Source organism: Haliotis rubra, unplaced genomic scaffold (genome assembly GCF_003918875.1).
Source record: "Haliotis rubra isolate DU_JTF1 unplaced genomic scaffold, ASM391887v1 Scf42, whole genome shotgun sequence".
In the NCBI taxonomy this organism is placed as follows: Eukaryota; Metazoa; Mollusca; class Gastropoda; order Lepetellida; family Haliotidae; genus Haliotis; species Haliotis rubra.
Window position 1 is genome coordinate 2,319,263 of NW_025767102.1, and position 68,469 is coordinate 2,387,731.

General features: G+C 40.5%; 3 protein-coding genes across 5 annotated transcripts in view; 2 read left to right on the forward strand and 1 right to left on the reverse strand.

Moving 5' to 3' along the window:
• Positions 1 to 13,346: 13,346 nt before the first annotated feature.
• On the forward strand, positions 13,347 to 25,961 carry LOC124288520 (atrial natriuretic peptide receptor 1-like). The gene is made up of 12 exons (XM_046725041.1): positions 13,347 to 13,391; positions 13,747 to 13,818; positions 15,106 to 15,268; positions 15,928 to 16,077; positions 16,832 to 17,000; positions 18,489 to 18,641; positions 19,130 to 19,253; positions 21,764 to 21,832; positions 22,530 to 22,704; positions 23,235 to 23,333; positions 23,780 to 23,871; positions 25,911 to 25,961. The coding sequence occupies exons 1-12, from the start codon at positions 13,368 to 13,370 to the stop codon at positions 25,959 to 25,961; spliced, it is 1,341 nt and encodes a 446-aa protein (XP_046580997.1). The 5' UTR covers positions 13,347 to 13,367.
• A 5,157-nt stretch (positions 25,962 to 31,118) lies between these two features.
• Positions 31,119 to 55,347, forward strand: LOC124288570. Of its 3 annotated transcripts, none has more exons than XM_046725123.1 (14): positions 31,119 to 31,157; positions 38,099 to 38,294; positions 40,060 to 40,205; positions 40,604 to 40,769; positions 42,448 to 42,587; positions 44,186 to 44,366; positions 44,525 to 44,679; positions 45,966 to 46,089; positions 46,603 to 46,727; positions 48,038 to 48,224; positions 49,605 to 49,753; positions 52,832 to 52,949; positions 53,285 to 53,406; positions 55,224 to 55,347. In XM_046725123.1, exons 1-14 carry the CDS (start codon positions 31,142 to 31,144, stop codon positions 55,259 to 55,261), a joined length of 1,863 nt encoding a protein of 620 aa, XP_046581079.1. In that variant the 5' UTR covers positions 31,119 to 31,141; the 3' UTR covers positions 55,262 to 55,347. The 3 variants fall into 3 exon arrangements, with proteins under 3 accessions (XP_046581079.1, XP_046581078.1, XP_046581081.1); XM_046725122.1 differs by lacking the exon at positions 31,119 to 31,157 and adding an exon at positions 32,069 to 32,201; XM_046725125.1 differs by lacking the exons at positions 31,119 to 31,157; positions 49,605 to 49,753; positions 55,224 to 55,347 and adding an exon at positions 32,069 to 32,201.
• Positions 55,348 to 61,777: 6,430 nt separating this feature from the next.
• LOC124288521 (atrial natriuretic peptide receptor 2-like) overlaps positions 61,778 to 68,469 on the reverse strand; it is a 7,211-nt gene continuing 519 nt past the window's right edge. Inside the window, exons 2-8 of the mRNA XM_046725043.1 lie at positions 67,675 to 67,834; positions 66,168 to 66,291; positions 65,554 to 65,622; positions 64,669 to 64,843; positions 63,871 to 63,969; positions 63,354 to 63,445; positions 61,778 to 61,834 (exon numbers count right to left, since the gene is read on the reverse strand). Of these exons, the coding sequence (XP_046580999.1) occupies positions 61,778 to 61,834; positions 63,354 to 63,445; positions 63,871 to 63,969; positions 64,669 to 64,843; positions 65,554 to 65,622; positions 66,168 to 66,291; positions 67,675 to 67,834 (776 nt within the window). The remainder of the gene's footprint in view (positions 61,835 to 63,353; positions 63,446 to 63,870; positions 63,970 to 64,668; positions 64,844 to 65,553; positions 65,623 to 66,167; positions 66,292 to 67,674; positions 67,835 to 68,469) is intronic.

A 68,469-nucleotide genomic window follows, 5' to 3' on the forward strand; every position in this document is an offset into this window, starting at 1 on the left:
ATTTTGTCACGCGTGGTCATGTTTCTTAAGGCACAGCGATTCGGTGTGCTATTTGCGCCTCAAAGACAGGCCACAAATCTATGATTGTGTGTTCGAATCCCAGTTCGTCACGATTATTTTTCTAATTTTATACCCATACCCGTGAACTGGGGTTCCGCCAAAGGGTGGAATGTCCGAGACCATCGTTGCTTCGGGCTTCCCCCCACACCAAACCGACACGTTTGGATGTAGCCGAATACTTTTAAACCAAACTCACACGTTAAACAAAAACAAAATATCTCACGTTTGATTTTAGAAGATGTGAAAAAGATGAAATCAGTCAATACCGCCAGGACTCTTGTGCTACTGACATATATTGTGTCCATACCCAGCTTAGATCACCGACAGCATCATAATCATTAATCATTAGACAGTCATCCTGCAGACATGAACGTACGAATGACGATGTACCATATAACCTGCAGTTTTTAATCATCTTCAAGAAGATAAGTAGTTTGCGGTAATGCAGTAATGGCGTGATTAGAGCTGTATACTTCCATTGTATAGGTACATATACACAACAGTAGGTATTCTAAGGCTATGCTATTTTTGTCACCAATTTTCGTAATCTGTTGTAAAACACGTGTACATTCACGTGTCCCTCCACTTTACATAAACCCATCTATTTACCGTTATAACAAAGATGATTCAATTATAGCTACGTAACCTTGGTTACACACGTTATAAATCTGGGTGCCTATGGTGAGTTGGAGTTGATGAGTAATATTAATGATGAGGAGTGTCCGGATTCAATCATGAAAGGTGCATGAGTGCAACTGAGCGGAGAGTCAGTAAGTGTTTTCAGAAACCTCGAAGAATATTCTCCAGCATGAAGTGAATCGAAATCTAGGTTGACAATCTTGACATATGCTATTTAGGAAGTAGCAGTTAATAAACTGAACTAAACTTTATTTACACTCCGGTCGCGTTCTGGGGCATTAGAGGTACATGTTTACATTATTATTATGTAAAACCTATAGATGTTACATGCATGTATGGTACACAAAATGGTAAAATAAATATATACGTATCGCTCGGGTGCAAGAATAAGCTATGTCTGTACATACATTTAACCAGTTAAAGAAACAACGTTACGCTCATGCGGTTTATTATTTTTTATGGTTTTATTTTCAAATGAGACACTATAATATTGCAAAATATTGCTAATCTCCAAATTGTTCCTAGTTTATTTTATAAATGTACAGAATATTTTGACATAAAATAAGCGTTGACGACAAATAGGATAGACAAAAACGTGTTTGTCTGTGTAATTTGGCACATAAACAACCTGTAATTTGCTTGTGACGGACACATGAACACCATTCCTATTTTGGAACTTTCGGGGAATTTCCATTTATATCTGTGGGCCGTTCTGTATATGGCACTGACTCTGCTTATCATACTGATTTAATTCGTTACCTTCATTGTTTGAAGAAAGAGTGTGTATGTTTGTTGTATTACGCCCAATCAGCAATATTCCAGCTATATGGCGGCGGTCTGTAAATAATCGAGCCTGGACCAGACAATCCAGTGTATCGACTAGGCCAGTGAGTGTTAATGACGATACTGTCATGTACCGTTATATTTGTAACCGAACTTTGTCTAACATTTCCGTCATAACTTCAGGTGCCAGCGACTCACTCACCATTGGACTATCGTCGGCCTTCGGGGTGATTTTGGTCGTTGCTTCTGTTATTGCATCGTCCATAATATGGTAAGAGTAAAATCATAATTAGATATTGCTGTTGTCCTAAGTCCTACTCATGACGCTGGCCTGTCTATAACATAATACATAACATTTAAATCCGTATTCACTTATCACACAGTTGACTAAAATAATAATCGCACACAATATAATGTCTTTGGACAGTATTATCCCACATAAACCAAGCTGCCTGTTAGGCGCTAGAAGGTTAATAGTCATATGATTTTTCCCACCGGGTACCCATTTTGTGCTGGGTAAACAGAGGCACTTATGAACCAGCTCACATGCCTGAGGTGATTTGTGTAAGTGGCGTCAATGCTTAACAAAATATGCAAACAAGCGGATGCTGTCTGTGGGACAGGGCAGATGTATCCTTTTCTCGAACACCAGGTGTCAAATGTAAGCGAAGAGGTACGTCTCTCCCGTCCCACCGGTGCCCCGTCACAAACACGTGCAAGGCCAAGTGATGTATTAACAGATATACCAAACAAACTGCTGGGTGACACCAGCTTGACTCCTGAGAGTTTCTAGGACATCAGTCCTGCCTTACAACGAAAGCACATGTGATACATGTAGTCTCACCTAAGGCAAATGTGTTTGTTCAAACTTGCCTCTGTTCACCCAGCAGTAAATGGGTACCGGGTGGGATAAGTCATGTGACTATTAACCCTCACACGCACCTTGGGTTATCCGGGGTAATAATAATCAGATTGAGCAGGTGCATTATAAATTCACAATTATTGATTAATAAAATTCGAACTATATTCAAAAGAATTGCTGCTTAACTTTCTCAAAATGGATAGCTGTTATCCGTGAAGTATTATATGTAAGTACCAAGGTTCAACAAAATTGGCCATTATTTCAAATTAGCCATATAGTAATCAAAGCTTTAACTTAACCTACAGAACACTGGTCCAGAATCCAAATTACAAATTTCGAGGGTTCCCACCTGAAATATGAGGATCCCGTGAAGTAATGGAATGGTGTAGATTACTTTAGCGTAAGATTAAGTAATTACTTGAATTACAGAACCTATATTTGTCTTGTCAAATCTAGCCCTCTGGTTGAAAATAATAACCTTTACATGGCAGATCCTACAAAACCTATTTGTCTTTTGTCATACGATCTTTTAATCGCATGAATTGATGTATCAACCTGATTTAACAAGTTTGGTAGAGCACACTAACTCTAGGGAAGGGAAATCGTATATTTCGATCAATTAATTTTCGTCCTGAAATAACTAAAGCTACACGGATACAGTTTGTTATTTTGACGGGAGTGTTGCCATGACAACGCATTTAATGTCTGACTCAACAGATGGAACGGAACCATAATCGGTTTCCATGTTGTTTCATAGACAGTCTTATTACTTAATGATACGGATGATTTATATATACGAATTTCACTACGGAAACAATATATACTGAAGTTAATTATATATACAAACGTATTATTTGAATTACTCCGTGAGTCGGAAATTACATTCATAATCCATACCATTGCACAAACTATTTGCGTAATATAAATTAATGTGAGTACATGGGGACTGATTCTGTAAGGTCGGGGCACCGTGCACAGGGTATAATGAAAGCATATATATTAGGAAAGATAACTCAAAACTATTATTATTACAGCCTGGTGGTATAAGCGTTCGCTCGACACGCCGAAGGCCCGGGTTCAATTCCCCACATGGGTAAATGTGTGAAGCCCATTTCTGGTGTCCCCCGCCGTGATAGTGCTGGAATATTGCTTTATGTCGTATAACTAAACTCACGCACTCACTCACTCACGTAAAAACCATAGTACTCACTCTCTCTTTGATAAATGTTACATTTTGGTGAAAGGATAAAGCAAATGATAATTGTGTTCTTTTTTATAAATAGATGCTTATAATTAATGACACTAGCACTCGTGATAGTTTAAACAAATATGATGTTCAAGTTTGGTTGAAGCTTGATGAGCATTTAGAAGTTGGAAGGTAACATAACAACGTATGGTATGGATTTACAACTTCTTTAATATTTACAACACGTAATTCATCAGGTGAATCATTCACCTGATGAAGGGGCAAGAAATAGCCCAGACACGTCGTGTTGTAAACATTAAAGAAGTTGTAAATCCATACCATACGTTGTTAAATTTGGTTGAAACTGTTACGGCTTCCCCGTGGAAACTACATTGAAATTCCAATATCAGTTAAGTAACATTATGCCTACGAACTTTCACAATGCTCCCCCTTGGCGCTCCTCCTCCGGTTCTACCCGTCCCTCTCCATTTGGATAACCACGTGAAGATCCGGGTTAGAACTGATCTTCAGCAGCTCATGCTTGTAGTAAGAGGCGACTAACAGGATCAGGTGGTCAGGCTCGCTGACTTGGTTGACACATTGAGCAATATCTTTTGGAAATAGGCGCTCTATAAATCGATTATTATGTTTTACAGATTAAAAATAATATGCAGAAGAGAGGGTTCGGGTGATCCTGGCACAGTCAGGCTGGTAAGGCTCATCATCAGCTCAGGGCCCTCGCCCTCTCTACACGCAGCCCAGACAGCGAATGGGACTTCTCCCAGGAAACGCTGCCTAGTCGAACCCACCAAGAACTTTCCGGAGAATATGAAGGCTCCCCAACACTGCAGCCTTCTGCATTACCCAGAGTGTCAGAAGGGCTGTGCTCCCGGTGGAGAATCCGGGCACTCTCCTGATCTGGGCTGCGATCTGAGATCAGGAGGTACCAAACCAAGGGCACCGAGAACAATGGGGAGCCTGACGACAGTGTACTTGGGATGCAAGTGAGACATTTCAAAGGCGAGGTCCGCATATTTATCATGCTTTTCCTGAATCTTGCCAATCACATTTCTGTCAAAAGGGACAGAAAATTCAATGATATAAATAAATTCATTGGCTTTATCAAAAAGGACAAGATCAGGTTTGTTGGCAGGAATTCTTCTGAGGCTGTATATGGGCCTATTCCAGAGAAGTTTGAAAGCATCATTTTCCATGACGCCCTGGACATGTTCAGGGTCGTACCATGGATGGACCTCAGAGTCAAAGCCACAGGCATGGCGGAGACGGTAGTAAAAGCAACGAGCCATGCCATCATGTCGTTTAAGATATGCTGTTTGTGCCAAGGAAGGGCATCCACTGACAAGGTGTTGGACAGTCTCTGTGAATTCATTGCAAAGTCGACATTTCATGGGAATATTTTCTTTTAAGAATCACATTTAGGCGATTACGAGTGGGAAGTGACTGGTCCTGAGCAGCAAAAAGGAAGCCCTCAGTTTCACATTTAAGACCAGCCGACTTCATCCAGGCGAAGGAGTCGGTGGGATTGCTATTCTGTTCAACACACTGCATGTACACACGATGCAATGGCTTCTCAGAAAGCTTCTCCACAAAAGACCGACTCTGGGCAGACTTGGTGAATAACTTCACCTGGTTTACTCCCATCACTGTACCGTCCAGCAGTACATTGCCATCAACAAAATCAACCTCAAATTTCAGATTCTGTCCAACAACCTTGGCACGCTTAAAATAGCTGTGGAATTCCTTGCTTTCATCATGAGTCTTCACATGCATCACCAGAGGATCATCCGATAAATAAATATGTGCAAAAGTACACAATAAAATTCTATCATGAAGAGCCTCCACATTAATCAAACCCCGACCTCCAGAATTGATTGGCATATATAAACGATTAAGAGAGGAACGAGGGTGGTGGGCTCTGTTATCAGACATGATCCTTCTGGTCAGGCGGTCAAGACTCTGGATGTCTTGTTTTGTCCAATCAACTGCTCCAAAGGAATAGGAAAGGACTGGCACAGCAAAAGTATTGGTGGCTTTGACCTTTGTTTCGAGACATTTAGCCTGAGCTCCAGATTTTCTTTAAGCGAGATTTATACTCAGAAGTTTGTCTTGAATCTGGGCATTCTGGAGCTTGTCTCGAACTTGCATTCCAAGATAGGTGTAGGCCTGATCTTCCACAAGATGCTCAATAACTCCTCCCCTTGTAACTTGACCGATCCATCATTAGTTACCTTGCCACGTTTCAAATGAAGAGTATATTATTATGTTTTACAGATTAAAGATAGTATGCAGCAGAGAGGGTTCGGGTGATCCTGGCACAGTCAGGCTGGTAAGGCTCATCATCAGCTCAGGGCCCTCGCCCCCTCTACACGCAGCCCAGACAGCGAATGGGACTTCTCCCAGGAAACGCTGCCTAGTCGAACCCACCAAGAACTTTCCGGAGAATATGAAGGCTCCCCAACACTGCAGCCTTCTGCATTACCCAGAGTGTCAGAAGGGCTGTGCTCCCGGTGGAGAACCCGGGCACTCTCCTGATCTGCGCCAAGAGATCAGGAGGTACCAAACCAAGGGCACCGAGAACAATGGGGAGCCTGACGACAGTGTACTTGGGATGCAAGCGAGACATTTCAAAGGCGAGGTCCGCATATTTATCATGCTTTTCCTGAATCTTGCCAATCACATTTCTGTCAAAAGGGACAGAAAATTCAATGATATAAATATATTCATTGGCTTTATCAAAAAGGACAAGATCAGGTTTGTTGGCAGGAATTCGTCTGAGGCTGTATATGGGCCTATTCCAGAGAAGTTTGAAAGCATCATTTTCCATGACGCCCTGAACATGTTCAGGGTCGTACCATGGATGGACCTCAGAGTCAAAGCCACAGACATGGCGGAGACGGTAGTAAAAGCAACGAGCCATGCCATCATGTCTCTTAAGATATGTTGTTTGTGCCAAGGAAGGGCATCCACTGACAAGGTGTTGGACAGTCTCTGTAAATTCATTGCATAATCGACATTTCATGGGAATAGTTTCTTTTAGAATTACATTTAGGCGATTACGAGTGGGAAGTGACTGGTCCTGAGCAGCAAAAAGGAAGCCCTCAGTTTCACATTTAAGACCAGCCGACTTCATCCAGGCGAAGGAGTCGGTGGGATTGCTATTCTGTTCCACACACTGCATGTACACACGATGCAATGGCTTCTCAGAAAGCTTCTCCACAAAAGACCGACTCTGGGCAGACTTGGTGAATAACTTCACCTGGTTTACTCCCATCACTGTACCGTCCAGCAGTACATTGCCATCAACAAAATCAACCTCAAATCTCAGATTCTGTCCAACAACCTTGGCACGCTTAAAATAGCTGTGGAATTCCTTGCTTTTATCATGAGTCTTCACATGCATCACCAGAGGATCATCCGATAAATAAATATGTGCAAAAGTACACAATAAAATTTTATCATGAAGAGCCTCCACATTAATCAAACCCCGACCTCCAGAATTGATTGGCATATATAAACGATTAAGAGAGGAACGAGGGTGGTGTGCATTATTATTATTATTATTATTATGTCATCGTATCGCAATTGCGTAGATCGACGCTCATGTTAATGATCACTGGATTGTCTGGTCCAGACTCGATTATTTACAGGCCGCCACCATATAGCTGGAATATTGCCGAGTGCGGCATTAAACAAGAAACCAACCAACCATTTAGATAAATGCTGTGTTCCTGAATGTTCAAAGGCGCTGGAAAAAGAAATCCGAGGCCGACCTTTGGTGGTGGAAGATCGACTCCAGCGAATTAAAGATGTCTGACGGCAAAAAAAACGGAAGCTGCATCATGTCCTTCACGTCAAGGGTACCACAATGCATTATAATGATTTAGGACATGCCCTTATATAGACGATACCCAAAACTTTTAAAACATGGAATATGCAATAATGCGGTTGGTTAAAGTGCTCTGTTCTTAAGTTGAAAATTGCATTAGTAATTTATTGCATTCAATTGTGAAATATTGTATCTATACTGAAAACATATTTTAGAGAATTTGTATTATTTATGAAAGTTCGTTAAGGTTCGAACAGTGAATAAGCAAATGGTGAACGCCCAGTTCAGATTGGTTTGACACACTGTCTGAACGTGGGGTGTATCCGCCTGGAATTGGACAGAGATGTTAGCATTTGGACTTAATGTCTACGAAATATCTTTTGTGTAATTTATGGATATTATTGTGAGTGAGTGAGTTTAGGTTTACGCCGCACTCAGCAATATTCCAGCTATATGGCGGCGGTTTGTAAATAATCGAGTCTGGACCAGACAATCCAGGGATCAACAGCATGAACATCAATTTACGCACTTGGGATACGATGACATGTGTCAACCAAGTCAGCGAGCCTGACCACCCGATCCCGTTAGTCGCCTCTTATGACAAGGGTGGGTTGCTGAAGATCAATTCTAACCCGGATCTTCACGGGTCGGATATTATTGTCAAACTACGGAGGCCAGAAAACGTTTGTCACAGGAATTCATAAGTGCAGAAAGAAATTGTGATGTTTTTTAAGTGATGATGGGATGAACATAATACTATATGAATAGTTCTGTGAAACAGATTCAAAATGGTATTGTTCATTTCAGTATTAAGTTCATGATTGAACAACGAAAACATATATATGTTTTGATAGGTGAAACTTTTGTTTCGTCTATTTACACATCATGAAGTTTATATACAATTGATGTTGGATTATTTGCAACCTTTTTGCGTATAGTGCATTAAGACCATTGGACATGTGTGTCTTTTAATCTTAAGTCACCAGTGAAGATCCGGGCCTTGCAACCCATGCTTATCGTAAAAGGCGACTAACGGGATCGGGTGGCCAGACTCGCTGCATGACTTGGTTGACACATGTAATCGCATTCCAATAATTATTGCTTAGATCGATGCTCATGCTGTTGATCACTGGATTGTGTGGTCCAGACTCGATTATTTACAGACCGCCACCATATTGCAGGGATATCGCTGAGTGTAAAGTCAGTCAGTCACTGATGATGCTGATCGATGCTGATCAATGCTGGTCCAGACTCGATTATTTTCAGATCTCCGTCATAAAGCTGGAATATTGCTAAGTGTGGCGTTAAACCACAAACATACAACATATATATAATCTAAACACAACAGAAATACTTAGAGAATGGACATTGGGCTTTATTTTCCTCAGATCAGTATACTTACGGGGAAAGAAGACACGCCTTTCATGGACTATATGACGGACACGGCTGTGTACAAGGTGAGTGAATATCATACCATGTCATTACCAGGGCCCGACATTCGACATTTGCCATGTTGAGTAGTGGCAAATAGACACAAATTGTGACTTTTGAAAAGGTGGACGATAAAATGGGTTTTTTTCGTCGGGGAGATGGGGTAGCCTATTTGTTTAAAGAGTTTGTTCTTCACGCTGAAGAAATGGGTCTCCTTTTACAAAGCAACCTTTACTAAGGTTAACCTTAACCCCCAATCTTTAACATCGCACTAAGGTTACCTTAGTGACTTATGATCACCTTAGTGCTTTGTGAAAGGAGGTCCTGGTTTCGATTTCCCACATGGGTGAAATTTGTCAAGCCCATTTCGTGTGATTTGTTTTCTTGAAGCAGTGTGCAAAATTTACGCTGGTCCTGAGGTCCCTTACTAGTAAAAAATCATCACGACCACTAAATGCAGTGGTCCTGGTGGCCAGTGATATTTTTCCCCATCTAAGTAATTAAAATTGTCTTTAAACTAAAAAGTGAGATCGTATATTTTAGCGAGGATTCAAATAAAGTAATACTCGCAAGTCGAAGCGCATGGGAAAACAGGAACCAGTTTGACATTCGCGATCACTCCAGTGGACAAGTGAAGTATAGACAGGACCACTAATTGTTGTCCACTCACTGGTCCTGTGGTCTAGGGGGAAATTTTGAAAGGTTTCTAACACTGGTCTTGTTGTAAGCGTTCAGCAGTAGATTTGACGAAAATGTCACTCAGCCTGTAGGAATTTCAGTTGTATTCAGCAAAGGGTTACAAACCGACTGGGCCCAATTAGAGCTAAGACGAATATCATACGTTCACACAGGCTTTGTGGAACGGAGCCCTGGTTAGGAATTCGCCCCCTGCAGTAAATGTTGGTCGTGGCTTTTGTCCACTGACACCCGTGAAGATCCGGGTTTGAACTGATCTTCAGCAACTCATGCTTGTAGTAAGAGGCGACTAACGGGATCGGGTGGTCAGGCTCGCTGACTTGGTTGACACATGTCATTGGTTCCCAATTGCGCAGATCGATGCTCATGCTGTTGATCACTGGATTGTCTGTTCCAGATTTGATTATTTACAGACCGCCGCCATATAGCTGGAATATTGCTGACGTCATATATCGTGACCCATTCTATCAATCGCTGGTTTATTTGGAATGTTTGGCAATTTAGATGATGTTGTTGGTTGAAAAATTGGTATTCCCGCGCCCTAAAACAATAAACATATACCCACTGTGAACTGTATGTCATTTTAAGCATTCCCATATTTTATGATGTATGCTGTACACTACTGTTTATATTTGTTCCAGGGCCAGGTCGTGCGACTTCGGAAGCTGACACTGAAAAATCATACCTTGAACAAATCCCTATTGTCCGAGTTCAAACAGGTAACACTGGAACACTAACGTGAACAAGTTAAAATATAACGGGACTATTGCTAGAATGCGTACAACCGCAAACAGACATGCATTAACTAATGTTTTACTTAAAGGGATTAATACATATGTTTGTGTTGTGTTCAACAGATATCGGGGGCAAGGCGTACTTTTAATAAAGCGAAGAGGAGTCAGTCGTACTGATGCTTTCTTGATACTTATTATTGCCATGCTGAGATAGTAATGAAAATTGGGATGGGATAACAGTGCATCGATGTTCGCATTGATATACTAATGGAAAGCCGTTGCCATGACCACAAGAAAGTAATTAATATGAAAAATAAATGATTAGCCTAAGTATTAGTAATGGATCTATTGAAGAATGATGCCGTATAGCGTTGGAGCCTGTAGTCACATGGTCCATGTTGTGTCCAAGAACCGACAGTTACAGACTGCAATTATAATTTTATGCTGTCGGAGGCAAGGTTACATGCCAGTGTGAATGAACTGAATTTTACACCGTGTTTAGCATTGTCCGTGTTATATCACGGGTAGATGTAGGTGAATGACTGGAGGTGTTAGGGGGACTGCGCTAGAATTGAATTTTACAAATGTTGGAATCAAACCCGGATCTTTGGCGTGACAAGCCAGCGCCTGAACCGCTGGTCCACCAACCTCTATTTTTGCAGTAAACTATCTGTCTCTATCCCTAATTCCTTTCAATTAAGACACACCCTTCTGCAGCAAAAATACTAGAATAAATATATTTTACTTTGGGACATTTTTTTAAAGAGGAGGACCGAATTAGAACTTAAAAACAACATCAATTATTGAAAACAAAAGTGTGACGGGAGGAACAATATTTTATCCCAAACTAAAAACTGGTCCTGAACTCGTCTCTTCAGTTGCCCGGCGTGTCTTTGTATGGGTAGCATAGAGCAACCTTCGTCGCCATATAGCTGGAATATTGCTGAGTGCGGCGTAAAACTAAACCCACTCACTCCTTCATGTAACGTGGGGATGTTAATCATTTACCTTTAAATGACTGAAGCGCTGGATGTATTCTAACTGGTTCATATCCGAGAAACCTTTCCTTCTCTTTGCCACATGTCATACCTCAAAAATCACAAGAGGCGACTGACGGGATCTGGTTGTCTTGGTTGATGGCATGGTATCCCATTTACGTAGAAAGGGAAACCGAGTCCTCATAAACACCGGAAGTACGTTGACTGACTTCAATAATACAAGTTCCACATACCCCATGTCTGCGCGAACCTTATCTTTTTCAAACCGCTGTCATATAGAATCTGTGTGGCGTTGAATAACAATCAACAGGAAGCAAGCAAAATTCATAATCTCCTCCGACCCGTGTAGATCCGGGTCGGAATTTGTCTTCAGCAACCCATGCTTTTCGTAAGAGGCGACTAAGAGATCGAGTGGTCAGGCTTGCTGACTTGGTTGCTCATGCTTTTGATCACTGGATTGTCTGGTCCAGACTCGACTATTTACAGACCGCCGCCATATAGCTGGAATATTGCTGAGTGCGTCGTAAAACTTGACTCACTCACTCGCTCACTCACTCACACAATCTCCTCCCTATTTTCGTTTCAGCTTCGGGATCTGAACCAAGGAAACCTGGCGAGGGTTGTAGGGGCCTGTTTGGATGACACTCCCAAGTACCTGGTCACAGAGTTCTGTTCGAAGGGAACACTACAGGTAAACAGACACATGGACACATCTGTATGCAATAAGTTGCCCTCCCATCTCAAAGGGGACATGTGTAATTCAAGGGTAATTACTAGGGGTGGGTATTGCAAGGAATTTCCATATTGCGATAAATTGCGATGCGAAAGCATGTATTGCGATATGTATTGCAATATATTTCAAGAGGTTTTCCTTAACAAAAAATACGTATAATCGAGTTAATGCTTGATTTATAAAATGAAAATACAACAAAATCACAATGCTTGATTAGGCGTTAATAAAAACTTTTAATCATGACAAAATAAAAATGTAAATAATGTTTGACACAAATGAAACAAGGAAAGGAACAATTTAAAAAACGGAAATATCCGAAGATTTCCGAGTGTTACGAAGTTTTCCGAATGCATGTCAAAATACCGGTTTTCGATCAGCGTATCGCAATACGTATCGTTTTCATGTCTGAACCGGTAAATATTGCGGTTATATTGCGCAGCCCTAGTAATTACTGGTGTGATACTTGCAAAGAGTTTCTTTGTTTTACTTTATGGTATGACTTTAACAAGCATTGTGCACTGTTCGTAAAGTTAAATATAACTATGTAAAATATTGCACAGGAAATTAGTTAGCATTGCGACAGTGATTTCAGTGTTATTTGAATTGAGAAATTAAAACAGTCAAACACTGGTGTGTCGAAGTTTAGGATACCTACGTAATTACCTTGCGTTGATCGGGATCCGACACTCTCGGAAACGTATGAATAAGTAACGAATATGAAGGTACCAGGCGCTTACTTCGAGACAACCGAAGTTGGACAAACAGTGCTGGGCTGCCTTCATTACCCTTAATGTTCTGACAGATTAATCGCAGGCGGCTTTGCTTGTAGACTGCGATCTGTATAACATTTGGGAATATCACTGATGGCTTTAAGTGTCATGTATTCTGTTAACACCTAGCATCAATTACTTGAAACGGCTGATAAATTGGTATTCAACAATGAAGGTATTTAACACGTGCTCGTAACCTCGGTATTGTACCAGATGTCCATTCAGTGCATTGATCGGTGAATGTGAAACAAATGAGATTTAAGTGTTGGATATAACATGACCCGCTGGCAATATTGAAAAGTAAGCCCACTTCCCGTTGGAAATGCCCAAGGGTCGGAGTCCCACGGGCATTACCCAAGAGAAGTGGGCTTACTTTCCAATAATGCCCAGGGTCATGTTATATCCAACCGAAGATATAATTTCAATATTTGGTATTTACTGTTGAAATCAACTAGGATGAGACTGGCAGCCGACACCTTGCCTTGCACGCGCAATGCACGTGCTTCGCACGCGCTACCCGTGTCGTGCGCTGCACGCACTACCCGTCTTGTGAGGAACACACGGTTCATGCTGACAAACAATCCTATTCTTCACTGCGATCCTTCGTAGCCTAGTGGATACAACCGCCATGCTAATAAGCGAAGGGTTGCAGGTTCGAAACCAGATATCGGCACTATATGTTGGAAGTTTTCAATAATGTGTTGTTTTACGATCGCATTCAGTGATAGCAAGACACAGTTATATCAATCTTCAAAACAAGTAATATTGAAGTAATATCCCGGGGCAGAGGGACAGTATTGAAGTAATATCCCGGGGCAGAGGGACAATATTTAAGTAATGCCCCCTAATCGACGGGCCATCGGGATATGACTAGAAATACTGCCTTGCAAGAACAATAGAGTGACGTCACTGGAGGTTTATAATGTCTTTTATGAAAGCCATAACCTAATCGTTATTGAAACAATTAAACGAAATCGTGTTTTTGTTTTCATTTCTACTGTTTACAGGATCTCCTTGGCAACACCCGGCTCCCTCTCGACACACATTTCAAGTTTTCTCTCAGTATTGACATAGCACAAGTAAGTTAAATAAAGTCGCTATTTGTACTTTTACGATTAACTCAATTAGGTTTCAGTGACAATAGATTACCGTTATGTATACCGTTATACACTTAAATCACTACACAAAAAGCGATTGATTGCGTTGGCAGTATTATCCGCTGGATTGATGCAATGACAACCAATTAACCACGTTCCACTTACGCGTACACTACGGCAAAATTAGTTGACGTTTCCACAACGTCATGTTTTGATCGTGAGAGTATATGGCATTGATATGCTTGCCTGGCCACATCATGTCTCTGTGTTGTTTAACCTGAAGGCTTAACGGTGCTTATTGTCTCTGAACAGGCTGGATTATTTACAGAACTTTACATAGCTGGAATAATGCTGTGTAACAATGAAGAAATAACGCTACAGCTATTGAAATGTGGTGTTGCTTACAGTACCTGTAGGGACGGTGGGGTAGCCTAGTGGTTAATGCGTTCGCTCGTCACGCCGAAGACCCGGGTTCGATTCCACACATGGGTACAGTGTGTGAAGCTCATTTCTGGTGTCCCCCGCCGTGATATTGCTGGAATATTGCTAAAAACGGCGTAAAATCATACTCACTCAGTACAATACTTGTTACGCTGAGAACACTGTGTGCAAGAGGACGAAGACCGTGGAATTCTATGTATAGACATGCTGCAGTCGTTTCACACACTCGTACCTCTTTCCCCTCAATCTTCCCTTCCCATCACTTGACCCACCCAGCCCCAAACAAAAAAACCCAAAAAAAACAACAACAAAAATCCATCTACCCCACTACCACATCACTTACTCGTTGTTGCTCTCTCCTCCACCGGTCTGTATACAACAATTTCACCGGATATGCAACAATTATAACCAGAAGAGTAGAATAACCATGTGTTGTACTCTATGTAATGTTCAATGTTTCAATGATGAGAAATTCCAGATGACGTCAGCCATTATTCCTGACGTCACAAATTGATTACGTTCATGTCCCCTGTGAATAAATCTTGTAAGTCCTTTTTCAGAGGTTTGGGGCGGTAGGGTAAGAAATCAATTAAAACGTTCTCTCACTACGTCGAATATATCCCCACATCGCGTACAATTTATGAAGACCATTTCTAGTTTTACCCGCCGAGAAATTGCTGGAATATTGCTAAAGCAGCGGAAAACCGCACTCACTCACTCACCCTCTCACTCCAGAGATTAATGGGAATATCACCAATTCTTCACGCGGGAGATATTGGTCTGACAGCTCGATGGTTATTCCCTAAGATATCCCGTTCTTTTTCTCAGGGGATGGCCTTCCTTCACAACAGCAGCATCCACTTCCACGGCCGCCTCAACAGCGCCACCTGCCTCATCGACAACAGGTTCTCCGTCAAACTCACTGATGTTGGCGTCCCTTGTATTTTTGACAACATCGTTGTTGACAAACAGTCACAAGAGTACAAACTGGGTAATAGCTTGTAGCTATGCTTTACAGCCTAGGGCCTATACATGTCTAAATCCAAAACGACATATATGTATGTATATATTTATGTATGTTCGCATGCATATATGACATTACATTACACTTGATACACACAGTGCATGCTCAAATTGCACAAATCCCAGTCATTTAATCAGGGTGCATTCGATGTGTATTCTCTGCTCCCTAGAAGGTCAAACAATGAAGATAAGGGTTAGAACTTGCTTCAGCAACCCATACTTGTCGTAAGAGGTGACTAACGGGATCGGGTGGTCAGGCTTGCTGACTTGGTTGACACATGTCATTGTATCCCAATTACATAGATCGATACTCATGACGTTGATCACTGGATTGTCTGGTTCAGACTCCAATTTATTTACCGATCGCCGCCATACACTGTATTGTATATTGGCGCTTGCATGTTCATGCGAAAATTGTAACACCCGAAAATGTAAAATCGGCTGGTGGAACAATTACAAGAATAAACTCATTCTGCATACACTGTAATATTGCTGATTGCGGCGTAGAACAGCAAACAAACAAATATTACTTTACGATAATCAGAGTTCAGTGGCATTGTGATTGAGCCTTTGATATGGTGTATATCGAAGACTGCATTCCCATCTAATCAAATGTTCCATGTCTAGAGTGTCTGTGGAAATCCCCAGAGGAGCTGCGGGACCATACCAAGACGGGAAGTCAACATGGAGACGTGTACAGCTTCGGCATCATCCTGCAGGAAATCATCACACGAGAGGCGCCTTTCTTCGAGGAGACCGACACAATAGGCGTGGATGGTAAGCATGGCAACTACAAACAACCCCTGGGTACTTCCGGGTTGCCAAATATATCAGTAATAACACACATAGGACTCGATACGGTGAATGAGTGAGTGAATACTACGCCGACTTTAACAATATTCCAGCAATAACGCGGCGTTGGGCACCAAAATCGATGCAGTGAGACATTGGTAGTCTGGGTAACCACTTTATAGCTGATAACTTTGAATGGTTTTACAAATAAAATAGATCATGGGACTATGTCCCAACAATCGGGAAATATGATATTTGGGAAGATTTCCTTTGAACCATTCGGACCAATGGGTCACTGTAGTCGTACCTTGAAGCATCGTTACATCAATTTCATGTACATGAGTCATGATGTGAAGATATGGAAATGTTTTTGCTGAGGATTGGAATACAATAGTGCAGATGCTGATTCTGATGCATTAGAAAATATGATTACCCTTAAGATAAATTTGTCGAATTCTGATTGGTCAATAGCCAAAGCATACGAAACCATGTAGGCGGATTTGCCAGGGTACGAACCGTACACCCCTTCAAATCTGTCACGTGACACAATACACGGGTTGTACGAATGACCTTTACCTTAAATGGAATGTGGCTGCCAAACGTCTGCGCCTCAGGAAATACGGAATTTACAAGGGTCTTACAGTCCCGTACACCCTTTCAAAACACCATGTAACTAATATTGATACCCAGAAAGTTTGTTGCGTGTATTGAAAACACCGTCAAGTCTGACGATTTTAAGGTGTGCTCCACAAAGTGAAGAGAGGCGGTGTCCCGGCATTCCGACCCAAGGTGGCCGTGCCCGACAACTTGCGGGACCTGTCCATACTGATGGAGACGTGCTGGGATGAGGATCCTGGTCGCCGTCCGCAGTTCCACAGCATCAGGAAGGCACTCAAGACTCTTGCCGCGTACGTAGTACTTGTGGTAGTAGCAGAAGTAGCAACAGCAGCAGCAGCAGCAGCAGCAGCAGCAGTAGTAGTAGTAGTAGGAGTAGTAGGAGGAGGAGTAGAATGAGTAGTAGTAGTAGGAGAGGTATTAGTCGTCGTGATGGTGGTGGTGGTGGCGACTGATTACAATGATGATGATGATGATGATAATAATAGATCACTGTGCAGAAGGTTTTAGGATGAACTCCCTTTGGAATGCAGAAACCAAACGTTGACTGCAAGCGCTAGGTTTAACAGTCATACCACCATCTTATGCCCCGGGTACCCATTCACTGCTGCATTTTAGACACGCGCTACTTGTACTTCTGTGTGAGCAGGACTGAAACCCAAGAAGCTTTCAGGTGCCCAGCGGTCATCCGGTCATGCACTCTTGTCGTCTTCGCCATCGTTATCAGGGCATAACGAACTTCCATTGTGCGAGTCTAAGTTTCATGACAAATTGATATACGTCATTGATCTCGTCGCAAACCAGCGGCAATGTACAAACACCATTTCTAATACCTTGATAATGCAGCGAACGATTGCATTTGGTGATCACACATTCGACTTGGAATGGAAATCTGACTGACACGCCCAAGGAAGACTCTGTGTTAAATAATGATAATGATTAAGCTTGATCTATGTGTCTCAAAACGTTACAAAGCCAACAAGGTTGGCAACTCTCGTGACAGTTGAGACACTCCCGAGAACTGGGCATGTCAAAGCTTTCAGCACGCTGAGTTCCAAGGCGTCTGATTCTAAAGCAGAAACGCCTCAGCATCATCATCTAACTTACATCGTTTTGAAGCAGATCGAGCTGATTTCGTTGACCGATGCATAATCATGGATGAGTTTTGCCTTCACCACTTTCAGCCAGAGACTAAACAGAAGTCGATCTGTGAAGATCCGGGTTAGAATTGATCTTCAATAACCCATCTTTGTCGTAAGAGGCTACTAACGGGATCGGGTGGTCAGACTCGCTGACTTGGTTGACATACATCATCGTATTGCGATTACGTAGGTCGATGCTCATGTTGTTGATCACTGGAATGTCTGGTTCAGACTCGATCATTTACAGACCGCCGCCATATATCCGGAATAGTGCTGAGTGAGGCATTAAGCAACGAACAATCAAAACGGAAGTCAAATTAGGGGAAACAACTAAAGTCTCCTCTTCCAAAAAAGGAAACGTCTTTTCCATTAATGGTTTAGGTTTTTAGGGATTACAAATGAATCCTTCATGCCGATTGCCCTGCGAAAGTAAGACCACTAATAGCCAATGCTAATCTGCAAATCAAGACAATATCAAGGCTTAATGGCATGCTGTCCCACAAGAGTAATCTCTGGGGATGACATTTAGAAGAACACAAGCAGCCACCTCCAAAGAGTCGTCCACGCTCGTCCTCAGAACAAAGACGTTCCAGGACCTGGCATGTTCAGTGATGATTGTATGGTTAATCTGTCTTTCAGTCGGTTTGGGGCAAGTGGGAGTCTGATGGACAGTCTCCTCCGTCGGATGGAGCAGTATGCCAACAACCTGGAGAAGCTGGTGGATGAGAAGACCGTCGAGTTGCAGGAGGAGAAGAAGAAGTCCGAGGAACTCCTCTACCAAATTCTGCCCAGGTACGTAACGGACGTAACTCGACAAGAGAGCTGTTATGGATTTCTTTGGTAGTTTTAGGGTAGGAAATTAGACGTGTGGACTAAATTTCTAAATTCGACGCGTCAGTGACAAAAATGGTGTCCGATGCAATTTAACATTTTTACATCTTTGGCCAAAGCCAAAAGAAAGAATATGGTTGATCTTCGTGGCCAAAGGGTTTCTGTTTACGCAATGTGGTCCATACAGCCCACAGGGAGTGTTTTGGTTGTTGGTTGTTATCATATGTGCTTGTTTTCCGAGTTATCCACATGTGCTTGTTATCCATGTTATTCATTTGTAACTGTTATCCATGTTATCCGTATGTGCTTTGTTATCCCTATTATCCATATGTGGTTGTTATCCATGCTGTCATGTGGGCTTGTTATCCATATTGTCCGTATGGTATTGCCATCCTTGTTATCCATATGTGGTTGTTATAGCTATCAGTGCTCGTTGCCCTTGGTTTCAGATCAGTAGCGAACAGTTTACGTCAAGGCTTTAAAGTCGACCCCGAGGACTTCGAGAACGTCACCATCTACTTCAGTGACATTTGTGGCTTCACAACCATCTCCGCCATGTCAACACCCTTCCAGGTACATGGCTTTATCACAGCGTCCACTATGGCCAACGATTTGCAGTCGATTGTTGCAAAGGTTTATAGTTTTTTTCTGCTTAAAAAAGACAGAGGTAAACCTTTCATTAGTTTAGAAAGGGTTTATTACAGAACTTGTAGAGCTGTTGGCATGTCTTACCAACAAGTTTACAATATTGTGAACAAATCAGACAAGACAGGGACCGTCTCAAATGCAAAACCGGGACGTAAAACCATCCTTGACAACTTTGACAAGGGAGTGCTTAGACGGGCGGTCTACAAACTTTATGTGAAGAAAAATATACATATTCTAAAGAAGCTACACCAGTGACTTCGTTAAATCCTTGGCCAATGTTCACAACTAGATTAAACTGACCGAATTACATCCATATGTTTTCAATGAAATATACTGTTGACATGAAAAACATTTATTAAAACTTTGCACATTTCTACAATCAATCGATAAGATAACACAAGTGATTGGACTCTTTCCAATGTACAGTAATTCGTATGTATCAGTAGTGTTTGGGCGTCCTTTTTCAAATTAGTCGTTTGTGTCATTGTTTTACACCCCTTCAGCTCGTTCGCTTGTGTCATTGCATTTGTACCGACAGTTTGCAGGATTGGTTGCTGGTGTTATTGTTAACATGCGTTCAATTGTTTGTACAGTTGCAGGAGTGCCAATTGTTAATAGACTTTCAGGTGAGTTGGTAGTTTCATTGTTGAGTTGGTAGTTTCATTGTTTACACCCTTTTAGGTGAGTTGCTAGTGTCATTATTAACCCCTTATGATGAGTTGCTAGTGTCATTATTAACCCCTTATGATGAGTTGCTAGTGTCAATATTAACCCCTTATGATGAGTTGCTAGTGTCAATATTAACCCCTTATGATGAGTTGCTAGTGTCAATATTAACCCCTTATGATGAGTTGCTAGTGTCAATATTAACCCCTTATGATGAGTTGCTAGTGTCAATATTAACCGCTTATGATTAATTGCTGGTGTCAGTATTAACCCCTTATGGTGAGTTTCTAGTGTCAATATTACCCCCTTGTGATGAGTTACTGGTGTCATTGTTAACCCCTTATGATGAGTTGCTGGTGTCATTAATAACCCCTTACGATGAGTTGCTGGTTTCAGTATTAACCCCTATGATGAGTTGCTAGTGTTTACAACATTAACCCCTAATAATGAGTTGCTGGTGTCATTGTTAACCCCTTATGATGAGTTGTTAATGTCAATATTAACCCCTTATGATGAGTTGCTAGTGTTAATATTAACCCCTTATGATGAGTTGCTGGTGTCATTGTTAACCCCTTATGATGAGTTGCTAGTGTCAATATTAACCCCTTATGATGAGTTGCTAGTGTCAATATTAACCCCTTATGATGAGTTGCTAGTGTCAATATTAACCCCTTATGATGAGTTGCTGGTGTCATTGTTAACCCCTTATGATGAGTTGCTGGTGTCATTGTTAACCCCTTATGATGGGTTGCTGGTGTCATTGTTAACCCCTAAACATACTAACAACGAATGTTAAACAGATTGGGGCAGAGCAAAGGGATAACTTCATAACTAGTCGATTGAACTCTTCCAGGACAAACTTGTGGTAACCTTTACATCGACTGAACCTGAAAACCTTTTCTACATTGATTCCTTATGATGAGTTGCTGGTGTCATTGTTAACCCCTTATGATGAGTTGTTAATGTCAATATTAATCCCGTATGATGAGTTGCTAGTGTCAATATTAATCCCTTATGATGAGTTGCTGGTGTCATTGTTAACCCCTTATGATGAGTTGCTAGTGTCAATATTAACCCCTTTATGATGAGTTGCTGGTGTCATTGTTAACCCCTTTATGATGAGTTGTTAATGTCAATATTAATCCCGTATGATGAGTTGCTAGTGTTAATATTAACCCCTTATGATGAGTTGCTGGTGTCATTGTTAACCCCTTATGATGAGTTGTTAATGTCAATATTAATCCCGTATGATGAGTTGCTGGTGTCATTGTTAACCCCTTATGATGAGTTGCTGGTGTCATTGTTAACCCCTTTATGATGAGTTGCTGGTGTCATTGTTAACCCCATTCAGGGATGATGCTAATGTCTTTGTTCAACTGACAACAAATATCGTCAGGTTTGTGATCAAAATACATGTTTATTGAAAAAAAATACAAATATATTGGTCCCGCTGAATATTAATCGAGTAGACTTTCTGCAAATTATTACTCACACCTATTTTATAGTCTAACTGTAATGGTATACATCTATTAGGTTTCGAACTAGTTAAGTCAGCAGAATTAAAGATATTCAAATTGAGAAGTTTTGTTCACCAATGAGAAGCGAGTTTATGTCAAACCCTTTCATAAACTATATGTTGGACATTTGGAAAAGTAGTGAAGGTGATGTTTGAAAGGTTGGCCACAAGAACAAGAAGAGTTTACTGAAATAAGTTTTCATAAGTCTACAAAATGAAACCAAGTCGTAGGATTTGTTGATATCTTTTCCAGGTTGTCGACCTTCTCAACGATCTCTACACTTGTTTTGATGCCGTGATCGACAGATTTGATGTTTATAAGGTGGGTGGTTGTGTGGTCTGTCTCTCAGTCCCTGAACCACATTATTTTCCCTACTGCCTTGCCCTCCCTGCAATGATAAGCCTTAAATGAAGCAAGTCTAGATTTCCCCAGGTCCTGAATCTCCCAACTCACTGGGGCTCCTTTTCAATTTAAATGGGTTATTTGTTGCTGTCAAAAATATTTATATTCAGAGACTATGCGTTAGTCTGCCAGATACCCTTCAGCATCATAATGAATAGACGTTATTACATAAACAATTATCTACATTTATAGTTCGCTGGTCCATGATCTCTTCCCTGTGGACCCGTGAAGATCCGGGGTAGAATAGGTCTTCATTCTTGTCATAAAAGGCGACTATGCTTGTCGTAAAAGGCGACTAACGGGATCGGGTGGCCAGACACGCTGCATGACTTGGTTGACACATGTAATCGCATTCCAATAATTATTGCGTAGTTCGATGCTCATGCTGTTGATCACTGGATTGTGTGGTCCAGAATCGATTATTTACATACCGCCACCATAATGCAGGGATATCGCTGAGTGTAAAGTCAGTCACTGATGATGCTGATCGATGCTGATCAATGCTGGTCCAGACCAGATTATTTTCAGATCTCCGTCATATAGCTGGAATATTGCTAAGTGTGGCGTTAAACTAAACTCACTCACTCACTCGCTTCCCTGTGTTTTCGGTACATAGGTGGAAACAATCGGCGATGCCTACATGGTGGTTTCCGGGCTTCCGCAAAAGAACGGAAATCGACACGCCTCTGAGATTGCCCGGATGTCACTGGCTTTACTGAAAGAGATCGACACGTTCAAAATTCGACACTTACCTAACGAAAGGCTCCTCTTGCGTATTGGCTTGCATTCAGGTATGTCAATCCATCATATGAGTCCACTTTGTATAAGATTTGAACGTACTAAATATTTAAGACGATCTGAATAATTGACATATGGTTGGTATATGTGGTTATTGATGAATCATGTTATTGTGTGATGCTCATTGTATAATTGGCCAAATGTTTTACATCCTATGCACCAACCTCAATAATCACATGTGCAACCTTCGTCAGAATCCTTCGAAAGTATTCTACGTAAGCATGTTTCGTAAGCAGCCTTCGTAAGCATCCTTTCTAAGCTAACTTCGTAGCCTTCATCAGTCCTATGAATATGAGAGGTGGTGGGGGTAGCCTAGTGGTTAGAGCGTTCGCTCGTCACGCCGAAGCCCCGGGTTCTATTCCCCACATGGGCACAATGTGTGAAGCCCATTTCGGGCGTCCCCCGCCGTGATGGTGCTGCAATATTGATATTGGTAAAAGCGGCTTAAAACCAAACTCACCCAGTCCCTCCCTATGAATATGACCCTCTTCTCACCATTGACCATTGTGTTCCCTGCCTCTAGGACCTGTTGTCGCTGGAGTTGTCGGACTGAAGATGCCCCGGTACTGTCTGTTCGGTGATACAGTAAATACTGCCTCCCGGATGGAATCTCATGGGGAAGGTAACACTTAGGTTTTCTGTCTCCTGTCAGAATTCGTCATGCTTTTGGTTGTTTTGTTATTCCAGCTTCTTCGCATATTTTTCTAAATCATGTTTTCTACCTTCATTGATCATTAGATTTGTAAGACCAAGTCTAAATCGAACAACTGTATTTCTAATATTGTAAGCTTGAAGACAGGAAAAATATTTTTCAGGTTCTAAGGTATCTTTAAAATAGATATAGACGTGAACTGTCACTTAAAGTAGAAAGGAAACATTATATCCCCAAGTGATCACAAGGCCTATGTAATGCAATTTGCAAGTAGGAACTGCGGATGACAACTATCCGCTGATATGGGGGTTTGGAACTTTTTGTAAAATTCCGGCAATACTACCTGGGGGACCTTCACACGTGTACCCACGTGGTGTACAGAACTGAGAAAACATGGTTCCAATGTCTCCTTTCAGAGCTGAAAATTCACATGAGTGGAAGCACAGCGCAGCTCCTGCAGAGGTTCGAGATCTTCAACCTCAAGTCAAGAGGATGCGTTGAGATCAAGGTATGGCCGACTGATTTTCTTAGTGGGGACCTTCATTACTGACTTGACGTAACGGTCTCGCAGTAACTTTCCCAATACCTTCCCTTGGGCACGCCAGGAGCCTGTGATGGGGGTGGAGGTGTGTGTGTGTGTGTGTGCGCGCGCGCGTGTGTGTGTGCGTGCGTGTGTGTGTGTGTGTGTGTGGAATCCCGGTTTGTACCGGTTATCAGCACCATGCTTGGCTCTTGGTTATTTTTAAAGTGATGACAAAACGTCTTGGGTGTTCTAGGGAGTGTCATAAGGACAAGACTACGAACATTTATGTTGGGACTCATGTGCAAAATGCATGGCGAAAACTAGCAACTGACGCCAAAATAATTTCAGAATCATAACAATCTCATGAGTCCACGGTGCGATTCTGAATTCCAAAAGCACGACTGTGTTCACTAATCACCATCGACCAATTCCGATACCATTTGAGCGTTTTAATGATTTTGTATTTTTCTAATGTTTTGTTGATATCTCACAGGCGCGAGCTTTTATATGTTATGACAGTAAATTAACTGTTTATATAATTTCATTTGTCTATTTCACCATACGTTCTTCTTACCGAGACACTTTCTCAGTTCGATACTTAAAAGCAATGTCATTATTTAGCGTTGACAGAATTTCTAACTGTGATATAGATATGTCGTTGTCACAGACAAAACTCAATGTCTTGTTTTACTGACACCTGTGTGTCTGCCTGCCTGTCTGCTAATGACAATATTCAATACACAGCTGCTATCACTGACCACATGCAATTTGAACTTAACACCTATCAGGCTATACACCATAAACAAAACGCATTGATTTATGGCCCGAGTTCGGTCTTTGTCACATTATGTAATTACACAGACAGGCAGGTGTGATACTTGAACACATGACATGTTATGATGTCTGTTGATTGCAAAATGTTATACACAAAAAATGAGCATGTATTTACAAAACCCAACATCTCTATATATACACACACAATGAGCCGTGCATGAGGGCGGCATCTGCAAATGAACCAGGCGTTACACTTGAGTGCACACCCACCCGCTCTGACTGGGTTCGGTATCCCGGCTGCTTCGTTTCGAGGGAGGTAAACCCAAATACAAAATATTGCACTTTTGATTTGCGATTATACGCTTATAATTTTGTGTATTTGTTTTTTCATAATCAGCAATGCATATTATATGTCATGAAGAAGTGATAATTGTGTTTTAATTATGTTTGATTTTTTGGTTGCATGTGACCTTTAATGATTTTCTATGTTCCTTGGAAATAACTTTAAAAGTGATGGAACAGATGTTTGCCGGCTTCCGCCCGAGCCAAGTAATCTCTGCAATACAAGGTCGTTACTGGTGGTGGTGGTGGAATTGGGTTTAACGTCGTGCTTGAGAATATTTCGCTCATATGACGACGTGCATGCGTGTGTATGTGTATGTGCGGCTGCTTGTACGAGCCCAGACTGAAGCTGGTTTTATAGTGCTAGCCCACTGACATACCATGCCACAGTGAAGCATGAATACCCTACTCAAATACATTTTACTGACACCGAGGCGACCATTCCTTGTTGTACCCATTAATGCCGAGCGCCAGGCAGGGACCAACAAGTACCATATTTTAACGTCTTTTGGTATGACGTGGTCGGGGATCGAACCCGCGACCTTCCGCACTCCGGCGGACGCAAGGTCGTTACTACGAGACCGCTGCCATATAGCTGGAATAATGCTGAGTGCGGCGTCAAACAACAACCAAACCAAAACCTTAAGATGAAACGGCAACGCATATGGCATATTAACATTAGCTTTACATACATGTGGTGTGAACATAAACACAATTTCCCTTTACAGAATGGCGACAAACAATCGAGTCGCGTCATCATCTGTTCTCTAAGAAAAATTGGTTGTGGGTTAACCCCTGAGGCTTACACTATAACATGGTGATATCAGAACACATCCCCTCACGATAAGCCCACAACGTACAATAACTGCTTGTTTACATATTGACAAGTTGTTGTTTTTTAATTTCAGGGCAAAGGGTTGATGGAAACGTACTGGCTTCTCGGAGTGACCAAAGTGTGATGACTGAATCCAACGTGTCAATCCCTTGTCTCTGTGACAACAGTTGTTTTTTTAATTGCAGTTACGGAACACCCCTTTTGAATACATGTGCTTAATTATCACCGCACCTGACGAAAGAAACATGAAACGTATTCGTATCGAAGAAACATTTTGAAAGTTGTGCTTCTATTCCGATAGGCACTAAAGGGTAGCCTGACAAAACCTGTTTTAGAAAAAATGTTACTTTTCATTGAGTAGTGACATGCTATATATCAAACTCAAGACCTTTAAATAGCTTTCAATCAGTTGGGTAGTGACTTCAGAATATAATCGCTTTAGGTCCGCCTCCTCTTGCGTCGAAAATCGGTGTGACTCATGTTCTCGAGGTGCGATGTTCCTGCTGAAAGAAAAAATGAGAAAAATCTTTCATGATTTCTTCATCTCGTTCTAAAGCAAATCCAGCCGATAATGTTGAGCACTATGTGAACATGGATGCCTTTTCCTTTGATCCATATCAGATAGAAGCTTCACGACAGCCAAAGAAGGAAAACTTATAATGTCTTCTCCGACGAACGCGCAAGGTGATAGTTTCGGATTTCTGAGATTCCAAAGAAACCCTACTTGCGGACTGTTCATCACTAAATGTGAGACCATGCATGGCCAACTTTATGCTGATCTGTGTCGGCATCCATGTCAAAATAGCATGGTCAAACGTTGTGGAATACTCACAGAAGGTATACTGTTCCAATGGATATTTGCACATTTTCGTTGTCTGGGTGCACGAATGCGGTTTATGTACTCATTCAATATCCTCGGTGACACCGCCAGAATTCCACCTCCTTCCAAACCTGATACAATGGTCTGGCACGAAACGTGCATGTGTCTCCTGATGCCTTTTCCTCTTTGCATGACATTGTTATCGCCAGGAAGATTCCTTCATCAGTAGTGCAGCCCCAGGTAGTACAGCATTGTTGGCACAAATGTGTGAACCTCGTACCCAGCTAACAATTTCACGTTGTCACAAGGTTATACTTTCGTTGTTACAACGTTATTCTGTGGACTCCCATTTACGTTGTCACAACGTTGTGTCCTGACGTTGTGATACGTCATTTTCACGTCGCCACAAGGTTAACGTTATTTGATGCTAACGTATTTTACGTTGTCTTAAAGTTCTATTTAACGTTAATGGGTGAATAGTTTTCCAAGTCGTGAACAGTACATACGAAACAAAGCAGAAATTAACTTCAAAGTGTGTTCGTCAATTTGTATGTTGTTTTGGTCGTGTGTTTTCTGAAGCTGTAGCTGAATAGTGAAGAAAGTAAGAATCTCAAAGTGAAACGTTTTACAGAAAACTCTATCGTGACACCAAGTTATAAGAAACGTTGTTATAACGTTGTGAGGAGCCCAAAGCATAACGTTTCCTCAACGTAAATTTTGCAACGTTGTTATTACGTTGTGACATAGCGTTATAAAATGATGTAATACTGACGTTGTGACAACGTTGTGTCATGACGTTACCAATCTACAACATTCCCACAACGTTGAGAAAACGTTGTTTGTTAGCTGGGTAGGTGACAGTGTTGAACTACGAACTTCTTCAACGCGGTCCATTATGATTAGGCTTAGTTTTCAGCCACCCATCGTAATAAGTTGAATCTTGTCTCCGGTGTGTCACATAAACGTGAAGTCATAGATGTTTGTAACCTTTTGTGAAACTAAGGATCATGGGAATGGTGCCGACTAAAACGAGGGCCAAATGAATGGGATTCGAACCCATGCTAGTTACTCCTGGCAGATAATCAGTGTACCTCTGCTCACGGAGTTGTATCAATGTCCCGCCCCTGTGCAGCTTGCGAAATATTTGTGGGATAATAGCTAAGGTGCATGAGGAATTCCTAATCATCAGTAGACAACCTCATAGTGCGACTGTTGACTATTATTAAAGGCCCCTTTACACGTATTTCGAATTGACAGGAATAAAGGAGAATCACAATTTTTCCTTTCCAAAATTCAAACCGCATTCGGCAGAGAATGTCAAAATAAACACTTTTTTCAAGCTTCGTAAGAATGCGACGCCCAAATGCTATCTGAACTATCAAATGCTATTAGTGACGGGTGGCCAGGTTGTTATGCGATTCGGCGGTGTCCTGATGACGTCAGAGCTCATTTGAAGAGCATTCGGGGCGTTCTGGCTGTATTCGAGGTACATTCGAGGTGTATTCCAACTGCAATCGAAATATTCCGATACATTTGAAGAATATTCCACCTGAATTCCAGCAGCAGTCGATATACATTCCGACTCATTCGAGGCGCATTCGGGACATTCTGACAGGATTTGAAGTGGCTTGCATTTCCATTCTCCCTCGAATACGTTCAGAATACTTAGAATGCAGTAAGAGTACTTAGAATGCACTTCAAATACCGTTCGATATTGTTCCACTTCGAATGTACCGATCATGTTACAAGAATTGACCCGAATACAGTATACCCTGGTTATAATGCCACCGTTTGTCCGGGAGACAACGTGGCATTATATCCAGGGTGGCATTATACCCAGGTAGGACAGTTAGCGGCCCTATGCAATCAACAAGGTGATTGAGCTGATGTCTCCTGTAATGAGCCTTGAATGACTGGATAATCCCAGCGTTTTGGGGCTGCACAATTGCGCAGATCGATGCTCATGCTGTTGATCACTGGATTGTCTGGTCCAGACTCGATTATTTACAGACCGCCGCCATATAGTTGGAATATTGCTGAGTGCGGCGTAAAACTAAACTCACTCACTCACTCTTGGGGCTGCAGGCGACTTCTTGTTGTAGGTGGCAGGAAGTGTATTGTCACATGTGTTATCCTACCTGGGATTACAAGACTACTTGAAGTGTGAATGAGTTTGGTCAATTAATTTGAGTCATGTCAATTAACCAATTAAATTATTATACTACATGCAGCCAGTGTAAATGGCATTGTAACCAGGGGAAAATGACTTTTTGTTCCAAAACCTTTGTCAAATGGCATTATATCCAGTTTGGCATTATAACCAGGGTATTATATAGGCAGGGAATCCGTTCCGGCAAAAACATGGCATTATATCCAGGGTGGCATTATATCCAGGGGCATTATAACCAGAAAGTCCGTTCTGGCAAAACGCATGGCATTAGATCCAGTGTGGCATTATAACCAGGGGCATTATAACCAGGGTGCACTGTAGGTGGAATGCATTTCCGAATACAGTAAGAAGTTTTAGAATCCAGTTCGAATTTCCAGGAAACTCCAGGAATTTTTATTCCTACAGCCTCCCGGATCATTCCTCCTCAAGTGTAACGGGGGTATAAGCTTTTAACCATCCATGCAGATGATAATTTGAAAACCCACTTTTATATCTAAACGTAATACAGACGTTTTCATGTTTAGGTAGTGCTCTATAGTGAGCGCAGAAAATACCATTATTCAGTTCCTGTATTGTCGTATGTTGTGTGTATATTCAGTCGACATTGTAGCTATTGGATGTGTCAGTATCGCCAATGACTGGTAGGTGTATACAGTAAAACCTCGTTAAACCGGAACACTGTTATCCGAACAATGCTCCGGAGCTATCAATCGTTATACGGACAACGTTTTGCCCGGAGATTTCAACATCGGTAGAGGCAGTATAAAACATTTATATAAATAAAGTTGATAAATCAACGATAACGATTACAACTCTGTTATACTGTTTGTAATTTCAAAAAGACTTTTTAAAGCCGATGTCATAGCATTTTGCCCAAATTATGTCATGTCTCAATATTTTCACGTGCAATAAATTTGTTTAGTGATGTCAGAGAGCTTTTGTTTTTCCTCACACCTTTGAAATGTAGATAAAGGAACAACATCAAAGCAAATAAATGCGACAAACCCTTTGCATAACCATCAGAAAGGTCTGCAACAAGCAGTTCATTGTACGAGTTTGATTGTATCATAAGCATGCTTTTCATGAATCTCTCCGAAGACAAGGCGAGTACATCCTGCCAAACACGTGCAGCCTGTCACTCAATGACTGAGTGTTGAGGAACATCGGGTTGTGGTGTATTGTCACATGTGTTATCCTACCTGGGATTACAAGACTACTTGAAGTGTGAATGAGTTTGGTCAATTAATTTGAGTCATGTCAATTAACCAATTAAGGTATTATACTACATGCAGCCAGTGTAAATGGCATTGTAACCAGGGGAAAATGACTTTTTGTTCCAAAACCTTTGTCAAATGGCATTATATCCAGTTTGGCATTATAACCAGGGTATTATATAGGCAGGAAATCCGTTCCGGCAAAAACATGGCATTATATCCAGGGTGGCATTATAACCAGGGGCATTATAACCAGGGTGCACTGTAGGTGGAATTTTTATTCCGACAGCCTCCCGGCTCATTCCTCCTCAAGTGTAACTGGGGTATAAGCTTTTACCATCCATGCAGATGATAATTTGAAAACCCACTTTTATATCTAAACGTAATACAGACGTTTTCATGTTTAGGTAGTGCTCTATAGTGAGCGCAGAAAATACCATTATTCAGTTCCTGTATTGTCGTATGTTGTGTGTATATTCAGTCGACATTGTAGCTATTGGATGTGTCAGTATCGCCAATGATTGGTAGGTGTATACAGTAAAACCTCGTTAAACCGGAACACTGTTATCCGAACAATGCTCCGGAGCTATCAATCGTTATACGGACAACGTTTTGCCCGGAGATTTCAACATCGGTAGAGGCAGTATAACGGTGTTTCACAATATTTTCTGGAAAATAAAGAATTGCAACATTTATATGAATAAAGTTGATAAATAAACGATAACGATTACAACTCTGTTATACTGTTTGTAATTTCAAGAAGACTTTTTACAGCCGATGTCATAGCATTTTGCCCAAATTATGTCATGTCTCGATATTTTCACGTGCAATAAATTTGTTTAGTGATGTCAGAGAGCTTTTGTTTTTCCTCACACCTTGGAAATGTAGATAAAGGAACAACATCAAAGCAAATAAATGCGACAAAACCCTTTGCATAACCATCAGAAAGGTCTGCAACAAGCAGTTCATTGTACGAGTTTGATTGTATCATAAGCATGCTTTTCATGAATCTCTCCGAAGACAAGGCGAGTACATCCTGCCAAACACGTGCAGCCTGTCACTCAATGACTGAGTGTTGAGGAACATCGGGTTGTGATATCATGGCGTTGATGTTTTGTAAGTTCTTATTTTTCCGTATGCACACATCATTACATGACGTTTACTGAAGTATTACTGGTTCTGATGTCGGTTTCGCTTGTTGCATCGAGTATGAATTCACGATATTAGAAAATGCATCAGGGGTGAACAAGGGGTGGTGGGTAGTCCAGTGTCCGCTGCTCACACCGAAGAGCCGGGTTCGATTCCCACATGCGTACAATGTGTGAAGCCCATTGCTGGTGTCCCCGTCGTGATATTGCTGGAATATTGCAAAAAGCGGCGTAAAACTAAACTCGCTCACTCACTATTTGCGATTGTTTCGAGCAAACCTCACACTGATCAATGACAGTGGACTGTCCCATATTTACCCTGAGATGCAATCGTCAGACACGGTTCCATATTTGCCAAAGGCAGTTTCATTCAACCGTTTACAATTCAATCAAGTTCCTATTACTGTACTCAGCACTTTATGGAATTTCATATTGCCTCTGTTCACCTAGCAGAAAATGGGTACCCGGTGGGATAAGTGACTATTAACCTTCTAGCGACTCACAGGCAACTCAGGTTATCCGGGATAATAATAATCAGATTGTGCGCTCTGAGCATCCTGTGTGCGCTTTGAGCAGGATCTGAAGCCTGGAAGGCGCGTTATATATATTCTTAATAATAATAAAAATTGACGAATGGCATTGCTGGATAATAGCAAAAAGCTGCGTAAAACAAAACTCAATCGTTTTTTGCACACATTCCAATGTCCTCGATCATTACGCGAATAAGGTATGTACACGTTAAAAACGTGGGCTGATGGTTAACCGGGAGAGTTTTAGTTTCATGTGGTAGACAACGTGTACCAGAACACACCGACAATACGTCATATAATATTCCCTAATGTTGACAATGTTGAGTTCATATCAGAAGATCGCTTCTGTTCGTGTTTGACTGTGTATGTAGACAGAGGGCACACGGCGGACTAGATAAGACGGTGATAACGGAAGGTCAGCCGCCTTCTACACCTTCTATCTGTCTTTGTCGTAATGGTCAACATGTTCCTGGAATGTCTGGGTAAGTTATAAAAGTAGACAAAAGATCTTTGCATATTTCTGGACGTATTTGTGGACTGGCTTCACAGTCACCCGTGAAGCGGACACTTGTATATTTAACGATATTAAATATTGCAGATGCTCACTTGTCTTTCATAAAACAATGTAATATTTTACAGAGGAAAAAGTAGTCTTCGTGGTTCTCGAATTTAGTTTGCCCCTTCCAAAAGAGATCTTAAATTTACGACTGCAGTAAACATGGTATTGGAGTCTTAGCGCCAGGGTCATTGAGTGGAACGAGTCCCTGTCTGTGATAACACTTTACACATGTACGTCTATGGAGATTGGATAAGATCTGTGTTTGAACAGATGTGTGTCTTTGGCTGACACCACAAAGGTATGATCCTTTCAATTTTAAAAATCGTACTTATGTGTCATGGGTTTTGCGCAAGAAATGCACTCACATTGTCATCTGTTGTCTATACTCGGCGTCATTAATGAAGCTATTGGAAACCCTATTTCTTAAAAGTTGTAAAATCTTCGTTTTTGTTTGAAATATATGCAACTGAAAGTTTTACAAACTTTCTTAACTGTATGGAAAAACATATCAGACCGTTGAAATGTCATTATTACGTTCTTTAACGTCCGATACATTCTGTTACAAATGGCACATTTTTTATTCAATTTGTCAATATGGAAATCTACCTGACGCTTAAAGGGCCACTGATCCAGAGCGATTATTGTTTCCAGCCAACAGTCTAATTACGAAACCTAGCTGCAAACTGGTCAGCCTCTGCTCCCTCGACCGTGACGGACACGGGCCTACTGTCCACCCTGGCAGAATTTCTTCAACCTAATCAGTGGGACATTAGGGTGGATGCCCATCAGATGCCGTTATTTGAAAATATCCCCGGTAGTTCTTGTATGATTGTAACAAAGTATCCCAGCAGTGTAGGCTTTTTCAGATTTTCAAATGCTTGGATGGAATAGTGGCTGATCCAATTTGATCCTGTTTCTGTGTTTTTTACCTCAATATTTAATCATGTAAAATTATGATGTCTATTACGTATGCTATGATATCAAAAACACACATTTGATATATTTGAATCCATAAACTAAACAACCCCACTTTGCCATTGCAAAATAATCTGAAACTTTACTTAGGTACATAGGTAACCAAGTTTTTAACTAAGTACACAGCAAATGCTTTTATATATTTCTTATGTAACAATGAAGTTCTGTTCGTATCCTCAAAACAGTGTCTGCCCATAAGTTGTTTTTTCAGGCAACCAAACTTGCATACAATACAGCGATTACAACTCTCTTGTTGTAACACTTGTTTGGTGGTAAACCTACACATGTTATTTGTCATCATTCACTTCATGAATTTATAACAGGTATAGTTAGTGATAAAACCACTCAGATTACCCGACAAAGGTTCCCATTTGGCGTGTCTGGAGTAAATACTCATCATTATAAATTGAGGTCTGATGTGGCGAATGTATTACATCTTATGTAAAATGCGCAAGGAAGTGTAGCAAGAGGAATTATCAGCTGAGTTACAAACAAACATCGATCAAAGGATTAACCGATAACACGCTGTTTGATTAAATGCTTTTATCCTGCACAGTGGATTTGTCAAAAGGTAGTGTTTATGTATGTAGATTTACTAATCTATACTGAATACACTCTGTCGTAAAGTATCTGTTTAAAAACAACGTCCTTCCTTCAAAGGATTAACCGCCAATACATTGATTGATTGCTCATTATTGGCTAACTAAATTACTTTTTTAAAGAATGGCGGACATCATGCAATTAGTTGCCAGGTGTGCTATCTTGGGTGACCAATGGGACTATACACCAATGTGAAAACCTGAAACGATAGATCACTTTTTCGCATATTAGACTCTAAAAGACACATGACATGGAAGGGATACTTGTCAGCTGCAGATGAATGACATCTCATTCCTTTATGTGGATATTGATGGATACATTCCATGAACAAGGTAATAGCCTGATATTGTTGCTATAACTTTAGTCTGTTTTAATTTTAATATTTGCATTTTGTTTTTATTTATTTGCTATGGCATTCAACAGAATCATTTGTTTTGGCCGTGAAGTGTAATGAGACAGAAAACATACACTAGGTCGCATTCAGGGCGTGTGTGTGAAATATGATACACGTTGGCAATCTATAAAATGTCTAGATATTACAATCATGTTATAAATTCACTAAGTATAAGCAGATCGTGTTCATTTTATTAAGTTTAAAAAAAAACATACAAAAATGATAATAAACTAATTAGGGTTATAAGACAAAATATAAAGACGTACAGTAACTTCGTTATTTCAGTCCTAGCATTTTTTACCACTGGCAGATGAATAAACTTAAAATGTGTTCATTTGTTATCAAAATAATGCCATTTAATACAACATTGAGACTGACTAGTGGTGAACCGAAGCTCACTACTCTCCCGAAGACTCCCCATGTACTTAGTTAGCCTTACTTTCAAAATTATGCTATTGTATCAGGCTTCTTACCTTAAACCTTAAATCAAATTCTACATCCATTTACGTTAACATTTTTATAAAGCCAGCATTACTATGAAATAAGTTTTTTTACATCAAAATCAGCATTTTTATCAAAGTGAATATTGTTTTTATAAGAAACCAAATTATTCATCAAAGTCTACATAATTTTACAACAAAATCAACATAAGATTATCGAGTAAAAAAAGATTTCATCTTTGTTGATCAGTCTATACTTATATTATCAATTGCGCATGAGGGTGGCGCAGCAGAGGTAACGAACCAGTCATGAATTCTGGGATATCATCCGGGTACTCACTGGAGAAAAACAATAACAAAAGCAACAACCAGTCCACGGAAATTGCTCTGGATCAGTGGACCTTTAATGTCAGTGATTTGCACGTACAAGTCGCTCCATCCATGGAAAGTGTAGGACAATACACATGCATTAAAGCTTTTTCACTGTCATTCACTGTTCAGCAACCTGTTTGATCCAGGTTAGAATTGATCTTCAGTAACCCATGCTTGTCGTAAGAGGCAACTAACAGGATCAGGTGGTCGGGCTCGCTGACTTGGTTGACACATGTCATCGGTTCCCAATTGTGTAGATCGATGCTCTTGCTGTTGATCACTGGATTGTCTGGTCCAGACTCGATTATTTACAGACTGCCGCCATATAGCTGGGATATTGTTGAGTGCGGCGTAAAACTAAACTCACTCACTGGATTGGATAACGCTGCCCATTACTCAGTACCTTCGTAAACACCGAGTCAGCGTTTAATTTTGAAAAGAATGAAATATGATTGTCTTTCTACATTTTCAATGTGCTGCTATGTTAAATTTAGATATGTAGATGCGGTGTGCTGAGTTAAGGACATCGATATTCTGTTCTATTTATCCAAGGACATTCTCGATGCAAGTAACCCGTAAGGTTAAAGCTTGCCTTCGCATTCTCCTTTAGCCGGCTGTGTCGAACCTCGCAAAACTCGACGTATCTGCGTAACTATATATTGACGTCACGATGTAATGTTCACAAAAAGTATATATACGCATTACTGTTAACTCCACATAATTATCCTTACTAAAATATTGTATTGTGAGTTTAATTATGCCTGCCTCGTCAAATATTATTTCACAATGCGTTTTTGTCTTTCTCATATAATGAAATAATAATATACAAGGCGGGGGTTAGTGTAGGTACGCCTCACATCACCAGGGTTCAGAGTACGTTCCTCTACAAAACCAAAACAGCTTCTAGTCTACAGACGTAAACACAAAGACGTTGACCTGAGTCAATTAATCGTATAATAATGGACCGAGGGGGGTGAAATAAGGAATTTGAGCCTGGAAATCTCTGGCATCGGCACCCTATAGCCTGATATGATTGTTATTGATCATATCTATAATGAATATATCATAGTTTGGGAGCGGTCGATGAACCCCCCTATAGTTGAATACATAGGAGATAATATTGCACGTCGTGTCCATCAAACAGAACACAGTTTTGAGTGTTACCATGGCAGTTTATAATACTTTGACTGTGACTGACGTAGGTTTCTTTTGCAAATGTAGATTGAAAGGGGGTAAACGTTTCCACCAACAAGAACAGCAGCTTGATCGATGAAACAAATTGTTTGTATTCCATCATAATCTATATAACATGAGTCTTGGAAAGTGCGCATTAGGTCATAATAAAACTGAAATTAAATAGGTCCTGACGTGACTTCATCAATAACACGATTCACAGTCTTCTAATCAAGTTCAGATGACGATAAACATTCTTGAGGTCTTCATGTTTTCACAGGGCAGTTTGTTATTCTGAGCAATAATCATTTTCCCTGGGTGCGATCAACTGGATATGGGTAAATTCCAAAAGACGAAGCTGGATTTCTTTGCACTGACTATAACTTACGTTATACTAAAAGAGATATATTACTCATTATCATTTGTTGAAAGGAACACCTGTCCATTAAATTCAAAATGTATGTTGACGAGAGGGTAGGCGTGACAAGCTGTTGTGTTGAGTTACCTCCCCTGGAAGCTAGGATCCTGTTGTGAGGTAATAATGAATAATAATGAGGGTACCGCGCAATACTCCACACCACAAAGGCGCATGCTCAAAACGCGCACAAACAATACAACGTTATTACCCCAGATTACGGGGTACCCAAGCTGCTTGTTAAGAGCTAGAAGGTTATAGTCATATGACTTAATCCACCGGGTACCCATTTTCTGCTGGGTGAACAGAGGCAATTTTGAACAAACTCACTTGCCAAAGATGAGACCACATGTATCACATGTGTTTCGTTGTGGGACAGGACTGAAGTCCTAGAAACTCTCAGGAATCAAGCTGCCAAACACGGTCACCCATCCAAGACTCTCCGAGCTCAACGTTGCTTAACTTCAAGTGATTTGTGACCTGAGCTCTATGCACTTGACCACGCGCCACCACACTACTTCATTTAGAAGTTAGATCAGTAAGGAAGGATAATAAAATATGGATGAACAACAACTTAATAATAGTGAGAGTGACTCTTAACACCGTTATCAATCAAATGAAGGATTTCCTTCCTCATGCTAGTACAGGCCTGTTTCCATCGTACTGTACACACACTTCCTCACATTAGTGTATAGGCCTCTCAATCTTTATACTGCGTTAGAAGTTACACCGAAACGTTGATCTCAGTCATAAAGATGTTCGTCCATATATAGCATCCTTCCTTCCTGCAGTGAGTTCGAGTCTAAGATTCGTTGGCGGTGGGGTAACCTACTGGTTAAAGCGTTCGCTTGTCACGCCGAAGGCCCGGATTCGATTCCCCACATGGGTACAATGTGTGAAGCCCATTTCTGGTGTTCCCCCGTGATATTGCTGGAATATTGCTAAAAGCGGCGTAAAACTAAACTCACTCACTCACTCACTCAGATTCGTGGTGAACAGCCACGACTTCAGTTATGGCATTCTCCAACATGTAACTGAATACTGTAACAACAACTTAACACTTCCTTACCCCAAACCCCACTCTAAAGTATGCATGTGTTTTATTACCTCACCACTTCATCAAATGATGTTTTCTGTTTTGTCTCATATCCATGTACCGAACTACATTGTTCCCTAGTCTTTAGGATCACAGAAGGCCGAGCTGTGTCACACGTCGCAATTCTCTTGTCAGAGTTGCGTCCCTTAGGTGTCCCAGAACCTGCCATAGTGAGTTCGAATCCCGCCCTGCCATGATCTAGGCTTTTCAGGACCATATCCTTGGTGGTTTAGAGAAAGTGGTAAACGTTTAAGACCTGCTTCACTTCGGGTTTTCCTCCCCAATCAAGCAGACACGTGATAGACTAACTGTGCTTAGTGTTAAATCAAACTTACTCACTTACTCTTTCGTGTAGTTTTCAGCTCTGTCCTGGTGCACACCTTAGCTGACTCGTGTGCTGATCCGGCCCAGTTTGTGGCTCAAAACACAAAATGTCTGACAGAAAACAACATAACGTATACTGTACCGAAAAGCGTCAGCGTAACGGCTGATAACGTTGTGGAGACACTGACGACGGTGCTGACACGTGCGGATCCTGCTACCATGTGCAGGTTGGTTATTATTTTACGTCGTATTTCGCCACTGTGGCTGAAGCAGTTTATGTATTTAGGACATTAGTACTCGAATAAGGTGCTTGAGATTTCATCAACTGCTTTGCCGTATCATATGAGTCAATCTGCCAGTGGAACACGCTTGGATCCATTCAAGTCTTGTTTGAGCATGTTTGTCACATCCAAGGTGAGATGAGGTGAGTTGAAATTGGGTTTAACGTCGTGCTTGAGAATATTTCGCTCATATGACGACGCGCATGCGTGTGTATGTGTATGTGCTGCTGCTTGTACTAGCCCAGACTTAAGCTGGTTTTATAGTGCTAGCCCACTGAGATACCATGCCGCAGTGAAGCATGAATACCCCACTCAGACACATTATACTGACTCCGAGCCGACTTGTCCTTGTTGTACCCATTAATGCCGAGCGCCAGGCAGGGACCAACAAGTACCATATTTTAACGTCTTTTGGTATGACGCGGTCGGGGATCGAACCCGCGACCTTCCGCTCTCCGGGCGGACACTCTAACCACTACACCACGGAGGCGGTACCACATCCAAGGCTGTGACGATAGTGGTTAAAGAGTTCGCTCGTCACGCCAGAGATTCGGGTTCGATTCCCCACATGAGTACAATCTGTGATGCCGATTTCATGTGTCGATATTGCTGGAATATTGCTGAAAGCGGCGTAAAACCAAACTCACTCACAAACTTGTAACCTAGCAACAGGGTACTGCAGCAGCAACAGCAGGGTACACGATACTAAAACATGGTAGATCCTCTAGGAATAGATCTCCCGCTTCAGAACAATACACCTAAAGTAAATAGTATTTTAAAACTGGACTAGACTGTCAATCGACAGGGACGTCCTTAGAACTGGGCAACTGGTTTGGGCAACAACCACTCACCCAGATGAAAACATTATTCACATATACTCACTAATACTTTCACAAAAGCACTCGAGATGCGTAGTGAGTGAGTGGGTGAGTATGATTTTACGCCGCTTTTAACAATATTCCAGCAATATTGCAGAGGGTAACACCAGAAATGGGCTTCACACATTGTACCCATGTGGGGAATCGAACCCGGGTCTTCAGCTTGACGAGCGAACACTTTAACCTCTAGGCTACCCTGCCGCCCCCAGAGATGCGTAGACAATCTAAACATACATATAAAATCTGTATTATTGTCATATTTTATTTGAATGTCCGTTGCGATTACGAACAGCCTATGGCTGGGGGTAAAAAGCTCAAGACTTTCCGATTTTGAGGATCTGGGCCTTATTGTGAACATGATCATGGTAGGTGTGCAATGTGGTGTTAGAGTATTTTAGTTTTACGCCGCACTCAGCAATATTCCAGAATCACGGTCTGTAAATAATCGATTCAAAATCCAGTGATTCAACAGCATGAGCATCGATCTGCGCAATTGGGAACCGATGACATGTGTCAACCAAGTCAGCGAGCCTGACATCCCAATCCCGTTAGTCGCCTCTTACGACAAGAATGGGTTGCTGAAGATCAATTCTAACCCGGATCTTCACGGGTTGCTGCGAAACTGAAGAGATGGGGTATCCTAACGGCAATTTAATCAAATTTCAAAAGAGATAAACAACCCGTTGACTCTAGTGAAAAATCACAAGGCCAACGTGACAAGACTCGAACTAGGAATCTGGGTCCATTCCAAGGTGAGCTGACCCGTTAACAACCGCTATCAGCAGGTATGTCCTTGGTTCATAATTATTACAGTTTTTTTCCATACCCGACAGCAACATTGACGCGTGGGCCAAGGCCCTTGAGTGTGTGGTCACCCTAGATGGACAGTGTCCTGGCACAGGGGGAGGAACTTCACTCTCCGGCCAGAAACTTGATGAACTCAAGAAGATTCAACAGGAGGCATGTTTTAATCTAAAACGTAAGTACTGAACACATTTTGCTACCTTATCGATATAGAGTTTTTCAAAATAGAATTGACCCGTGAAGATCCACGTTAGAATCGGTCTTCAGCAACCCATGCTTGTCGTAAGAGGCGACTAACGGGATCGGGTGGTCAGGCTCGCTGACTTTGTTGACACATGTCATCGTATCCCAGTTGCGTAGATCGATGCTCATGATGGTGATCACTGGATTGTCTGGACCAGGCTCGATTGTTTACAGACCGCCGCCATATAGCTTAGATATTGCTGAGAGCGGCGTTAAACAACAAAGACAAAAACCAACCACTCAATATTGAACATAAACGGATTGAGTTTACTTATCTCCTTTTAATATATTAACATGTTTGGAAAACATGTGTGCTTGCTGGTTTTGTAGAGTCTGGTTCTGTGATGATTGTTCCTACTGGCCGGCACATATACACAGAACGAGGTGGCACCGTGAGACTGGCTTGTGCAGGTGTGGGTCTAGGGGATGGAACTGATGTTCCAGTCTACCAGTGGAGTAACGCGCATCGAAACGACATCAACGGGACACAGGGCAGGTAACCAGTGTGCGAAATAGCCATTGGCCAGCTAGCCTTAGGCTAGTAAAAATCCAGTCGGTCCAGTAAATATCCACAGTCACTGGCCCGACTGGCTAATGAATTTTCATGGGGTCATTTTGTAAATATATCACTCTCTCCGACTTGTTAAGATATAATACACTTTTAAATCATGCAAGATTATGGCCTGATGAAAATGTTCATCATATTAGCAGCTTAATGATGAAACCCGCGTCTACATTCATATGTCGGACTAGTGAATTATACTATTCACACTTAGCTAAGGATCAAATCATGGATTCAACAGAAAACTATGATGTGGGATCAAATGTGGTTTAAATACTAGTATCTAAGCTTATTGTAAGCATGGATCCTAGGTTTCAGTATGTCATTTCATCTTGTGGATCCTATACCTGCTACTGACAGGTGTTGTGTACTTGTCAGTGACTCGTTCCATGATTTGCAAAATGGTTGATTGGGCCATGAAAACCATTTCTATGGTTACACATGTATCAAGTGCATAAGGTTAGATTAAAGTGACTGTTTGCCTAAAGAGGGGTCACCATATTATTATTTATCCATTTTCAAATGGATACAATTTCAAATTATAAATCTACGTTTTAGTAAAGTTGTGAATTTTTGTGATCCTTAGCAAAGTGTGAGTAGTATATTCTGTGGACTAGTAACTTTCAGGCATAGCTATATCCGACTGGCTTGCTAAATTTGGAAACTATTCGCACAGTAAATTCGCCCACTGCAGGTAACGTTGTCTGTATGACGTTATACAGTTAAAGTCACATACTGAACACAACACAGGTAATGGTTCAACACACATGAGGAAGGCCTTCACCAACATCGTTTCAGGTTTCCGACAAATACGTTTGGTATGTCGTAGCATTTAAAGTTTGCGATCAGATCAGTACATGTTCGTTTGTTGCTTGTCACTTTGGTAATACTATAGCCAAAGTCTATGACATGTTACGGTAACATGAATTGCCAGTGTTTATCATTATATTTACTTGTCCTAGCCGATATGTAGTGTAAGTGACCATGTAAAATACATTCTCTTAAATCTCTAGATACATAAAATATGCATATTAATATTTGTTCCGTACTCAAATGGCATATCAACACTACATTAATTTCAACCGTTCTTTCACATTCACTTGGACTGTCAAAAACATACATATCGTATTTAATATGCCTATTCAAGGAGATAGTTAATGGTAATGTTTAATTAATATGAAAGACGGATCCTCTTGCACAATGCATTTGCAAGATACCAATAAATAGATACAGTCCCTATCTATCTTATGTATCATCAGAAATGGCACACATATGCATAAGTACATAAGTTAACGTGCATCAAGGTCTTAATTAGATTATCAACCCCGAATCCATAAATGTATCGGAGCAGCACCGTATCTTAAAGTACATACCTTTCGACAACAACGGACGTAGAATGTACCGTTAGGTCAATACTGTTAGTTTAGACTAGTGCATAAGTGTTCGTTGTTTAACAGTCATTGATAATATAATAGCATTACTGGATCAACATCAAAGAATATTGCAGAGACGTATCCCGGTTGTAAGTTAGTTAATGTACTCCGGGCTCTCAAGACACTTCCTTTTGTAGTAAAACTGTATTTGAAGTCAGATCTCATATCTCGTGTTTAAGGGTCCACGTTATCGACATGGGGACATCATCTATCCTCGTCATCAGCAACGTCCAGGGGAGTGATGAGGGCACCTACTTCTGCACGGGGTCGTCAACGAAGACAAAACATGCTACAGCGTATACGGCAGTGCGAGTTTACGGTAACGTTGATAACATCGTTCTCGGGTCGTTGCCATGTCCATTAACCCATTAGCATGTTTGGCACCGTATCGACTGAATGGTAAATAGATGGTTTTCATTACAGTATCAAATACATAGCTCCAGGCTTTATTGACCTACCGTGATGTATACTTACATCTACATTACTATGCGTGATTTGTTCATGAAGGTGTTTTCCAGATCTTGGAAACATTACAACTACCCATACGTACTTTGTAATTTAGTAATAACAGCGCGACATTTTTGTGGCGCTTTTATTAATTACTTGGTTGCCCCAAAGTGTTCACTATTTGAAATATGTTTTTGTCAAAACCATTTTTATTCTTCCTGCTACCTTGTGTCATTTTAGTAATGAACAAGAAGACAAAGTCATCAATAACCCTTGCAATGGCCAAATACTCTTATAAATATGTCAACTAGTTATGATTATGTCAAATGTTTTGGTGTGTATATTGAAAAGTGGAAGGAGAGTATTGAAAGGTTTTAAATTCTGCTCCAGAAAGGAGCATTACCACCAAATTCAGTCGAAGCCAAACTTGTTGCCATGGAAACACAAAAATATTTTATTCAGAATCCCAAAAGGATCTGAAAGGCACCAGTTCACGACCAGACCTATCTGTGTGGAAAGTCTGGTGAAGAAATAGTGGACGATTTAAAAGTTCTGCTCCGGAAAAGAGTACAACCACCAAATTCAGTCAAGGTCAAACTTATTGCCATGGAAACACAAAACATATTTTATTCAGAATCGCAAAAGGATCAGAAAGCCAGTTCACGACCAGACCTATCTATGTGGAATGTCTGGTGAAGAAATTTTGACCGGTTTTTAAGTTCTGCTCCAGAAAAGAGCACAACCACCAATTTCAGTAAAAGTCAAAAGTGTTGCCCTGGAAACGCAAAAAATATTTTATTCAGAATTCTAAAACTACCAAAAGGCACCAGTTCACGACCAGACCTATCTATGTGCATTGTTTGGTGAAGGAATAGTGAACTGTTTTAAAGTTGTGTTCCGGAAAAGAGCACAACCACCAAATTCAGTCGAAGTCGAACTCGTTACCATGGAAACACAAAAAAATATTTTATTAAAAAATCCAAAACTACCAACAGGCACCAGTACACCACCAGACCATTCTGTGTGCCAAGTTTAGTGAAGAAATATTGAATGGTTTTACAGTTCTGCTCCGGAAAAAAACACTACCACCAATTTCAGTCAAAGTCAAACTTGTTGCCATGGAAACGCAAAAAAAAACAAATTATCCAGAAATCCAAAACTACCAAAAGGCACCAGTACACCACCAGATCTATCTACGTGCCACGTGTGGTGAAGAAATAGTGAACTGTTTTGAAGTTCCGCAAAACGCGTTGCGGGGATAAAAAAATACTACAATAGAAAGTGAAGTTTCATTGTCAGATATAAAGAAACACAAAGAAATAAACATGGGGACAAAAACTCCTTTTCATGATTAAGAGATATTTCTGCTACAAATAAAGTTCATCGTATGAATTCGACTGTATCAAGTGCTTAAACAATACACACAGTTTTTCGAAATTTGAAATCGTTTGCATGAATCATGTTTTGCAGATGCTTTTTATGTCCCCGACATCAACTGCAACAACCCGACCAACATAAAGGCTGCTTTTGATGAGTGTGCTCATCACTACAACATCACGGGGTTGACCTTCCCTAAAGTGGTGGGTGCACCAGATTTTGTCACCAACAACGCTGATGTCTTCTTTACCCAGGATATTCCGAATATGTGCAGGTAACTCCATGCACTACAGTTTGAGTGAGTGAGTGAGTGAGTGAGTGAGTGAGGGAGGGAGGGAGGTTTACACAGGTTTTAAAATATTGCAGCAATATGAATGAATGAACTATCTGAATGTGTGTTAAGTACCTCCGGGTCATTAAATCTAATTTCAGTAACCCTTCCCCATACAACCAGGCCGCACGGTGCGTCTCTGCAGCCTCCTACAAGTGTCTCACAACTAACGCCCTTCCACACCTTGCGGACTACGTACACACCGGCAACGACGTCGTCGAGGGCATGGAGACCATTTGCTCCGCTTACGTTGCTGGTAAAATACTTCTCTGACTCTAGTAATGGTGTTCTTTGACATGTCTTTTCATTTCGAGAGCGCCAGGTGGTCCAATATGGTCGAATTTTCCAATTGCCTTCACCATCAGTACCAATGACTTGGGTGGCTGTTCTCAAATTTAAAACAAGACTTTCATTGATGCATTAGAAAATTTGACACATATAATATATTATGATGTCGCTTTATGAAGACTCGGGTACCTTGGTTTTCTTCTTTTTCTCTTTTGAGATGATATAAATATATATATATATTGCAGCTTCAGTATGAGTAGACCCGTGAAGGTCCGGGTTAGAATGAATCTTCAGTAACCCTTGCTTGTTGTAAGAGGCGACTAACGGGATCGGGTGGTCAGGCTCGCTGACTTGGTTGACACATATCATCGGTTCCCAATTGCGCAGATGGATGCTCATGCTGTTGATCACTGGGTTGTCTGGTCCAGGCTCGATTATTTACAGACCGCCGCCATATAGCTGGATCAAAGCATTTGGGATACAATGGTACGTGTCATCCAAGTGAGCGAGGCTGACCACCCGATCCCGTTAGTCGTCTCTTACGCCACGCATGGGTTGTTGAAGATCAATTCCAACCCGGATCTTCGTTGATGTTCTTTCTCTTTTATAAACGAAACGTGTTTTCAGAGTTCACAACAAGGAACAAACTGTTTGTATTTCCTATCTAATTTAATTCCCGGTTTCAAAAACTTTGCAAGTCGATGAACGTTAAACAGACGTTTCAAACGTCGCAATTCGATGTGCAGAGAGACGTTCTCTTAGTTCATGAGTGAGTGATTTGAAAATTGGCATCGCCGCGGCAATAACGCAGCTAAATAGCGACGAGAGCAATGTATACATTAAAGAATATTTGTAAAAATATGAGTAAAACAGATCAAGCTGAAAAAACGAATCAATTTACAAGGGACTCGTGAAACAAGAATGACGTTAAGACGCAGATAGTGCCCGTTATGTTTACGTGTAAAGCATGTATGACGTTAAGACGCAGATAGTGCGCGCCATATTTACGTGTAAAGCATGGTTGACGTTCATACGCATATAGTGCCCGCCATTTTTACGTGTAAAGCATGTATGACGTTAAGACGCAGATAGTGCGCGCCATGTTTATGTGTAAAGCATTATGACGCTAAGACGCAAATGGTGTCCGCCATGTGAAACATGTGTGACGTTAACACGCATATAGTGCCCGCCATGTTTACGTGTGTAATATGTATGACGTTTTACACTGAATGTGAATGTGTGTTTACAACGTAGGTTCCTACAACGCAAGCTGCGTGAATTCTGCAAAGGACGATTTGCCACAATGTAACGTTATGGAATACGCCCACCTGTCGAAAGTGGACTCGTCGCACGGCATGGCGAAGGCAATTATGTGCAGGTAATCTACTGGAGCTCTACTGAGCTCCAGATTAACCCAAAACTTAGACATTGTCCAGTCGACTATGCATAAGTAACGCTCATCCACGACACTTAACCCCTTTCCGTCCGACACCCTTCGCCCGACCCATAATCTTTTCCTCCCGACTCTAAACCTTCAGCACCTAATCAATAACCCTCTTCCTTCCGACCCTAAACTCTCTTTCACCCAAGGGGCGGTGGGGTAGCCTAGTGGTTAAAGCGTTGGCTCGTCACGCCGAAGACCCGGGTTCGAATCCCCACATGGGTACAATTTGTGAAGCCCATTTCTGGTGTCCCCCGCCGTGATGTTTCTGGAATCGGCGTAAAACCAAATTCAGTCAGTCAGTCAGTCTTTCACCCAATTCATACCATCTTCCACCCGATCCATAGCCATCTTCCACCAGACTCTAAACGCTCTTCCACCCTATCCCTAACTCTATGTTCTGTTGTGTATTTAAACAGTTAACACCTTGCCTTGGGTGGTATTCTTCAGGATGTACGGTTTCGCCTTGGACTGTGCGGAGAAGTATCTTCAGGTATGCACACCGAAGATGCATACTGTTGAGGCGTATAAAGTCGCCTACAGAGCCATGAAGCCAAGTCAGTGTGCCACAGATGGTAAGTGTATACCTCATATCGATGCGCATCATAGATAATAATAGTGCATATTTATAGTGCGCACATATCCACGCTTGTAAGCATGCTCTTGGCACTGACATATTATTACCCCGGATAACACAAGCTGCCTGTCAGGCGCTTGAAGGTGATAGTCACATGACTAATCCTACCTGGTACCCATTTTCTGCTGGGTCAACAGAGTCAATTTTAAACATACTCACTTGCCTAAGGTGAGACAACATGTATCACAGGGCCTCCTTTCACAAAACACTAAGGTGATCATAAGTCACAAAGGTAGCCTTAGTGCAATGTTAAAGAATGGGAGTACAGGTTAACCTTAGTAAAGGTTGTTTCGTGAAAGGAGCCCCAGGACTGAAGTGTTAGAAACTCTTAGGTGTCAAGCTGCCAACACGGTCACCCATCCAAACGTTGCTTAACTTCAACTGATTTGTGGCCTGAGCTCTGTTCACAGGACCACACACCACCACATTTAAATGTATACTCATGCCAATAATGGTTGTCACCCCCTTCAATTTTTTTTATTGGAGAGGGGATGTGGGTTGGGGGTGTGGTGTGTGTGTTGGGTTGGGGTGGGGAGGGGGGTGACAACCATTATTAGCATGAGTATATATTGAACACGGTATTAAGATAACCTTAGACACCTTCAGACAGTTTACTAAGTCTGAACCGACCAGTCCATGTTTTACCCCCTAAAGCCGCAATGTCACACCACACTTCTCTATATTGGTCAGTGTTCTATATACAGGTTATCGCTAGTTCGTAGATATGTTTACAAATATATCGGAATTTGTGTTTCTCATTTATTGTGGAGATGCCGTGTTTATCAAAATCAAAATTTACAGGATGCAGTTGCACAGTAGTGAAAATGAGAGTGCTTTTGAAACAGGAAATGAACTGAAACTACGATTGTGTAACATTTAATTCGTTTCAAATTGCCATTTGGAAACAAGACACTGAAGATGATACTGAAGGTGTTCTGGTAGATAAGACGCATTAATCTCATGATTGAGGAGTTCGAGTGAGAGTGTGTGAGTATGGTTTTACGCCGCGTTTAGCAATGTTCCAGCAATATTTCGGCGGGGGACACCAGCGTGCTTCACGCACGTGGGGAATTGAAGGCATGGGACATCAGAAATGAGTTTCACACATTGTACCCATGGATGTGGGGAATCGAACCCGGGTGTTCGGCGTGACGGGCTAACGGTTTTACCACCAGGCTACCCCACCGCTCCAGAGGTGTTCGAATCGTATTTTACTGTGTATGTGAGACATGTGTATTTGATGCACAGATGGCCAGCCAGGTGCAGTGACCGACTCGCGAGTTTGTTTCCACTCAGCGGACCTCCATGCCCAGTACAGACAATGCTTTCTTCAAGGGAATTACAACATAACGCTCCCAACCTTTATCTCTGAGATGGAGATGGCCTACACCATCCCGGCACTGGTTGTTCTCCAGACAACACCGGATTCCTGCAGGTAATGAGTGACTGATTTAGGTTTGACGCCGGTTGGTTTGTTTATTGTTTAACGCCACACTCAGCAATATTCCAGCTATATGGCGGTGGTCTGTAAATAATCGAGTCTGGACCATACAATCTAGTGATTAACATGAGCAACGATCTACGCAATTTGGATACAATGACATGTGTCAACCACTGCTTGATGCATATCATCGTATCCCAATCGTTCCCAACTGATCCTCCCTTTCTGGATATTCTTTATTTGATTCAGTCCCTATGAACTAAAGTACTGTCGGAAATAGACAGTACAGTTTTTTCACATTTAGATCCACAATTTATTTAGGTTATATGTGAAAGTGTGAAATATCTGTTAAACTAAGTTCGGCCAAACTACAGTCTCGGTGGTAGGGAAATAGGAAACGTAAAAAAAGGACTTTACTGAGGAGAGATTAGTGCAGAAATGAGCAATGTGGTTTTTTTGTAAGTCCAAGTTGACTTATTTGGAACAGACCTTGGCTTTATGCAAATTAGTGTGCGATGCTATTGTATTACAAGGGACACTTTTTAAATGCTCATTTTGTAATTAGACTGAGCTTCATTAGAAACCATAGCTGACGTACGAAATAAAATGTTACTTGTACTTGTGCTACCATGGAGTCTCACTACCACTATATAAACAAACAGACATGGGGGTCGTCTCAAAAGCAAAACCAGGACGGGTGTTGCAGACGATGGTTGGGGTCGGGCTTGGGGATAGAGATATCAGCTAAGATAAGATCATCCTTTAGGGGAATTAAACTGGGGAAGTAACAATTTACAAATAATATCCAGTCCTGTCGATCTTCGGGTGGCCATGCTACCTATATATTTTGAGACTTTTAATACGATGGCTGATTTAAGCCTTTCTATGGGTATCATACTGTTTTACATATCTCAACATAAACTTTATGAAAAAAAGACACGTTAGGTGTTAATCAATATTTGAGACATATTCAATACACAAGAAAGCGCATAGAATATCTTTGAGATGACCCGTTGTGCCTGTAGGCAGCACGTGCATTCCATGCTCAGTGAGTCGACTTCGTCATACCTGGCCGAGCGACCCACTTGTCATCTATAGTCTGATCTATTAAGCCGCTATTCGTATTTTTTCTAAGGTTTGCTCCATTTTACGAGTAAACATGCTTTTCTGGATATTCATTTACGCATCCCGCTGAACGCCCAGTTAGGCCGAAGTGGGTTATTTCGACATATGCTTTTTGCAATTGTGTAAATTTTAGGGATACAGAGTAACAGCCAAAAAAGAGTTTTGTTTCTATTTCCGACAGTACTTTAGGAACATGTATAGGACCAATGTATCGTCATGCTCTGAGCTATATCCAAGCACATTTTCCAGCAATACAGCTCCCTTGAAGACGGCATATCAGTGCGTGAGAGACATTAGCAAAACCTGCCTGTATCACAACTGGTACAACCTCATGTACCGCATCCCTTATCAGACCGATGTGGAAGCGGCCCTCCAGTACAAATGTGGTCACATCGCAGGTTGGGCGTTTGACACATTTTATAAATTACATTTTTTAAAAAATATTTATCGTTATCATGATCAGTTATAGCATGTCATAATCGCCAGCACATAAAGTCAGCCACCTAACCCGCTCAGCCACCGCGACTTCCACAACAATGGAAGTGGGACAACTGGTAGTCTAGAAGTCGCGGTGGCTGATCGGGTTAGGCGGCTAACTTTGTGTGCTGTCGATTAGGTGCCTGACTCGGAGGGTATGGGTTCCAATTCCGGATGGTGCAGAAATGAGCAATGTGGTTTTTTTGTAAGTCCAAGTTGACTTATTTGGAACAGACCTTGGCTTTATGCAAATTAGTGTGCGATGCTATTGTATTACGAAGGACACTTTTTAAATGCTCATTTTGTAATTAGACTGAGCTTCATTAGAAACCATAGCTGACGTACGAAATAAAATTTTTACTTGTGCAAACTCTTAAGGAAGTAGCTACCATGGAGTCTCACTACCACTATATAAAACAAACAGACATGGGGTCGTCTCAAAAGCAAAACCAGGACGGGTGTTGCAGACGATGGTTGGGGTCGGGCTTGGGGATAGAGATATCAGCTAAGATAAGATCATCCTTTAGGGGAATTAAACTGGGGAAGTAACAATTTACAAATAATATCCAGTCCTGTCGATCTTCGGGTGGCCATGCTACCTATATATTTTGAGACTTTTAATACGATGGCTGATTTAAGCCTTTCTATGGGTATCATACTGTTTTACATATCTCAACATAAACTTTATGAAAAAAAGACACGTTAGGTGTTAATCAATATTTGAGACATATTCAACACACAAGAAAACGCATAGAATATCTTTGAGATGACCCGTTGTGCCTGTAGGCAGCACGTGCATTCCATGCTCAGTGAGTCGACTTCGTCATACCTGGCCGAGCGACCCACTTGTCATCTATAGTCTGATCTATTAAGCAGCTATTCGTATTTTTTCTAAGGTTTGCTCCATTTTACGAGTAAACATGCTTTTCTGGATATTCATTTACGCATCCCGCTGAACGCCCAGTTAGGCCGATGTGGGTTATTTCGACATATGCTTTTGCAATTGTGTAAATTTTAGGGATACAGAGTAACAGCCAAAAAACAGTTTTGTTTCTATTTCCGACAGTACTTTAGGATCATTTATACCACCAATGTATCGTCATGCTCTGAGCTGTATCCAAGTACATTTTCCAGCAATACAGCTCCCTTGAAGACGGCATATCAGTGCGTGAGAGACATTAGCAAAACCTGCCTGTATCACAACTGGTACAACCTCATGTACCGCATCCCTTATCAGCTCGATGTGGAAGCGGCCCTCCAGTACAAATGTGGTCACATCGCAGGTTGGGCGTTTGACACATTTTATAAATTACATTTTTTAAAATATTTATCGTTATCATGATCAGTTATACCATGTCATAATCGCCAGCACATAAAGTCAGCCACCTAACCCGCTCAGCCACCGCGACTTCCACAACAATGGAAGTGGGACAACTGGTAGTCTAGAAGTCGCGGTGGCTGATCGGGTTAGGCGGCTAACTTTGTGTGCTGTCGATTAGGTGCCTGACTCTGAGGGTATGGGTTCGAATCCCGGATGGGACTCAACCCCACAAAAATACTAGAATTTGTACTGTACTAAGAAAGTGTAATCCCAAATATAGCATATGTTACCTGGTGTCTGTTTGAGTCTCTAAGATCGATAATACAAATGCGCCTCAAAACGTCAATGCCGGTGTAATCTCACGCGTTTCCAGACAGGAATTCCTAACTGTAACTAGAGATACTTGAAATACTGAGATACTCCTTATATAGTCTCCTTGTAACTAGAGTTGAAATAAAAGCTTTTAACGTGAAAAGGTACTTAATGGCGACACTGTTCAGAGGATGTAAAATGTAATGAATTAACGTGCATTGGTATATTTTCAACTCCAGCTGATCCATATAGTTCAACAACCTATCGAGCAAATGAAAAAATTAAATTATGAAATTTTCTATGGCTGTATTGTACGTGGCTTTTAAGTTAGAAAAACTGGTTTGATAGTTGATAGGACATTTAAGCAATGACTACTCTCCCCATCTAATCATTTGCAAGTTTATACCATTACCTTGTACAATGTTTTATCAAAAACAGGTATTTTACAGGGGAGTGAAGAACTTTTTACACGGTTAAGGGACAATTGTCAGGATGATTGCTTGGGAATATCGACGTACTTTAGGTGATGGTGAGCTAGGTCAGTGTAGTGTTTCAATCGTAACGTCAAAGGTCTGGTTTCGAACCCCGTGTTTTTATGTATCATTTACAAGTGAACCCCATCATCAGTGCTTGAATGTTGCTAAACGCATTGCGCATTCATGTCCACTTAAGGATCGGGTGTATGTTTTCGGTTGATTACGGTAAATCCGTAAAACAAATATGCACACTTTTGTAAGAATCCGAACTGATTGTTTCAGTTAATATTGTCAGTAACCGCCGGAATCAAACAATTAGTTTCCCGAATACTGGAAGCCACAGTTGGAGTGAGTGAGTGAGTTGGGTTTTACGCCGCTTTTAGCAATATTTCCAGCAATATCACGGCAGGGGACACCAGAAATGGGCTTCACACATTGTACCCATTTGGGGAATCGAACCTGGGTTTTCGGCGTGACGAGCGAACGCTTTAACAACTAGGCTACCCCACCACAGTTGGAAAGAGACGAATTAGAAAATAATGAATGCCGAAAATATGATATTAGTGGAAGATTGTACCTTTCTGGTTTTGACCACTCAAACATTTCCCCTATTATTTGCGGTATCCTCGTGATGAAGGTGTGGCGGTGGGGTAGCCTAGTGGTTAAAGCGTTGGCTCGACACGCTGCAAACCCGGGTTCGATTCCCCACATGGGTACAATGTGTGTTCACTCGTCTTGACAGTCGTTTGCTCTGGTTGGCGTGGCAAACTTGTTCCGTGTTCATTAGTAAATCAATGCAATAACACATGACCAATTTAGCCAATAAGAATGGAGGAATTACAATGAACAAGGAACATATAATTATATGAATGTTATTTGAATATTTACAGATTACGACGCCACATGTGTTGCACAAAATTCCGCCAAAGTGTTCCAGTGTGCATGGCAGAAAATGGCAAATGAATTTAACCTGGTTTACCAGCGCAATATGCAGGCCATGTTTTGTGGGTGAGTATTTCTATGTATGTTGTTTCTTTCGACTGTTATTTTATCAGTACATTTGTCCACAGGAAACTAGCCATAGGTATTTCAGGAGAAAGAACAAAGTATAGATAATGTTGGTACGTAACCTATACATAATCATATGCCACTGGACGGCTCCATCTGACAGTGGCTGCCTTAATGGCACGACATGTTTTGCCTGGACGCAGTCGCCTGATGCAATCAACGAAATACAGAGGTCCGTTCATAATTTTCACACAATGTTGCCTTTTAAGCCCAATGGAATTTGAATAAACGAGACTCGATAGTGTCTTGCGTTCATATGTATCTATATTTTGTAGAATGCGGGGGCATATTGACGAGTGTGTCCAGTCTGCCTTGTCCACGTGTTCAGCCTCATCCAGGAAGACGTTTCTCAGCATCAACAACCTCCTCTCACCAACACAGAACGGCTGTGCGAAATGTACGGCCACTGGAGTTGTAATAATCATACGGCTACTAGCCTTCCATCCTGTTCCTGGGCGTATCTTATTTGAGAACACATGTTTCCAGGAACCTTAATCATTGTGAATTTAATTTAAATCTTAAACAAACCAACTTATTGACGCATCTAGACACACACTGTTCCATCGACCCGTGAAGATCCGGGTTAGAATTGGACTTCAGTAATCCATGCTTGTCGTAAGAGGCGACTAACGGGATCGGGTGATTTGGTTGACACATGTCATCATCTTATGCCAACTGCTTAGATCGTGTTCCTGATGTCACTGGATTGTCTTGTCCAGACTCGATTATTTACAGACCGCCGCCATATAGCTGGAATATTGCTGAGTGCGTCATTAAACAACAAACAAACAAACAAACCCTGTTCCTGGAATAGATAGGGCACTCTTACCCCAGGAAGGTAGGTAGATAAGGTTTTAGGGCGACCTTGGGCCTTAAAAGGCCTATATGCGCCCAACACTTAATAAACTGTTATATTTTTGTTCAGTTAGATTACGTCGTACTTACCCGTTTTAACAAAAAAGTCTAAAACAGCTCTTTGTATGCAACCATACATTAAATTATCGCCAAGTATTGCGTTCATTGTAAAAGTATTTTGGGTTTTGTTAAGCACAGTTTCTTTAAGAGCCTTACGCGGGTTTTCATGAGCTGGACATTCAATAAGGTAGTGCTCTTACCCCAGTCGGCTATAAGAGAGTTGCGCCCCCTTATGCCCACAGTCGTCCGTTCGAATCCTAAGTTTGACCTATTCTGTATCTGATTTGTCAGAACTATGAGAGTGGTCTTCAAATAGATAGTTCATCAAATGCTGGTGTTATTATACTAGTCGGTATTGCAACAGTCCCAATCCGTCCTTTTAAGCTATGCAATATTCAGTTGATGCATAGAGTAACAACTAGTCTCTGAAATGAACATGTTTTACAGGGAAAAAAGTTCATAATAAAAAACATAAAATATAATGAAAAGGAAAAGAGACTTGCCCTTTTTAGAAACGGTGGAAATCTAGACTTGCCATATTCTAGAAACGATCTGTTTTTTTTTCAGGATCTGCATGACAGACTAGTAGATGCATTGTAACAAAAGATATACTTGTCACATAATGTCGAACTTATCCTTCGAATTGTGACCCTTTTCTTGGCCTTGAGGCTCAAGCGTCTGCCGTAGAGAGGAAGGTCGGTTGATGTTAAAAGATGGTACTTGTTATTACTCTGACTGACGATCGGCATATTGGGATAGAAATGGGCATCACATGTTGTTCCCTTGGTGTGGAATCGAATGTAATGCATATTGCTATATAAATCATGTAATAAACTTGAACGGAACCAATGAAGATCCGGGTTGAGAATTAACTCTTGATTGTCGTAAGAGGTCACTAACGGGATCGGGTGGTCAGGCTCGCTGACTTGGTTGACACATGTCATCGTATCCCAATTGTGTTGCTCATGTTGTTGATTACTGGATTGTCTGACCCAGACACGATTATTTACCGACCGCCGCCAAATAACTGGAATATTGCTGAGTGCGGCGTAAAACTAAACTGACTTATTCAATTATACCTAATCATCATCACCTCAAACTGTAGTTGAACATTGTTGTGAGAAGTAAGTTGAACTCTCTCTCTCTCTGTTTCGGGGCAGTGGGGTAGCCTAGTGGTTACGGTTCGATTCCACACATGGGTACAATGTGTGAACCCCATTTCTGGTGTTCCCCGTCGTGATATTGCTGGAATATTGCTAAAAGCGGCGTAAAACTAAACTCACTCACTCTCTGTTTCAGTCGGCCATGCCGTTGCAGTCTCTAACATCATTGGGTAGACTAGCTAGTGCAAGGATTATCCAGACACAAAAACGCATAATTTGAGAATAAGTGTTGTGCTTTGAATAAATACTGTCTCCCCACCCTTCACTCTTGTTGTTCTTACGTTCACCGTGATTAACCTGTGAAGATCCAGGCTAGAATTGATCTTCAGTAACCAATGCTTGTCGTAAGAGGCAACTAACGGGATCGGGTGGTCAAGCTCGCTGACATGGTTGACACATGCCGTCGTGTCCCAGTTGCGTAGATCGATACCCATGCTGTTGGTCACTGGATTGTCTGGTCCACACTCGATTATTTTCAGACCGCCGCCACATAGCCAGAATATTACTGTTTGCGGCGTAAAACTAAACTCACTCACTCACTCACCGTGATCACTTCTAAAAATATATGACAAGGAAATAAAGGTAAATTTGCATGTTGTTAAACATAAAACAAGCAAGAAATGGTTATTGATTTGTATGGAGTTACCCTTCCCATCAAAAGTTTGGACTCACTTAAAACACTCACTATGTGTTATGTATAGATATATGGTTACATCGAAGATGAATTTCTCCACTAGCTTGGGGGAACCAACTGCAAACCTTATGCAGATGAATTGCACGAGGATCATGCATCACATTGCTGAAAAGTATGTACAAATAAAGTGTATGTGAACAGCTGTGTTTTGGTATTTAAAATTTGTTAAGATTTCGGCAATTTTCAACGATTTTTATCATTTATTGAACTCATGACAATACTTTTTACAACGTTACGAATTTGTTTTACAATACATCAGTTCATGTGTAAACAGTGCCTTTAAACAGTATGGAATATTTTGTAAAATTCAGTTAAGAATGGTTGCCTGAAGTAAGTGGCTATATTTACACTTGTGATGAGAAGTATATTTCATTCGAATATAACTGTTGGCCGCAAAGCCTTAAGTTTGCAGGTTTTCAACGCTTTGATAACGTCTAATTGCTAGGAGTAGCGAAGTGGGTTCGACTCCCCACATGGACACAATGTGTGATGCCCTCTTCCTGTGTCCCTCTGTTGTGTGTGTGTGTGTGTGTTTGTGTCTTGTGTGTCTTGTGTGTTAGTAACAATCCTGGAATGAGGCACTAATTCCTAGGGTTATCACCCATTTGACAGACACCCATTTGACAGACACCCAATTGGCAGACACTGAACTAGACGGTTAATTAGAGTAACACCTACGGGTATAATGGAACAGTCCACTGTCCAGTGAGTAGAGCAGGGTGAGCCTGAAACATGCTTGTTACTGAGAAGTTTGATTGTTGGTAAATAGAACTTTGTTGTGATTAAATGATAAATGATATCTCTTCTCAAAAATGATTTTACTATCAATTACTATCGAATATAAAAACAGGTTTGTCACTGAGAGGTTTGATTGTGTTTATTGATAGAAAAGCCCCCCTCCCAATAATAGCATATGTACAACAGAAGTTAATTGAGAAAAGTTTTTGTTGGAAAGATATAGATACATACGTATGTACATATTTGAAAACATTCTGGTTTGCAGTAAATGAGACCCCTGTATTGCCATGTAAGATACGATTAATACCAATCAGTGTTCTAATTTTAACAATACTTTCTAAAGATTGTAACAGTTTATGTCTTTGAGTAGTATACAATAGACATTCAAGGAAGTAATGAAAAACATTCTCACACCCATGGCCACATTCACATGATGCGTCATATTTTAAATATTTATTCTAAATAAATCGTAATTAAGTGCACTCGTCATATATCTTAATATTGTGTGCAAAACATATAACTTCTCTATTCCATATGAATAATATTTAGGTTCACATTTGTCTTTATTTGATTTATATGATGCAACAGTGTTGCAATTTCTAATAGATAAGTTAATGTTTTCAATATGATGATGCCGACTCCCGTTAGACTAGAAATGTTTATGAAAATAAACTGTTCAAATTACTGTCTTTTCATCCATCTTTCAAAATAAATAATATAGCTTCAGTTTGTTCCTGTGTTTTTATTTGGACTATTCCATTATAATGTGTAGGTAACAGGTAGTAGATAATCTGTTCACTGAACCGTAAATGTTGTTGTTTTAAGGTGTCTGCGAACTGGCTGTCTGCGTAATGGGAGGACACCATTCCTAGGGGTGGGTGGTGTGTGTGGGGGATGGGGGTGTGTGTTTGACTATCCTCGAATGAGACACTAATTGTAGGGAATGACCATCCTCGAATGTGACACTAATTGTTTGGAATGACCATCCTCGAATGAGACTCTATTTGTTGGGGCATCACCATCCTCGAATGAGACACTAATTGTTGGGAATGACCATCATTAAATGAGACACTATTTGTTGGGAATGACCATCCTCAAATGAGACACTATTTGTTGTTGGATCACCATCGTCGAATGAGACACTAATTGTCGGGAATGACCATACTGGAATGAGACACTATTTGGTATGAATGCCCATCCTTAAAAGAGACTCTATTTGTTAAGCGATGGAAAGGGTGGTGGGTTCGGGGTGTGTGTGTGTCTGTCTGTCTGTCTGTCTGTCTGTCTGTCTGTCTGTGTGTCTGTGTGTCTGTGTGTGTGTGTGTGTGTGTGTGTGTGTGTGTGTGTGTGTGTGTCTGTCTGTCTGTCTGTCTGTCTGTCTGTCTGTGTCTGTGTGTGTGCGTGTTTTTTTGGACGATCCTCGAATCAGATACTAATTGTTGGGAATGACCATCCTCGAATGAGACACAAATTGTTAAGCGATGGAAGGGTTGGTGCGCGCGCGTGCGTGCGTGCGTGCGTGCGTGCGTGCGTGCGTGCGTGCGTGCGTGTGTGTGTGATCCCCTTAGTGCCAACCGACGGACAGGTTAACGATAAGTACAATCCTTAGATCGGGCGTCCTGTCACATAAAACTAAAACCAACAACTCAAAAAATAGTTTTTAATTTTATTTTCTCACAAATAATGCAGTTCAAATGAACAATACAATGTATTCATTTCAGTTGATCAGCAATTACGATAATGTATATAATTGGATGATTTATGAAAAAATATCAAGTCCGAATTTTTTAATGCTGTAATGCTGACAAAAGTATCTAACGCAATACGTCAAATTGGAACAATTTGTTTCTATATAGTGGGGAAATTGCAAAAGCATAAGCATATATTACAAGTTTCAAACGTAGAATACACGTACAAACAAGAATGGAACTAGCACAGGAATTTATTTGGAAGCTACAGAAACGTTGTTAAGTTACACGGAGATGCTACTGTAACATAAAAATAAAGCAAGCTTCGAAACAGAAGGCCTTTTTCCAATGATATAGTCCTGCATGTTGTTTTCTTCTAATTTTCAAATAAAAAAGACGTTTGTGCACAAAAGTACTTCTACAACATCTAAACAAAATTTAATAATAACCTTTCAATCAGTGACATTTAAACATAGTATACTCCAGTTTCTATTCCTCACACATACGAAGGGTCTTTTATACAAATTGTAATATGACTGACTGCCATAAAGGGGTCGTACAATAAAAGTGGTTCACTGGTCTCTCGGGGCCCGTGGGCTGATGTGCCCTCTGTGTCATTAACCCATGGGGCCCAAGGGACCAGTGAACACCTTAGTGTTACTTTTCAACTGTTGAAGCACGGTTATCGGGTCATAATAATCAGAGTTAGGCAATCTAGCAGACAATAAAAACAAATTTAGAGTTGTCTCCCTTCCATAGATTTGCATTCGCAAAACATCGATACTTTCCGTACATCATACGTGACTCAATTTAGAGATAAGAATTACTAACACCGAAGTACCAAATGAATTCCCACAGTTCGGCATTCCCAGCGGGTGACATGGAAAATGTTACTCGCTTTAACTTGTGTTCAGATCGCTTCACGGAAGTTAAAGAATCAAAACTACTTACTAGTTGTAGTAAAATATGCATATGATTGATGACCATAAAGATTTTCCATGACACAACTTGTAACATAACGATTTCTTCCTCGGAAGCGAGGTTGTGGTCGAAGTAACAATAATATTGTAAGTAGTATTATATTGACACCCACCTCGCTGCCAGGAGAGAAATTGTTATGTTATACACTATGTCATGCAAAATCCTATTGGCCATCAATAAAATACATATTTTACTACCAGTAGAAAGTAGTTTTGATTTTATAACTCGGTGAAAACAAACCTAAATACCATTTATCCTCAGACTGGTGGATGTTCCCGACAGAGCGCCGCCATTTTAAAAAATAAAAAAATCTGTTAGAATTAATGAGATTATAGTTTGTTTTCATTAAGTTAGAAAATCAAGACTACTTTCTACTCGTAGTTAAATATGTATTGGAATCATAACCAAACGGAGTTTGCATGACACAACTTATAACATAACGATTTCTTCCACGGAAGCGAGGTGGGGGTCGAAGTCACAATACTGTGCGATAAATTTCTTGCTACATTCCCATGGTTAATGTCCACTCACCAGTATGTAGATACTAGTCAATGTGCGTCTGTATATTTGGTCTTATAATCCTAATTAGTTTAGTATCATACTTGTATGCATTTTGAAACTAAATAAAAAGCAGACGATCTGCTGATACTTATAGTGAATTTATAACAGAACTGTAATATCTAGACATTTTATAGTTTGCCAATGTGAATCATAATTCGCACACACATTCCTAGTGCATGTTGTCTGTCTCATTACACTTCACGGCGAAAACAATGATTCTGTTGAATGCTACGACAAATGAATAAAAACAAAATGCAAATATTAAAATTAAAACAGATTAAAGTTATAGGAACAATATCAGGCCATTACCTTGTTGGAGGAATGTATCCATCAATATCCACAAAACTGTTCCAAATGATGTGTCTTTTAACAGTTTAATATACGAAAAAGTGATGAATCTTTTCAGGTATTGGTGTATAGTCTCATTGGTCACCCAAGAAAGCACACCTGGCAACTAATTGCATAATGTCCGCCTTTCTTTAAAATCAGTAAATTAGTTAGCCAATAATGGGCAATCAATCAATGTATTGCCGGTTAATCCTTTGAAAGAAGGACGTTGTTTTTAAGCAGACACCGACACGACAGAGTGTATTCAGTATAGATTAGTAAATCTACATACATAAACACTACCTTTTGACAATTTCGCTGTGTAAGATAAAAGTAATTAATCAATCAGCGTGTTATCGGTTAATCCTTTGATCGATGTTTATAATGTTGAATATTTACTCCAGACACAAGAAATGCCAAATGGGAACCTTTGTCGGGTAATCTAAGTGTGTTACCACTAATTATACCTGTTATAAATTCATTAACTGACCATCAAGTGAATGATGACAAATAACATGTGTAGGTTTATACCACCTAACACGGGTTACAACAAGGGAGTATCAATTGCTGTATTGCATGTGGAAACTTATGGGCCGACACTGTTTTGAGAATACAAACAGATTTTTACATGACATGATTAAATATCGAGGTAAAAAAAAACACAGAAATGGGATCAATTTGGATCAGTCATTATACAAATAGGGCCTAACGACACCAATCGATTTTGACAGAATCGTCTATGAAAACAAGTTGTAACTCGGAAACTAGGCAAAGCAGGAAACAAAATTAAATGACAGTAGATTGTGAGAACATATAGCTTTCATTTTCCACAACAATTGTCACGATTTCAGATTTATACAAGCCTGTAAACAAGATAATTTAACCCCTAAAATGTAGATGAATTCTGCATCGGCCCTCAAAGCTATTCCTCATATGACGTCACAGAGGTGCGCCGCTCTGATTGGTTGAAATTTCGTTCACGGGTGAGAATTGTGCACTGTTGTCAAAAAGGTCGATTTAAGTCAATTAAAGGTCGAAATGAGTAGTTTTAATGACGGGGTTTCATTTATAACGATGCCAGTTAGTGATTTATGTATTTGTACCCCCTAGGGTTTATGTGACCTTTAAGCGGGGTACATTGAAGCCAATCAGAAAACGACATTTATGTGCGAGGTAAGATAAAGTGCAATTTTCTGACGTTGATATGTGACTATAATACTTAGACATCGGACAAGTATAAGAAAATATTTTTTAAACTATGTAAAGAAGTACCAAATTATCAAGTTTTAGCCTGCTGGTGAGTATACATGCGGCTTAATTTGTGATTGTGTACATTGTATTGGACAACAGTAGCTGCATAGGTCAGTGGACCCATGTAACAACAACAACAGCATCATCATCATCAACAATAACAACAACCATAACAACAACCATGATAAATAATGACCTTGATGATACTTGATCATCGGGTTTTTACCTCTAACCAATGGTATATTTTTTAAGCAACATTCATTTTATCATAAGCAATTGTTTGTACATGCAGTTGGTGTTAAGACCAACCTTTTCGATAAATGGCAACAGTTTTCGCACTGTCCTCATCATTAATCAACATTCAGATAAAAGCTCCACAGAGTAGTTACTTGGCCTTTGCGAAGACATTGTACAGTCTGAGGTCCGTTCACCTCTGTTTAATGTCAGCTGTCATCTATTCCATATTTTCTCTCCAAGTAACCAGTATGTGTTCATGGAACCCAAGCCCTGTAACATACATTCAGCAGTAGAAATAAAAATAACAGCAGCTTGTACATACTATATATTCGGATTCCAAGCCGAGAACATGAAGTACAGTAGCCAAGTCATGGTCAAGGAATTTCCTGTTTTTAATGTATCACTACATCCAGACAATACCTCGCCATCTCTTTTCTCGATTCTGTTCTCGATTCTATATCAAATATATCTTTTAAGTCATCCTATTCCGGTTATCTATCCACCATTGTAATATCAGTTTAATAACTCTACCTGTTACACACTGTCAGTGAATCTAAAGTACTGTCGGAAATGCTAGAAGAATGCTTTTTGACTTATATTTAAAATTCAGAGGTATTACAGTTACTTAAATAACAAATATCACTTCAAGAAACATCTACCTAATGTAGACCGAGGGAATAAATTTTGAGACATGCTGTAAAATGTGTTTTTACTGATGAAAATACCAAAAACTTAGAAAAATAAGGGGTAGTGGGACGTTATTTGATACAAACATTAACTGCCTGTGTTACATCATCAGCATGCACGGTATCGACAGGTGAAATTGACACCTGAGCACACGCTCGGGTGAGGGGTCATCTCAATAGATGTTTGTAGACCGCCCGTCTAAGCATTCCCTTGTCAAAGTTGTCAAGGATGGTTTTACGTCCCGGTTTTGCATTTGAGACGGTCCCTGTCTTGTCTGATTTGTTTACAATATTGTAAACCTGTTGGTAAGACATGCCAACAGCTCTACAAGTTCTGTAATAAACCCTTTCTAAACTAATGACAGTTTTACCTCTGTCTTTTTTAAGCAGAAAAACCTATTAACCTTTGCAACAATCGACTGCAAATCGTTGGCCATAGTGGACGCTGTGATAAAGATGTGCATGCATGACGGGGAACTTATTTATTAAGACTTAACATTTATATTAATATTTCTTCAATAAAGAAAACGATAATTAAGTAAAGTAACATGAACATTCAACATTTATTTGTGTAGGAAAAATGTTAATTTATATTTTTACACCACCTGTATTATTAACATAAATGTAAAGACTATTTCAGATTTCTGTTGTTTAACTCTGAAAAAAATCTTAAGTTGCTGTTTTGGTACCAAATTCTCTCCTGTAAACTGCCCTTTAAATGCATGGGAATGTTAAATCGATTGAAATAAAAATTAGGTAGACAATAGGCGATTTGATATATTGACAACATAGTACATTTATCACCTTTATAAAGATATTAAGGCTAAAAAGCATTTTTCTAGCATTTCCGACAGTACTATAGTATGTATTCCACTGACCATCAAGTTTGGGAGTGAGTGAGTTTAGTTTTACGCCGCTTTGAGCATTATTCAAGCAATAGCACAGCACGGGAAACCAGAAATGGGATTCAAACATTGTACTCATGTGGAAAGTCTAACCCGGGTGTTAGGCTTGACGAGCGAACGCTTTAACCACTAGGCTACTCAAGTTTGTTGTTTATCTGATAATCACGTTTGGCTGAAACCACCTCACCCAAGACTCACCTTGACATCAATACTTCCACGCGAGCCGATGATAAAGATACCACATCGATCCAAGATATTCTTAGTATCCACACTTATGTGGATTTTACAAGCTGGGGAAAAGGAATAAAACGTGTCATTTGAACTCATTCAGCAACAATAATGCAATAATCATTGTCATTATTTTATCCAATTCGAAGCACTGTCACCAATAAACAATGTCCCTGTCGTACATTAGGGTCATCTAGGGATTAAATGATTAAACATGAAGCAGACTTAAAAAGCAGTGCTGTAACCAAATATTTTTGAAGCAATCATGAAACAATACACGTGATACTGAATATGAGTGAGTTAGTGGTGGATGAATGGATGAATGAATGAATGAATTAATTAAATGAGTGAGTGAGTGAGTGAGTGAGTGAGTGAGTGAGTGAGTGAATGAATGAATGAATGAATGAATGAATGGATGGATGGATGAATGAATGAATGAATGAATGAATGAATGAATGAATGAATGAATGAATGAATGAAGACAAACCCTCTCCGTGAGATTCCATCCGAGAAGCAGTGATAACTGTGTCACCAAACAGACAGTATCGGGGCATCTTCTGCCCTACGACACCGGCACACACGGGCCCTAAACAGTGATGAGAGGTTTCCGGTATACACAAATTTGAATTGTAAATACAAACAAAATTTAAAAATCTAAAGTTGCCTGTTCCATATTGTTATTACGAACACACCATCGTACTTTGAACTGATACACACTTGTTTGTCAACAAAAGCAATCTCTTTCAGAATCACACTGGATCAGTGTTAAGTGCAATGTGCAATTCCGACTACATCATAATAATGTGCTCATAGTTTCATCCAACAAAACAAACTAATAAATGAAACATGGACACATGAGATCAAAGCTATATATACTCATGCCAATAATGGTTGTCACCCCCTTCAATTTTTTTAATTGGAGAGGGCGTGTGGGGTTGGGGTGGGAAGGGGGGTGTCAACCATTATTGGCAAGAGTATATTTTGTCCACAGAACACATTAGTTACTATTTAGAAATTATCTATTGATTCATTTTCGGATAGATTAGATGAGTATTGTTTTGCGTCGCAATAGTAAGGTGGAGGAAACGGGTTTGGCACATTGTACCCCTGTGGGGAATCCAGCCCTAGGTGAATATACTCACATATTCTAACTAAAAGACTAAACTAAATAATGCATATTGAAAATAATCAATAATTTGTGAACCATGGACAACATGGTAACTTTCGCTTTTTCTCACGAAGACTTGAAGAGGGATTCTGCAAACGTGGTGCCAAGGTTTCATACCAGAATGGATGCCGACTCGGAGACGGAGTTTTTCTTCAGGCAAGTGCAGGATCTTGATGGTGTCAATAGCCCGGAGGAGGGACAGAGACATTCGGGAGATCTCGGGCGCATGGCGATCTCCGTTCCGAACTGGCAATCCAGAGACAACCATGTAAGCATCACCGATTGTTTCAACCTGCGGAGGTACAATGTATATTTGTATGGTTGCTTCTTTGGTGTTAACGTCGCACACTGCAATATTTTTCAGCTAGATGAAAGCGATCTGTAATTGATCGAGTCTGATCCAGGCAATCCAATGGTTGATATCATGAGTACCAGTCTACGAAACTGGGTTACGATGACATGCATGTTAGCGATCCTGACAAAACGATCCCGTTAGTTGCCTAGTTAAGAAATATGAACCCGCGAACACAGTATAGTGCTGACATGCCAGTCACAGACAATGAAAATCAGATTTCCAAAGACTAGCGGATCCTGGTGCAGCTAAGGACAGTTCATCTTTTCATATAATAGACCACGTGGTCAGTCAGTTGAAATACCGCATTTGCATGAAACGTGACAAGCAAATGACACGAACTCCTTGAGGAGAGTTGAAGTGGGCATTAACACTGTACAGTTGCATACATACACGTAAGTTGACGTAACCATCTCAGAGACAATATACTGACTCCGAGCCGATGGGTCTATCTTTTATCTCCGAGCAGACACGGTAACAACAAATACCTTATTAACCTTATTCGTTATGACGCAGCCAGTGTATCAAACCGCGGGCTTTCTGCCCTCTGTCCATACGTTCTCTCTACTAGACTACACCAGCGGTTTGATATCAATAAAGATATACTGTACATGTGATAAAGTAAAAATGTGTTCTTATAATCCACTTACTTTGTAAACGTCGTATCCGTCGATGATGTCGTCGAAGCAGGAATACAGGTCGTTAAGGAGATCAACAATCTGAGTAACAATATTGATAAAAACAAACTAAATCTTCAAAAACGAAAATGAAGGGTTCCTTTGGTAATTATCTACTACTTTGGTTGACATATTGATTTGACAATAATCACTGTGGATGAAGACCAATTCTAATTACGATCTTCATTGGTCGAAGTGAATGGATTTATCATATTTAACAGCCTATATTTCTCCTGATCGACTTGAAGCAATGTTCACACAACCAGTCACTTCTGAGCATATGGAGTGACGTCCCTTTACACCAATACCTCGCGGCTTGGGTGACAAGGAATATATCTCAATTAATAAATTCTCAACAAATATTACGGTTTTCGCCCGTTTCTCAGAATGTCTTCATCAAAACGACAAGCAGACTATTTGCCTTGCATTACAAACAGATATGTTTGGTAAATTTCTCTAATTGTATTTAATACGAGTACAGCGATAATATATCATAGCATCGTTTTCGAAAACATGTAAATTAACTGTATATTCATTTACCAATCAGAAACGAGCCGCTGCATGCAAGGTGAAATACAATTTGTTACCTGCATGGGTGTGGATCGAGCAGACAGGGTGGTAAAACCGCAGATATCCGTGAAACACACGGTCACTGACTCAAATGAATCGGGTTTCACTCTTTTACCGAGTTTCAGCTGGTTAGCAACAGACCTGAAAGAACGAGGAGCAATTTAGTCTTCACAATTTAGCCATCATAATTTAGTCTTCATAATTTAGCTTTCATAATTTAGCCTTCATAATTTAGTTTTCACAATTTAGCCTTCACAATCTAGTCTTCACAATTTTGCCTTCATAATTTAGTCTTCATAATATTGCCATCATAATTTAGTCTTCATAATTTAGCTTTCACAATTGAGCCTTCATAATTTAGTTTCCACAATTTAGCCTTCCCAATCTAGTCTTCACAATTTTGCCTTCATAATTTAGTCTTCACAATATTGCCATCATAATTTAGTCTTTATAATTAAGCCTTCGTAATTTAGTCTTCATAATTTAGTCTTCACAATTTAGTCTTTATAATTTAGTCTTTAGCCCGAAAAGCGAACTTTAAAGAATATAATCACTGTAAAAACGCAGATTCCAATGTAAGATTCCGACGATACCATGAGCATGTGTACTTGAAACAATACCACCAAAAGTTGACAGTTCCTTTTCGCCGATGGCATCCGCGCTGGACGATAAATAGCAAAATCATTACCTTTCCTCGTAACACTCACTATATGTGCATATATAAATGTGAAATCAAGTATCAATTCCTACAACATCCAGTGCAAATATCGGGATAATAATTAATGACATAATTTTAACAATATGATATCCCTGAACCTTACGTTTCTTAAGTTTAAAGGATGCGTTATAAATACAAACAAATAAGGATCATGTAATCAAACATGTAATAAAAACAGATTGCCTTTAACAAAAATGTCCTCCCCATGGCTGAGTTTTACATGCACAATCACACTAACTATGTTAATGTAACGAAATGTTTTTTAATCTGCGATTGACACCGAAACCTGGAGCATGAGTCCTGAAGTTTTTGGATATGGAAAAAACATCTCTCCAGGGTAAATTAAAGCCACAAAAAACATTTTCAATATGTCATAGAATCTCTACCAAGGAGTATGATTCTGACTATAACATGACGATGTGTGTTTGTATCAACTTCAAATAGAGAAGATACCAGAACAGTGTAAGCAATTTAGTACTGTCAATAAGGTTCATTTGTAAATTTTCAAATATGATCTGGATATGTTAACTAACAAAATACAACATGTTCAAAATATGGTTACGTATCAGCTAAAGGTATTCAAAAAGTTAGAAACGAATACTGTCTTTGAAAAATGTAAACATCTGTACCGTTTGTATTCATTCGAGGAGTTATTTTGATAAAGCAAAATGGCTGAATAAGAATTCTTAAAACAACAACAATGGTAATTCAGATTGTAATGACGTTAATGAATTTAACTCGTAGTTTCATGTTGGGGAGGGATGGTTAGGTAGAGTTCGTGCTGTGTGTTGTTCACTGGCACTGACTTTGGAATGATCTGGTGGAGAAGTTCATCAGTCCTCTTCTTCTCCTCTCGTACTCTGTGAGTCTTCTCATCCACCAACTTCTCCAGATTGTTGGCGTACTGCTCCATACGACGGAGAAGGTTGTTGAAGAAATTGCCGGAAGCACCAAAACGTCTGAAACGTCATTTGCTGATTAAAGGCACAATGTCACACATTTTCGACAATATCTTGACCCATATTTTATATATTGGGGCATATGCACACACTTTAGCTTTCTATTGATGCAATAAAAGACGTGTTATCCCTTACGACTTGCCTAAAATCGATAATCGAAACTTCGAGGTTCCAAACAGATAAGTTGCCATATATGGAATGTATGGGTTCGCTTGAAATAATGTTTGGCCGGTAGAGGCCGCGCGAGTCGATTTAATGCAACTTTGCATTAATTCGTTCGAAATTTCTAATTTAATATTGTAATCTAAATACGTTTTGGAGTAAATTATATGGTAGCTTCCCTGAGGGCTGATAATCAGAATTATTGAGAGAAATGCATTATGTAGTGTTAGAGAAGTGTGGTGTGACATTGTGCCTTTAAACCATGTATGGATATTACATGTCTTAAGTATAGTTCTTGTAGAGCTTACTACACAGGTGTCTGTCAGATACCATTTATCGAATCTGATCTTTCGCTCGTTAGACATGTGTTGAAAGATGAATAATACCTATGAGGTATGAGTACAGTAATCTGTTTCGTTCTGAAAACGCATCGAAATGATGTTATCTTTAAAAAGTTTGTTTATTCTAGCGATCATTTGT

What these genes read in the sequence shown, in the direction of transcription:
- LOC124288520 (XM_046725041.1), top strand. Translation starts at nt 13,368, where the DNA reads ATGCTAATAAGCGAAGGGTTGCAG. An exon ending in GTCACAAGAGTACAAACTGG is followed by an intron (nt 15,269 to 15,927) that starts GTAATAGCTTGT and finishes TTCCATGTCTAG; the next exon opens with AGTGTCTGTGGAAATCCCCA. An exon ending in GCGTATTGGCTTGCATTCAG is followed by an intron (nt 22,705 to 23,234) that starts GTATGTCAATCC and finishes CCCTGCCTCTAG; the next exon opens with GACCTGTTGTCGCTGGAGTT.
- LOC124288570 (XM_046725122.1), top strand. Translation starts at nt 32,174, where the DNA reads ATGGTCAACATGTTCCTGGAATGTCTGG. An exon ending in ATCAACGGGACACAGGGCAG is followed by an intron (nt 40,770 to 42,447) that starts GTAACCAGTGTG and finishes CTCGTGTTTAAG; the next exon opens with GGTCCACGTTATCGACATGG. An exon ending in ATGCAGGCCATGTTTTGTGG is followed by an intron (nt 52,950 to 53,284) that starts GTGAGTATTTCT and finishes TATATTTTGTAG; the next exon opens with AATGCGGGGGCATATTGACG.